This window comes from Copadichromis virginalis, linkage group LG8 (assembly GCF_057382275.1).
Source record: "Copadichromis virginalis isolate Kocher_CV1m ecotype Utaka linkage group LG8, C_Virginalis_male_GT1.1, whole genome shotgun sequence".
Classification (NCBI taxonomy): Eukaryota; Metazoa; Chordata; class Actinopteri; order Cichliformes; family Cichlidae; genus Copadichromis; species Copadichromis virginalis.
In genome coordinates, this window is record NC_140625.1 from 10833284 (window position 1) to 10898254 (window position 64971).

Below are 64971 nucleotides of genomic sequence, written 5' to 3' on the forward strand. Positions count from 1 at the left end.
TCCTTCCAGGCTGGGTCGCCTCCAGAATCTTTTTCATAGGGGTGGCCACATGTGGGCCACTAAACGCATTGGGCGGCACACCACAAAAACAGAATGTCCACCTTTATTATGCTGTTGTCAAATATAGGTTACGTGAGAAATATGGCAAAAAAGAGAAATGAAAGAATTTTATGCCTAGTTAATGTCCTACAATTAAAGTTGATATCTCTGAAAACAGATACATATGAAAAAGTTCCAGGAAGTCACAACCACTGCTTAAATGATTCTCAGCAGAGCTGAGCAGACGCAGGATTCATTCTCACAGAATGAAGTTAATTTTAAGAGCAAACTTGTTCAGGAAAGACAAATAAGTATGAGATCATGTAAGAATGGGAACTGTTGCCTGTCTCTATGTCGGCCCTGAGAAGCACCAATAATCTGTTCAGGGATTGGCACTAGCTCTACTGCAACCTTATTACATTATTACCAACAAAGGGCAGTCTTCCCAGAGGGGGCCACTGTGGCGAGTGCCCCCACAGGCCCCCCCTTGGAGGCTCCCCTGTTCCCAGGAAATTTATTTATGTATCTGTGTTTAATATTTGCAGACATGATTTACATCTTTTGTGTATGTTCGTGTTTACTGGTGTCCAGGCCTAACTGTCAGACACTGAAGTGTAGACAATGCTTGCAACTTTTGCTTTTTAAATGTGCAAGTAAGTTATCAACCAATGGATTTAAAGAGCTGTGCATGAAATGTGTAAGTGGGCTTTGCAAAAAGTCAATCAGCATTTCACACTTTTTAAGATACACCTTTACCATTTCCAGCCAGGCGCTGCTAATCAAATACGCTTGATTAACTGACCATCAGTTTGCTGGCCTGGAGCATCCGTGTGTGTTTGTTAACACAGTGTCACAGGGGTGGGTATCCAAGCAAGACCCATTGTGCAATGCTCAGAGCAGTTGCACAAAGCCTAAGGGCTATATCTAAGAATCTACAGGTCTCAGTTAGCATGTTAAATGTTAAAGTACAATTAGAAAAAGACTGAACAAGTATGGTTTGTTTAAAAAGGTTGCCAGGAAAAAGTTTTTTCTCTCTGAAAAGAACATGGCAGCATGGTTTAGCTTTGCACAGTTGCATCTTACACAACTGCAAGACTTCTGGAACAATGTCCTGTGGACAGAATCGACCAAAATAGAGATGTTTGGCCATAATACACAGCTCCATATTTGGAGGAAAAAACAAACAAATGCAGGATATCAGCACAAACACTTACTGCCAAGCACAGCGGTGCAGGGGTGATAATTTGGGCTTGTTTTGCAGCCACAGGGACTGGGCACCTCGCAGCCACGCAGTCAAACGTCAACTCCTCTGTATGCAAGAGTATCGTAGAGGAAGGCACAGACGCTTTACCGGAAAAACAGAAAATATCTACATCGGCGCTTGCTTCGGTTGCTTCCTACATCATAGATAAATTGGTGTGGTTTTGTTTCAGTTTTAAAACCACACCAACCAGACGATATTTTCCATGATACTGATGTTTAAAGTTGGTTATACAAAGAAAACAAACGATTTGTGACACTTGGTGGTTGTGAAATTGATATTGTTTAAGTCATTTTAAAATGTTATGTTTTTTAGGAGGCAAATAAAGAACATAAAATATCAACCCGCCCTCATTTTATCACGATTGTCACGTACAATTGCCACATTAAATATACTAGCAATTAAATATATTAAAGTTTCTGTACATTAAAAAAAGGAGCTGATTCTAAGGTTGTCAGGTTGGAAATAGAATAAATAATAATATAAAAAAATAAAAAGATAGAACTCTATTGCTATGACATATCTTTAAAAAGATAAATATAGCTCCTGCTGTGGTGGCAAGAATAAAATGCATTGTATTGTGCAGTTTGTTTGGGGGTAAACAGAAGAAGAACCGGGTACTTGGCATGAGCAGCTAAACAGTAACCACAATTGTTTTGTGGAAAAACACTGGCTAAAGATCCCACTGAACTACAAAGGTACATGTAAACCGAGCAAAGCCCCGTCTGAACAGATAGCTGTTCATTTATGACATGATGGTTATAGTGGCCTCACACCCTCATGTTTTGTGTTACACAGGGCGATTCTGTGCTGCTGTTGGACAGAGTGTGTTTATTGCCATGTTTATTACTGTTCCCAGCCCGATACCAAGTTGCTGACACTCATGCAAGCTCATGTGACCCTCTCAGAAAGCCTGGCACAGACAGTCAGCATGGAGGAATCTTTCAAATCCAGCAGAGGAGGCAAATCAGGAGGTGAAGTAAGGACACGGAGGCCTCCCTGACCCCTCGTTTACCACCACCAACACCACTATACCACTGGCATGCGTGGGTGTGTGGTGTTTACGTATGGCCGATTGCGTGTGTGTGGACAGCTGGTATTTGTTTGTGTTTACATCCACAGAGCTGTGGATTGAAGGAGGTGAAGACAGCGAAGGGGCCGCTTTCAAAAGCTTTCCTTTCCCCTTCTCTCCGTTTTAGCTTTCATCTCCTGCCCGTTCATGTTTCGCTGCAGAGTGTCAGGCAGATTGTTTAGCTGTCACATAGAGAGAAAGACAGACAGAGGAGCAGAAAATGAGGTTTGTAGAACATGATTGTGTAGTCTGGCTGGGCGACTGTATTAAATCCAGCTGACTGAGAAGTAGCCAAGTGTGAGATTATGATGCATCCATCTTTACTGTCATTATTTAACACACAATCACACACACACAAACAGGGACTGACAAGTTATACAAGAGGCCTGTATTACAAAGATGGATTTCATCTTGTCCAAGTTTTCTGTACTACAACGATGGCTCACTTTTTCCCCACTGTATAGATCGCCATAGTAACAAGATTCCAGATTAGAGGTCAACAGATACAAATTAACTGCCTGCTGACCAATCAGTTCTTTAGAAAGTAACGTCAGTATTGCCGAGGGTTCCTCTGACCTATGTTTGAGAATAGCAGGAGGGTCTAAAGCAGGAGTGTCAAACATGAAGCCTTGGGGTCCTGAATCGGCCCAGTGAAGACTGGACAGCTTTGAAAATGTTAAGGAGTGCAGTTTGTTAGTGTATTTTCCTAAATCTTTCCTAAACCCCCCCCCACAGCCATTCATACCACGTCATTACTAATTACTAAGTAATTAACTAACAGATTAACACTTAAATGAAAGAAAGTTTTCTGTTTATATTCTTCCTGGTTTCACTGGTCACTTAAGATATGCGGCCCATGATGTAAAATGACTCATCTCTGATCTAAAATGTTTAAGTAGCATTTATAATGTCAGCGATGGAGTCTTAGACAACTTGTTTTTCCCATGATGGGCTACAAATGGTCAGTGCTCTATAAACAAGGATAGAAAATCCAGAGTGCTTAAATTGCACACTTATAACACAGAGAGCTTTTCCTCTCTCACACACACTCCTGCTGCTGCTTTGTCTGTTACTACAAGTCTGTATTATGCACGTAACCCTTGTCATATTTTAAATGATTCTCATAGTTTTACCCCCTAATGGAAGACGAGCTGCTCTGCTGACAATTTTATTTGTATAGCACCAAATTACAATATCAGTAGCTTAAAGGCGCTTTGTATTTTAAGGTACAGACCCTACAATAATACAGAGAAAACACCAGCAATCAGAGGACCATCCCCCATGAGCAAGCACTAGGCGAGTGGGAAGGAAAAACTCCCTTTTAACAGGAAAGCACCAGCAGAAACAGGCCTGAGGAGGCGCGGCCATCTTTCATGACAGATTTATCTGTGGTTGTGATTGGTCAAATGCTTCTAGTGCCTTCTAGTGCATAGCAACACACACTGGAAACCCTGGGTTAACTTACTGAGTTGACGTCCAGCTTCCTCCAACCGCTTATCCTGATCACTGATGTTAGGCTAAGTAAATCCAGATATCCTGGTTATGCTGAATACTTAACAGGCCTCAGGTCCATTTCTCTCAGCTTTCATGCACACAAAAGTAAACCATCCCAAATAGGTTGACATACAATATTTATTTAGGTTCACAAAAATGATAAGTTAATTATCAGGTAGTCCACAAATATTGTGGGAATGGTCTCATACAGTCATACAAGGGGCAGGGGGGAACATACATGAGAAACCATTTAGGAACAGGCCCACCCAGAAACGCTCTGATATTACCAAATAAAGTATGAAGCATGGAGAAAGGATGAACTTAAAAATTGGTTTAGTCTACGAAAAAAAAATGGAAGTTGGTTACTTTTTTTCATTATTATAGCCATTATTTTCCAAATGAGTTTTTTTAAGCCTTTAAAAACACAAGTCCCTCAGCTATTCAAAATATTTCTTCTTACTTATCTTTAATGAATGTAAAAAATAATCCGAAAAAAAAAGAAAAAGGGGCAGACCCTGCATTTAAAATATTGCCGTATATCAGGGTCATCCCTGAAGTGTCCCCCTCAGCAGTATCAATGGACCGAAACTGGTCAAAACTAGAAACCTAAATATTGTAAAAACCCCTCCACAGTACAGTATCTGAGGGTATGTATATATATTTATATATACTGTATATCTCAAAGTAGTCTGTAGTGTCCCCATATTGCCCGTGGTGGGCTTCCTGACGCTGTCTCACACCCATTTCGTTTTCCTCCTCGCATCTAAGACCTTTGTCCAATTCTGCCTTTACAGCAAGACATCTATTGCATTTCAGTTACCTTTGGGAATCCCACCGTCACCTTTCCGTCCACCCCTCTCCCCGAAACATGTCTCGACCTCATGTATGTTTGCTACAAAAGATGTTACACATTATGAACACATCATGCAAAGTGGCAATTCGGTTTACAAAGATGGAGTAGTCATGTGTGTGTGTTTGTTTTAAATCTGTAGCCATTTTAGCTGCATTTGATTCAACCACCCTCCCCCAAAAAAGAAAAATCTACCTGAAATCCCACCCATTTCTGAAGCCACCTCTCCCTTTACCCATTAACAAAACATAACAATCAGCATTAGAAACGATATTAAACCATGATTTTTTTTTTCCTTTTGTACTAACCAGAATCTCCAGGAAAAAAAGGGAAAAACCCCAAAACAAAACAAATGTATACAGTGGACAGTTGGGCGTCTGAGTCCAGGTCTTAAATCTGTGTCTGGAAAAGCCATTGTAGCGAGGATCAGTGAGCATAAACCAGAGCGGCTGCTGCCTTTAAGAAGAAAACCTTTTAAAAACATGTCCTGCGGCAGCGGTGGCAACAGTTGGTTTAAGAAGAATCCCTGATTGGCTGAAAGAAGTCAGGTGACCACCAGGTGAGGTAAGAGAAGTCCCACCTTCACGATGGGGATGATAGTATGGAGGTGTTTCCTCTAAAAGCCTAAAGTGTGTGTGTGTGTGTACATTTCTGATTACAAACTGAACATCTGCTCACATGCGTCCACGCTCACACTCAAGTGCGTGATGGTTTCTGAGTCAATCTAAAAAAAACTAAAAAAAACAACTGCATCGCACGTCCCGTCTCCTCATGCAGCAAAGACTGTTGCGGAAACACAAACACCAGTGGCTGAAAAACACCGGCAGAAAAGATAAAAAAAAAGAAGAAGAAACTAAATGAAAAACTGATGTTTGCTGCCTCGAATGTCCTTGAACTGCACATAGATTCCTTGGGCGTGACGATTTTTTTTTTTTCCATTTCTCATTTTTTAGTTCAATAATATTTCTTTTATCTATGCATTTACTTAGGAAAAACTAACAAAGATCTCAGTTGCTCTCTTATTACTATGTGTGCGTATCTTTTTTTTATTCTTTTTTTTCTGTATTGACGTTTGCATTGGTTTTCTCCTCTTCAAATTGTCCACGTTGAGTTTTTCTTGGTTTGCGTAGAATCTGTCTCTTTCAATATCATCAGTTTTTTTTGTTTTGTTTTGTTTTTTGGGAGGTGGGGGGAAATCCCAAACCCACTTCTAGCCATTTACCCCCCTCCCCCCCTTCCCACATTCATTTCCCGTTTCCCTCCCCTCTCCAACATGGGAGTGTGGGGGGGGGGGCGGGCTCTTCAGTCCCATGCGGCCTTCATCTCTCTGCCTCCATTGCTACACTAGCCTTCTGCTCTGCGCCCGTATGCGGGTTCACTCCCGTCGGCCAGGCTGGGCAGGGCTGTGTGGGGGGCTGCCCCTGAGTCCAGAGTCCCTGTGGAGGCTGCGGCACATTAGGTACATTTGATGAGACCCCCCAGCCGCCAACCTGGTGGGGTGGAGGTGAGGTGGCCATGGCGGCGGCCATGGGGCTTCCGCCACTGCCGCTGTTGAAGCTCTCGGAGGCCTTCAGCCGGGAGAACATAGTCAACGCGTCAGGGAAGTTGGGGGGCGTCGCTGGTGTGTTGGCTGGGGTGCACATCTGAGGATGAAGAGGGAAAAAACACAACAACAATCAATGCAGAAGTCCAAAACAGGAGTACACACATCCTCACAGAGCTGTTGTGGTTTATTAATAAATGACATTTCAGGCAGAAACCAACTGGATGGGGGGGTGGGGCAGCAAACAAATTTTATTTATAAGGGGTAACACGTCAGAAAAAAAAATAAAATAACAATCACACTGCACTGCAATACAATAACCTGTGAGACATCATGTTATTTGTGGAACTGACATTATCACTAAAAGGCTAAAGCAGGAATGATATATGTAGTCTCTGCACTGTGGTGTCAGTTTATATGTGAATTTTCACTGTTACTGAACTTTAATATCTCCATTTATTTCTTGTGCAGTCACTTATTTCCCAGCTCTCAGTTCCTCTGTATTTACTGCAAATCAGTAAACGTGGCATTCATTTGATAGGTGTCACACACACAAAAAAACAAAAAACAGAAGTCATCAGTAAAGTCACATTGTGCCTTCAGGTTTTATGATTTTTCAAATTGGGTTCCAGTGCATCAGTAACTGAATTGCAGGAGAATTTCAACATTGCTTTATCACCCTGTCACACTGCAAAACTGTATAATAACTGTATAACGTATAACCAACTGCAAGCAAGGACAAACTGTCCTGGCATTAGTAGCAGATCTCAAAAGTTAATAAATCATTCAGTTAAACAGCAGATAATATATTATTGTAATACTGTTAGTTAACAGTTTTGATTATTTCAAGGCAACAGCCAGAGAAAGCACCACTCCAACCTCTCACGTGTAAATCTGTGCTTCTCTTCTTTGAAACACAACATCACTACTTTCTAATGTTCTACACTTAATGACTGAATATAGTAAAGAACAAAAACAACAAACAAACTGCAGTTTAGTCTGCTGAGAGAGTGACACAATTTGAGTTGTGACACTATAACTTGTGCTTTAGTATTAACACTACTTCCAGTGTTTCCACAAGTGTCTAATGATTTCTTCTACAAAACTCTGCCAAAGGAGGACCAGAGAGAGGCTTTCCCTTTCATATTATAACTGAACTCGTGTACCCAGTTCGCTGTACACCAGTGCAGCTGTGGTGCAGAAAAATGTAGCTGCACATGCCAGTTATAGTTTAAAAAAATAATAAAAATAAGCCCTATTCCATAAATGTACATAAGAAGTGGCCTTTAACAGCACTTAAAGGCAGTTATTCCTCCAAGAGAGGCAGACTGTTTTACATAACTGAAAGGGAATTTAGGGGGAATCCCAGCCACTCGCTGCTTCCTACCGAGGGTCCTAATGATAACATAACGGCCTGCTGTTTAGGTCCACTTCCTGTTTCATCTCTAGAAGGGCCTCCAATTTGATTTAGCAGACCAAATAAACTTGGTTAGGTTGCTGATCTTGCTTTGTGGACGCATACAAAAAAAGCATACAAGTGCACATGATGTTCTCATTTTGAACTCTGTGTGTTTATTACTTCATGATTCACAGTTCAAAATTATCGTTATTCATCTTATACCAGGCCCCAGTGCAGGCCTTTCAGTTCTTCCGCTGTCTGAAAAGAACAATCTCCATTTCCCTTTATGGCAACTTGCTTCTGATAGGTTGCCCCTCACAAACTACAGGTTTAAACCAGGGGTCCCCGATCCCAGTCCACGAGGGCCGGTGTCCCTGCAGGTTTTAGATGTGTCCTTGAATGGATAAATTACCTTCTCAACATGTCTTGAAGTTCTCCAGAGGCCTGGTAATGAACTACTCATATGATTCAGGTGTGTTGACCCAGGTGAGATCTAAAACCAGCAGGGACACCGGCCCTCGTGGACTGGGATTGGGGACCCCTGGTTTAAACAGTAGATTAGAGGGGTTACTGTGATCAGACTGTGTGCCTGAGAAGACCATTTTAAGAATATCTTCTCTATCTGATGTCACACCGACTCAACAGGTGGGAAAAAAGTCAGAGCTTAGAGCAGACCTGAGCTTTTGGCTCACAGTAATCAGCATGCATATAACTAGGAGATGAGGTCTTTTTTTAGTTATTGTTAATGTCTTAAAAGCTTTACTTAAATACCCCACTTGAACCTGTAAAAGCATTTACAGGTGCTAATAAAAACTGTCTGCTACAATATACCTTTATATAAAAGACACACACAGTCTACCTGACTTTATTATACTCCTGAGCTCTGACCCTCCTCTGTGTCAGCACTGTTATTGTTTTAGTGACACAAGAGCTGTTTCAGTGGCCACCCAGAGTGTGCGCACACTCACACACACTACACCCATGTGCCAACCAGCTTGCAGTTACCAGGCTATGTAAACAACATGTTTGGCAGATCAAAAATAGAAAGCCTTTATCATCCTCGCTAACGCAGCTTCTCGCGTACTGCTTCATGACCTGCTTCCTACTCACTGTCCCAGCCTCAGTTTATGACCGGAAAAACAACAACCTACTGTTCCTCGGGAGAAGCAGAGGTGGAGCCCTGTTTAGGCAGGAGCGTCGCCACCTAAAAATAAGAGCCAGGGCTGGGAGGGCAGGGCGAGCATCTGCTTGACTAAATAACCCTAAATCATCGTGCCTGAACAATGGAAGAAAACAGCTTGGCAACACAGAGGAGCGGCGTTATATAACACCGGATTTATTTAAGTATGACTGAGCTGGGATGGGCATCTCGAGGAAAATTACTGTTTGATATATGCTAGGAACTGACCACTCTTCAAATTAACCAGCTTTATAAAAACATCTTTCGTTCCCTTTTTCATTCTTCATGGTGTTACTGGAACTTTGAATACAAACTTCCAGTTTTCCCATAATCATCCTCCAAGCCTTTTTCCCCCCTTAACACTTACAAACAAAATATCCAACATTTTTGGCTCTTTCATATTTAACTGGAAGTTGTTTTAGAAGTTTCCCAGAATGTAGAGTCACAGGCTCCATGAATCAGCTATGAGGAATAACAGCTGCAGTGACACATGGATATCAGACAAAACAAAAATGCTAACAAGACAAAGGTGGGAAAAAAATGTTTTCCTTGCTGATGACCAGAACTCAGGGCAGCTTGTGGTATCTAATCAGCCCTGAGCTCCACCACCCAGGATGTGCAGACTGTGACACATAGTCTTGGCACACAAACAGCCATCATAGGGAAACGTAAAAGAAAACAGTGACAGGAACACCATTATTCCCCTTGGGACTGTAATCAAACCACCTTGCCCCCTAAAAGTGCTGTAGCTTGCAGGTTAGTCCTGTGAATGTGCAGGTTCCAGGCCGGGACGGGCCAACCTGAGCATGAGGTTCTCTGAGAGGCAAACCGCTATGAAAGGTGAGTGCGTCCACTGTGCCGACAGGAAACGCTGGCTCATGTCTCCGAGGCCGCTTCCTGCAGTAAAAAGACACCCTGGAATGCTGAAGTGACCTCTGTGATCCTTCCTGTGCTACCGGGATTTCTTAAGCCTCACGGTGAGCGTGTGAACTCAGGTAAAAAACAATGCCTCCTTTTCCTTCTTCTCAGGAATGAAAAATGAGGATTAAAATGCTGACACGTGACCTTTGCGCTTGTCTGCTGAGACCATTGCAACTGACTCACTCATCCATAAACACACACATAAGCAGGTACAAATATACACCTGCAGTTAGCAATGCGACAATACATTTCACCAGCTATAAACAGAAAGCCTCAAACATCGCGCGTCGTCCTTGCAGGAGACCTTGGACATAGACGATATCGACCCACAGGCATGGGGATCTGCTTCAAAATCACAGCAGCTGTCTTCTCTGCCAGGATGTCTCAGTTTGGATCTGATGGATTATTAAACACCTTCACACTTACAAAAGCTTCAGCAGCGCCCAGACCTGTCAGTGTCACTACTGCTACAGTGGAACACACAATCACCCATCTATATACACACACAGAAGTCTTCCATACCAAATTTGGGATATACCATATGATATTAGCACAGCTAGGCTTTGTTTTGTCTCCAGACAACAAGTGGTATGCTTTATGTGTAGAGCATTAGAGTGGGGAGAAAAAAGAAAACATCAGACCTGCCACCTGCAGAGGTAAACTCTCACACATCCTACAGAGATTAAAGGCATGGCTCGGGTGAAGCGTACTGAGGCAACAGATTAATGTGTGTTTTCTCTTCATGTGTATTAAGTAGCAGATTAACTCAAGGACAGACTAACACTGCAAGACCTGCTGAGACCGGAGTCTTTAGGCCAGGGTTCAAATCCAGCTGGTCCTTGAACAAGCAACGGGCACACACAGTAAGCATATGCTAAGTTAAAAATGCAACAAAAGGTGAATAAATGTAACTAAAAAAATCCATACACCTCTGATTTCCATGAATATGGTTATAAACTAATCTATACAACCTTTTAGGCCTTTTGACCTGTGGCTCATATGACATACATCTGCAGAGATCCCATTAAATGGAATTTTTTCCTTCTCACTGTTGCCAAATGCAATGGAGTCATCTGATTGTTGGATTTTCTCTGTGTTATTGTAGTGTCTTAACTTACAAACTTAAATACCTTGTGATAGGTGATTGTTGTTGCGGTTTGGCAGTATATAAACAAAACTAAACTGAATCAAATAACTGTTTTTCTCTTGTTAGAGAGACAAAAAAACTAAACTAAAAAACAACCCCTATCTATGGATGAATGAAATCTCTTGGTAAGTTCCACAACAGCAAAGGTGGCAGATAATAAGGTAATGGTAAATAAAATATTATAATTTTATAATTATAATTTTATGCATTTCTTTGCATTTCTTGGTGATTATTAAAATGAAAATTAATTAAGATGAGATGCAAGTATAACTGCACAGGTTAACACAGTCACCTGATATTAAAAAGGAAAAAAAAAATCCCTGGTTTGAAACTGTGACGAAACACAACCCAGCGTAATCCCAATGCTGGTTCCAAGCCCGGATAAACAGGAGCGTTCCATCATAAAGGGCATCCAGTGCCAAATCAAATGTGTGGATCATTTCTTGCGCTAACCCCTTGGAAAATAAGGGAGCGGCCGAAAGTGTCTTTTCTTTGTGAAGGAGCTGCTTGCACATGTGCAAACAGCTTGCACAGTTGCTCTTGTGCTTTTCAGGCAACAGTCATTGTACAACAATTTAACATTTAAGTGAGACCGCACAGGGGGTGCGTGTTGTCACACACATGTTGACATAAAATGTGTCTGCATGGGAGGTTTGCAGTTGTGTCATGCGCATTTAAGTAAAGTAGGATGGGAATCATTCGAGTATTCGAATGGCTCAGTTAGGGATAGTAATACTTGTTAGATATCTAAGAATATGAGATACTTAACTTAGTTCTATGAGGTAAACTTGCTAAGATAAGTGAAACTACTTGAATGGGTTAAGAAGCTAGGGGGGAAAAAAAATCAGTAACCCAAAATAAAAAGAGTAAAATACTAGCTTATATTCCTGCAAGTCGAATCTGTTCAGACAGCCAATGTTTCGAAACAGAAGCACATGTTACTGCTGCATTAAAGCGACAACCTTCAAGACAGCAGACTGTGTGTTTAAGTGAAAGTAGCAGCATAAGAAGTGCTACAGCACAGAGGTCTGGCTATTGGTAGCAGATATACAGATGGAGAGACGGGGAGGAATAACAGACAGCGAGAAGCAGTTTGTGTTCAAAACAGAGCCAACAGAAAGAGGTTGCCATGGGGACGGTTGTTATGAGGAAGCAGTACAGATCTCCCGTTGATGGGACGGGACTGAGGCAGACTCTGTGGTCACAGCAGCCCGGCCTCGTCCACTCTCGCTCTCTTCAAGACCGTTTGAGGAGAAACGTATGGCTTACTGGCAGCGACCGCTCGAAAGACGCCTGGGCTGAGCCTGCGCTGGAGCTACGTAAACCTCCTCATTTTGTGCATGTGTGTGTCCACAAACACAGATGAGCTGAAGTTATTTCCAGTCTAACCAAAGACATTCCTCAGAAATATCAAGTGTGTGCGTGTGTCTGAGTGCCATGCAGGCAGGCTGAAAGCTAGGACATGCTTATCCTCTTTCAAAGCTGTGCTCAAGGTCTGGTTACATTTTGCAAGTGGCGACCCTAACCGACCACCTCCATGTAACATTAACCTTTTACACTTACACACATACACACACGCACAGCCCCTTTTCAGCCTCTCTGGATTTTTCCGCCCAGCCGACTGATTTTAAGCCAAATTCTGCAACGGATGAAACGTCATCCGTTTGTTTCCATTAATCTAACCGAGGCAAACAAACACTCCTTTGATGAGACAATGTCTCATATTCATGTACAGCAAATAATACTCGTCTATTTCCTTCAAACATGAACATACACGTACAGAGACATCTAAACATGGAAGAAACCAAATTAAAGCCTGCGCAAACACACCGCCCGACAGCAACACATGACATGTAATCCTAGTTTCTTTTTCTCCATGGTTTTCCACTGAAGTGAATATTAGTGCAAGTCTATGACATATCCGTTTTCTCTCACCTCTTTTTCTCTCACTTCCTTCTTCCCGTCTCCCTTCTGTCTACGACCTGTTGGATACACTTCACGCATTCTATGTCAGGCCTCGCAGCAAACTCAGCTGTGAGATCTGAGAGACACACGAATAGTGAGAGCTGACGTGCAAATCCTCTCTGCTCAAATCCTCTTTGCCATATATATGTGAACGCACAGTTCTAACCTAAAAACAAATTACTTCTGAGTGCATCACGTCCAAAAATGAATTTTTAAAATCAGCTTTTTGTTTCAGATAACTTCTTACATTTTTAGATAATTAGGATTTATGAATGTATCTGTTGCACATTAATATTTACAGCAAGTGTTCAGTTTCATAGTCAAAAAATGTTATATCACGTCAAGTCTGAGGGCTATTTTGAAAGCTGACAACAGTATCTTAATGAGGGCAGTGAAGTGGATTGATTCCTATGGCACAGCCTAAACTGTACCCTCTGAAAGGGTGAGAAGCTCAGACAGTTGGAGTTAGCTTGAAGTGGAGTCACTGCTCCTTTGTAGCATGAAAAGAAGTCAAATTAAGTGATTCAGACATCTACTTGTAATGGCTCCTGGGAGTGGGAGGGGGCACTAGGGTAGACTGGAGACTCGATCTCCAGCGAGTCTCTTTTTGCAAGCCACACTGAGCTGAAAGGCGGTGTAGCGCTGGTTCACGTGTGGCTGCACCAAGGAAAACAGCACAAGGACTTCCATCTCCAGCTACAGTCTAAGATGGTGGAGTTCATCTGCATGCTGAGAAACTCAATGGAGAGACAGCTGACTCCACTAAAGTGTAATTTAGCTGTCACCAAGTTTTTTGGCTTAAACTTGCAGAGGAGCACCTTAAACTGTATTGCTTGTCAATTCATTTAATAATGCACACATGCATGTCTGCATACTGTACTGTAATAGCAGCTAATCCTTAGGAAACACCGAGTCAAAATATATCTACAAACATTGAGACAAAGGTACGCTAAATTTAACTTCCTTTACAAATGATCCCAAACACTTGTGTAGGATTCCTTGGATCATTTTGGCATTCCTTTCCTTACGACAGGCTATTCCTGCATGCTCCTATCAGACTCATGTTTAGGAGCATCTTATTCAGGGTCCATGGGTTTGGCTGTTTGTCTTCAAACAATGCCATTATAAAAAAGGTGCTTAGCCTTAATTCAACTGTTTCACAGCTTCCAGTTACAGATCTTAAATGTGCTCTTCTGGATCTGCAGAAAAGAAAACAGCAGGATGTGCATGAGTGCTCTAAGGCGCTGGATGTGTGGGAAGATGTGCGATTCCCAGCAACACCAGGTCAGGACTAGTCTTAGGTTTATTTACATTACACAAGTTTGGAGAAGTGTGTATGCTTTGTGAAACATTCGCTTTAATTGTATTGTGTTTGTTTGGACTTGTAAGGGAAAAAATGCCGCTTTAAACTACACAGATCTGTGTCCGTTCGTGAGGAACACTGCAGCACTGTGAGAGACCGCGTACACTACTGCAAAAGAGGATGGATATTAATCTCTGACATGAAGTATTTATAACTTGAAAGCCAAGAACAACAACATGACATGAAATGCCTCCTTAATTTATTAAACTGCTGGCAGAGTGTGGAGACTGGGAGCTGGAATTAGTGTTGACTATAGCATGCTTTTAAAACACGGGGTAACCTCAACATGACGACAGTTTAACAAAAGTATGCCCAATTTAAAACAAAAAACAACAACAGCAAAAATTTAAAAAAAAATAAAATCACTGTTTTTAAGTTCATTTAATTACTGATGTTCGACACCAGATTTACTTGTAATTTGACATTGCAAACCATAAACACAAACAGATGGATCAACATAAATCTTGAAGAGAAATTATAGAGAGGAAGAAATGGCTAAAAGGCTAATGGCAGCAGGAGGAGCTCTGGCAAGACAAAGCTGAAACAAAATGGAAAGGAGGGCAGACAGAAAAAAGCAGAAAACGCTGAATAGCCCATTGCTGCATTAAGAGTACATGATTCTGCCTGCCTGCCTTTTAAATGTTTAAATAGGGAGTGTTCTTATGTGTGAGCCATTACTGTTTTTTGTTTTGAAGCTGCAGCTCAGTAGTTAGGTCCCAGTGCCGTTATTATGAAGAAGAAAAATGAATAAACGGGCATTTCATTTTAAAATCAGCTTCTTCTGGTTCTGATGCTAAATCAGTAAATATAAAATAGCTGCTTTGTTCATGTTTGTAGAAATGCTAATGAGGATTTTATGTTAATTGAAAAGCCGTGTGATTAAAACTGCTATTTAACAAACATGCAGGCTGCCTGTTTAAACAGAGGATGTGACCATTTAGACACAATAGTCTTTATGAAACCAAGGATAGCACAAAAACGGTTTGCTTGTCACACCTGACACATTTATAATACTCCTACAAATGCTTCTCAAAGTTCAGGTATCGCTTGCACCTAGTGGAGAAACTCCAAACAACTGGATTTCCATTCATCCATTTGCTAACTCAAAGAAACTGTAGATTCTTTTAGTATTCGAGGTCTGACATCCTATCGACACTATCGCAGTAAACTAAACCAGGCGAGGCAGCTTCTCTCTGTTTTTATCATCCCAGCGCACAGCTTACCAACAATGAGGTGACAGTTGGGGTTTCTGGGAGTGGCTGGACGTCAGATCTGGCCGTTTTTTTTGCTGAACTAAATAAAGGAAGCAAAACAGGTGCCGCTGAACGTTTCAAGTGACCATCGCCTCCCCTCAGTTTCTAGCAGCTGAGTCCCGCTGACTCTTTGAACATATGCATGTGAGCTAATACTGTACACACACTCGCACAGAGCTCTGTCTGGAATGTGCTCCAGAGAAATTCCGTTGATCATTAGCTCGGATGTTCTGTTTTGGTGTGCATGTGTTATGACGCTGTTAAATAAGGAAGGAGAATGAGAAAGAGAAACAAAGAAGTGAGAAGCAATGAAAGTCAGATAACAGCAACAGAAATACAAATACGGGAGAACTGGGAGTGTGACCAGCTGCACACACTGTGCCCCTTACAACAGGCTAACAATAGGTGTTCAGTGGAACTCATATCTAGAAAAAGGAGTTTGGCAAGGAAACAATTAGGCCAAAGGTCATCGTGACAGAGAACCAATCACAGGTGCACTCGGATTCAGCCTGCCTAAAAGACACCCTTCTTAAAGCTGTGCATACTCAGATACATCACAATTAGCTTTTGTTTTACCTCAAAAACACACATGTCAGATCTTTGTTATCAGTATTGATGCAAACCAATAACGCCAACTACAAGTGTAAAAAAGACATTATCAGTATGCTGAAGTTAAAAGCCTTTGTACATATTAAGACACAAAAAAAATGCTCAATGTTCAAATGTTCAAAGTGTTGGCTCCATACAAAACACAAAGTGTATCTTCCATCCAAAATTCCTGTTCACAATACTACCAAAAAAAATAATGCATTAAATTATTGCAAATCAAGTATCATCAAAATTTGTTAACTTTTCAATTAAATCCAAGACTGCTAGCTAGCAAAAGAGATCAGAGACTGGTGATGAGTTCAAGGTCAGGAATGCGAGTCGGGAAAGCAGGAAAGGGATGGATATGGCCCGGAAAGAACCCCGCTGGAATAGCAGGACTAAGTACCAGCGATACATGGCTGAGAATCAGCTGACCGCAGCCTGATTGCAGTGCTGCAGCCACCTGAGCAAAACAGGGCAGACACAATGTGGCAACACTGCCTTCATTCAACACACAAGGGTGCTATGTGCTGCTTGTGTTTTCTGAGCCATATGCCTAACTTGTGTGTGTGTGTGTGTACCCTGTGACTCTTAGAAACAGTGAAACCCAATCTAACTCGACCGCTCATAAACACATCTGGTCCTCACAACCATCCCACATGGATTCCCATTCCCTGAGTCCCTTGAGCCAAAGTTCCTGTGTCTTTGGGTGTGTGTAGCTGCATGCATGTCTTTCTGTGTGTGTTTGTGGGTCTGTGTGTGTGGTAAGGGTTCTGGGAAGTTGTTCTCCTGGAAACATGCAGGGCAACATGCTGGAGCATGCAGAGCACAGGCCAAGCCTCTTCTGATGTGGTTAGGTGCTTGGCATGGCTATGTGAGACACACACACACACACACACACACACACACACACACACACACACACACACACACACACACACACGTTAACAACATTAGCAGATCTAGACACGATTAACTCTGCAATCTGAGACACTGATGCATGCACACCCATGGGATTACATAGCATGAACACATGACATCACAAAACGCTGTGAGAAAACAAACTGGATTTAAAATTAATGCACTTCTGTAAGTAATGTCTGTAACAGGACAGAGGACACTCTGTTTTGATTGTGACGGAGACACAAAGCAGCTTTGTGTTAACTCTGTTATTGTATCTTCCACCCAAATACCTGGCATTGCCATGCCATTTCCTCATTTCAGCCCAAAGCTAAACACCCAGCGTTGCTCGTTTTCATTCATTCCTCACTGGCATTAAAGAGACAGTCCAAGCATCCTTGATTAACTTTGGTTAGCCTTTCCTGATGAGCGGATACAGGTTGAGATACTGAGAGGTAGGGCTGAACGATTATGGAAAATAATCTAATTGCGATTTTTTGCCCCAATATTGCGATTGCGATGCGATTATTTTTTAAGGTATTTGTCTTCTGTATTATTAAACAAAGACAAGCAATACATCATATAGTATGGCCAATACTATATTACATTAATTTTAAACTGTTCTTTCCTGGAAGACAGACCTCTGTTATGATGACATGAGGTGATGCATGAATTGATGACTGACATTTTTATTTAACTTCTTCAATCACAACAGTATATTTGAACATACACAATAGTTTATTTTTAGCTTACAAACATCTGAGCATAAAGTGCTGACAAGGAACCCTGGTGTAAACATTAAAATGAAAGTCAGTACAATGTGCAGATTGCAGAAATATACATAAAAAAAATCAGTGGCTTTACCACACTCAGTTTTTCGACATCTGTGAACTACTAGACAGTCATTCAATTAAAAAATAATATTAAATAAATAAAACTAATAAATAAAAAATACACACATCTTACTGATCTCTGCAGTCAGTAACATTACACATAAAGTGCAAACATAATAGCAATTGTATAAACACACACACAAACACGCCTTTAAAGTTTAAAGGCGTGAAATTGGACGGTCTAGTTCTGATTAGCGTCACCGCTGTCTCGGTGGAGTTTAATAAACTCGGCCGTCTGCTTCTTGCTATCTAAAATATAACCAGACACTGGTGTAAATTCTCGACTGTCTCATACTTCTGTTTAATCAGTTTTCTGTTTGACGTTTAGTCAGCTGTGTGAAAACCAAGGAGGAACCCACCCGGGGGATTAATAAAGTTTCATCTTATCTAATCTAATAACTTTAATCTCAGCCAAACCGATTTACTCACGAACAAACAAAACACTGAAAAAAGCCCAACAATAACATTTTTAGGTTGTCTAAGTGACTTATATATTACGTTTAACCCGAGCAGCGAAACTCCGCGGTGATCTGAAAATGATGTGCCGGGAGTTGTGCCGTTCTCGGCCGCATCAGTAACCCTCGAGCTCCCGGCTAGCTGTCGAGCTGGTGGGTAGCAGACGCCTCTGAAAACGTCGAAGCACTTTTGCAAATATGGGATATCTTGATAAACCGAGCAGATATTTGATGTTTACACAACTACTTTCTCGCCTGAAAATATGTTAAAAGTTTATTTTGTGACCCAGAAAGATTAGTATGAGTAATTTTAAAACTTAGTAGCGGCCGCCATTGCTGGAAACTGGAGTTTGGCTGGGCCGCGCTATGAATTCTGGGATATGGTAGTAATTTGGACAGCCTTCGGCGCGTCGCTGTGACGTAATCGGTCTACAAATGCGGCCTCAGGAGGATGCAGCCCATGAATTGTATAATATAATCGCAGCCTTTGCGGTTAGAAAATTGCACTTGATCATGTCGCGATATTATCGCAAATGCGATATATCGTTCAGCCCTACTGAGAGGGAGAGAAATGGGAGCAGACAGTCGTCCATGTTGTCACACAGTGATTTATGGAGGTAATTATACCTCTGCTCTTCTGCATGAGCACACCGCACACTTCTCAGGAATTAGCTCTTACATGGATGAGGAAAAGTTGGGATTTCGAAAAAAATCTTGTTTTTAAAGCCACACCCAGACACCGAAAACCCACTGTTTGTAGTTACAAAAAAAAAAAAACCCACCTCAAACACACAATCACACACAGAACCTTCCTCTTTTCTCCTGCTGAGTGTTCATATTGCTGGGAAACAGCCTTTAAACAACCTCACACCTACTTTTATCACTGCCCAGCAGTGCTCTAGACTGTTTTTCTACATCACTGCACGCAGCCAGTCTGCGCTGAACGTTGCCCTTCATAAAATCGGTTCCATCCACCTCACGCGTGATGCTTGCAACAAAAGGCAACAATAAAAATGTGATCATTCAAACTATATAGCACATTGTTTTGGACTGCATCGTGTTGCCAGTATGTAAGCCAGGATGAGTTGGTCTTAGGAGCAGAATTATTCAAAGGCCTTTAAAATCATGTTTTGAAGGTTACTTTGTTTGTATTTAACCATTACACTCAGAAACAATCGGAAAGAGACAAGGCCCGATCCACAGGACATGAACAGGGGACAGTCACAAAGGACGTGACTTTAGATGTGTTCAAAGGGGAAAAGGGAGGGTGAAATATTTCCTGAGGACCTTTTTTTTTTTTTTTTAATCCTGACCTACTAAGCCAACATGGTTTTTAACACCACAGCCCTGACTTCATTCAATAGGACCTCAGTAGACTTCCTTTAACAGCAGTGAGTGACAAAAAACATACTCATATAAACCAGGCTCTGTGGCTTAGTTAGTTTGCGCTGGGCTTAGTCACATGATGGGGGTCACATGTGGAAGTCATCCTGTTGGGCTACTTCCTCATCTGTGGTCACATGAGTATTCATTCACTTTATTGTGGCTGTATGTGTGTTTGTGCATGCCCTACATTGAGAAATATTAATCATGGAAAACAGTGATACTAGTGTGAACACACAGCATCAGTGTTTGCCCTACAAAGACACACAAAGAACCACATGGAGACGGGGAGTTACACCGTGTAGACAACATTAATCAGAAAACATGATGACTGAATTGATGATGAGGTTTTCGCAGACTTGCTCGTGTACATTTTTCCCATGAAATCATTTGTTTTGTTTTTTTCAAACAAATGACTAATCATTTTCTGTTAATTACAGTCATGAGACAAGACAATGAAAAGGGTGAGGATTTACTGACCGCTGATGTGGCAGATTTTTAACAGGACAAACGATACAGTAAATGAGAAATAGCTCAAAATTTTAAACCTTCAATTAATTTTTATAAAATCCCTGGAAAAATAAGCTCAGAACGGCTCTTAAATACATATAAAACGGGCAGAGGTGCTACAGAATTTGCATAATATTTGATATGAGGAATTAGCATCAAAACAGCCCGCAGCAACAGACGTACAACCCAGAAAACACACGTTCCAAGTGTGAATGAAACGAAACGATATGTTGTTGTAGGGCTGCTGAAAAGAGGATGGTTATAAAACAGGAAATACAGAATCATTTCTAGAACTGTTGTGTGTTGGATCTGTAAAAAAGCCAACATAGTGAGCCGTGCACACTGAGCACCAGGAGCAGTTGCTACGGTCAATGTGAAAGGGTCCATTTTGGGTTAGTGCAAGCATTGCATCCTGCAGGAATGTAATGTGGTTGCAGTGTTTGTATGTACAGTGTGTGTGCGCTTGGAGGAGAAATCTGGGAGTAGACTGGGAGGAGGTTACACAAAACAGAGCAGATTAGGCTGTGATTAGGCCATGTGAAGTAGGTGCAAGCTTTGATGACTTCATTCAAAAACACAAAAATGAATGGACAATCTGGTGCAGATAGCATCCACATGTGGTTGTGTACTCTGTGAGTCATGCAGCAACGTATGTAGAAACAAACAGGAGGTAAATGCATGTCTGTGCAGAAATTGCAGCTCTTTAACATGATACACCAACACCCAGGCCCTCCTGTGAGTCAGTAAAAGAAAATTATAATGACAAGAGCTTTAGCCAACTCCTCCAGCATTCACAGCATTACATAAGATTGTACTGGTGAGTGGACCCAGTAACCCCACTATTTGATATGGGCTATAACCCTCTGACAGAAGGCACAAATGATTCATTACCAAAGCGCAGATAAACAAAAATCAGGCTCAAGCTAGCTTATAAATCCTTATCGGCCAGCACTTTGTTTAGAGATAATACACATGTTCTTAAACAACAGCACTTTTGAACTTGAGGTGATTTCAATTTCAGGACGCCAAATTTAGATAGGAACATGATTCGCCAAACCTTACTCTGGCTCACACATTGTCTTTGGGACTTTAACCCCCCTCAAAAAACAAACAAACAACCCCCAAACAAAAACCCACAAAGGCACAAATCAGTTCACCGAATGGCATCTGTAAACCAACTGATCTATGTGGCGTCCTAGTGTTGCTCCGCTGCCAACAAACCCATGCCTGTGCGTGGGTTAAAGGCTTCAGTTTGTATTGCGACACAAAAAAAACGACCGTATTTAAAACACAAATCTGGCTGAAGAGAGACAGCATGGCAGAGAGAGTGTGTGCTGGAGTTAGGAGTGAGAGCAAAGTGGATTAGGTGTGTATACCAACGAACGCTGTGGCACGATAAGCTGCAGCAAGGTTGGACACGCTGCCCTGCTGTAGTACTGTTGTGACTCACACAAAAACACCCACACTTGTGCATGCACAAAATACAAATCTGTGTATGAAAAAAGTGTGCGAGCGCAAATAGATATGCAAAAGGAAAAAAAGAGGAACGTGAACCTGTGATTATGCAAGATCACATCCATAACAACAACACAGTAGACACACAGGTGAGCCGCATTCTGACTTTCCTCATCCGGTCTCTGCAGCATGCTCAGCTCCCGTTTGGCACACAGCACAGGGCAGCTCTTGGCAAAGTGTTTACTCGCAAATTAAAGTGAGACATTTCATGAGCTAAATGGAAGCCTGAGATGCTCTTATTGAGTGATCAGATGATAAAGGAGGCCTGTCGTGCTCTCTTACGAAAATGCTGATTTACTTAAAAACAAAAAGAAGAAAAAAGACTGCGATCAATGTGAACACGTACCACCCAAAAGCACAGAAATGCACACGAGCGCACACTAAAACACAATGCAATAAAAAAAAATATCAAATCCTCTTTTTTTCTTTTATCCCTCCTCCATATACTTGAGGCTAAAACGATCAGCAGTTTAATGACTTTGAGAGAATGCGAAAACATAATGGCGGACAATTTTGTCCAAAATAAATAACATAAAAACAATACTCTCACGTTTACGTCAGGCTCTTCCAGCTGCCATGCACTGCAGCTGAAAACAAAGGCATGTGTGCTGCCAAAGTGCACTGCTGCAAAGAGCCCAAATACTGCTCATGTTTCATAATATTCAACCCCTGTGTGTGTGTGTGTGTGTGTGTGCGTGCGTCTGTGTATACAGAGTCTCCTACAGCACAAACGCCTTCCTGTTAACTGTGCTCTGATTCGTCTCCCCCGTAACGTGCACTGTGTTGGAGGGGGGAGCAGCTACAACGCAATGAGACAAAAACGGGTGAATTACTGACGGCAAATGCAGCAGCAGCACGAGGGTCTATTTGAGAGAGGCAGCTGTCTTCCTGGAAAGAGGTTTTTTTTTTCCTCTTCTCGCTTACTCAGAAACAGAGGCCCTTCCTTCCGTTATGCAGTCCAGCTAATACAATGAAAAATGAGGTGTTTTTTTAATCCAACATTCAACATTCTTCCTCCTTTGTGTACACATACAATCTCTCTTCCTCTCTCTCTTCTGCTTTGTGTGTGTAGCTGCTGCATGCCTGCTAGTGTGTTTATTTCTGGAAGCTCACAACATGGCCGACATGTGCTTTGTTATTGTTAGTACAACATCATATCTCTAGGCCTATAAGGGCTGTTCCCCTGCCCCCATCCCACCCAAAACAAGCAGAGCAGGTAGCCTTAAAGAGACACCAGCCTAAACAACATTCTGTGTCTAAAGAGAAGAAGGAAGGGTATGTATTTAGAATAACTAGATTGTCATCAACCCCCTCCTCCTCTTCATCCTCCTCACACTCACCATTTGATGATGATGGCCATATGGAATATTTGTTTCTTGAAAAAAGGCACTGAGGGCAGTCTAAAACGAAACACAGAAAACAAATGACATTTTTTAACCGGCAGCCAGAAGCAAGAAACACAGCTACCGGGCAATTTCTGCTGTAATGCGCGTTTTTATGACACAATACAACGAGCGTGTTGTGAAGAGAAAAAAGAAAAGTACAGCTTGATCTATGGCCGACTGAGCGCAGACTATAATGTACCAAAGTAGTCCTTTGTAGGCTAGTCGATACAACACGGCGGTCATCTTTATTGCGTAATAGTACTCTAGCCTCGCCTGTTCACTGCTGTCATGTATCGGATTATAGTATTTAATCTAGAGTGAGGTCTAATTGGATAGCTGTACTGCGTTACTGTGTACTCTCAACGGATTTACTTCAGCTAAAGCACAGATAGCTCTACTTTAAATACAGCCAAAGTTATAGCATGAAAGTAGCCACATTAAAAAAGAGGGAGGGGGTAACACTAGCGCTTTGTTTAGTTTTAAAAAGCTTAAAAGACATAAAAAATTAAAAAATAAATATGGGTAAGGGTATGCAGACACGCTTAAATGAAAGCTAGCAGTGGGTGAGACGTAAACATTAGCCGTGTGGCTGCTAACGTTAAGCCGCTCGAGCTTTATTTTCTTTTCTGGCTCCCCCCCACACTCCTTTACCTCGAACTGCCAATGTGCCGCTTGCAAAAGCTGCTTCGCTTGGTCTGCCGCACAACCCGCCGTCAGGACGAACTGGTTAATCATGACTTGATGTTTGAGTTCATCCATTTTCGACGAAGCCCGTGTCCTACTCGCGGCGGCTGGCTCTGAAGCAGACTTTCGACCGTTTTTTCCTCTTTCTTCACTCGAGTTGTATTCCGTTCCCTCTGCCTCAGTCGTCCACCATTACAGCCGGTTGAGCAAACACAAATATTTACTGTAGGAGCGGTAGTGGAAGGAACCAGACTTGATTGACAAAAGCACGCAGCCAATCACGTGAGAGCACCGCCGGTGGGACTTGTATGCCGCAAGGGAAGGGTCTCGTTTCGGCGTGTGTTTATCCGGCTGCTTCCGGTTAATTTTGACACCTACGCGCACATTAAACGAAAACAGTTCACATTTGTAAAAAGGTTTGAAAACACGGCACACCCACAGTGCGAAATTCGTCGCGAACGGGGGTTAACCTCACACCGCAGGAATCTCAGAAAGGGTTTGTTTTGGACTACAAATCCCGTGAGCACGCGCTTTGTTTGTAAAGTTCCAGAAGGCGAGGCTTTTTGTGAATGACGGCCGCTCTCGTCCAATTCCCAGGCTCGCTGTGTCGCTACCTCGCCAAATATGGTAAACAAATCCACCATCGCCAATTACATCGCTCCGAGTTAAATTCGGGACAGTCGACAGCCGTGGGTGAATAGCGTCGTGTCTGCTCTGGGCAGTTTCTCACAAAACTACCTCTCACTTTTGTGTGTTTGTGTGTGTGTGTCATATCAGTGCCGCAGCGTATCAGTGCGGACTGCGGCGGTACTACAGCCTTTCGCATCCTCATTTCTCCTTTGTTGAAATAACAGTCTCTGTTTACATTGATGGGTTGCAGGGCAAATTCCCCTTTTTCCCCTTTCACTTGCCCAAGGACTTGCCAACAGGTTAGTTAATCGGTAGCATTTCATTATTTTTAGTAAACAGGACACTGTGTTTTGTTTTGTTTTGTTTTTTAAATCCACATGTAGTTATTCAGTAGATATCCGTTACCACAATAATGAGGGTATAATTTCAAATCTCTAAACAAATGAAATGAATATGAAATAATGTGAGAACGCAGTCGAGTCCTGGTTTCTGTGACAATGAATAAACAATAGATTATTAGGGTAGTTACACTGGGCCGATTAAATGACTGGAAACACTCCCGTCTGGTTTGCGCTCAGCATTTAAGTCAAAGGCAATAAATGAGCAACTACGTGGGCGGATTAGAGTGTGCAAAGGCAGCATACTTCTAAAACATCAGCTTTAGTGCAGACTGTGTGTAAAACAAGCTTTCGGATATCACACACGGCGCTTGGAATTGTGGGTAAGTGTAAACTGTAAGGGCAGCACGGTGCCTCACAGTAAGAAGGTCCTGAGCTCAATTCCACCATCAAGCGGGGTCTTTCTGTGTGGAGTTTGCATGTTCTCCCCAGCTTCCTCTCACAGTCCAAAGAATTGGAAACTCTAAATTGCCCAAAGAGAGTGAATGTGAGTACATATGGTTGTCTGTGTATATGTGTTAGCCCTGCTGCGACAGACTGGCGACCTGTCCACGGTGTACCCTGCCTCTCGCACTAAGACAGCTGGCATAGGCTCCAGCGCCCCCCACGGACCTGAAAAACGATAAGCGGAAGCGAATGGATGGATGGATGTAAACTGTAAACATTTGTTTGTAGCAGCTGTGGCTGTTTGATGGAGCAAAGAGTGGAAACAGAGACACCTTCTGGTCAAAGGAAGTTTTAAAAAAAGAAACTGAAGTTAAAGTACAGCTACAGTACTGAGATCCTTTGTTATCATTTCTAAATATTTTTATCCTTAGATTGTTTGTGTGATTCACACATGAAAATGATCCTTATTTATATTATGCTGGGCAGTGCAGTGATGCAGCACTTCTGTCTGTCCACTGTCTGAAACTGGAAGTTTTAGCATGGCATAGATTAAATGGGTAGAAAACTGACTATTACTGACTATTTAAAGCTTAAGCCATGTTTAATATGTGTATATGTAGACTTATGTTCCATACTACTACAGGACATAAGAAGATGGACAACAGGTCCTCTTTAAGGATACAGGAAGACCTGCAGTGTTAAAAACAAAATGTTGGTAATGTTAGGTTGTTGAGTCAAAGTGGGGGACTTCAGTTCAGGGAATTACTGAACTCAGCACACATCTCAGCCCTTGAGATGTGTGCTTTGGTTCTGCTGAGGGACAGTGGGAATCCTGGCAACAATAAGGACAGCTGTACAAACATTTCCCTGTCTCACCAGCAAGCCCTTTGTCAAGATCCTAAATAAACCTGAAACATTATAGAAATCAGGCTTCCTTGAAGAGATGTGACACCTGGCCTACATGCACAGGCTCTACAAGCTTTGTAGAGCCTGAAGGGCTTGCTGGTGCTAGCTCTTGTCGGCCTCTGGACTCCAAATGTTCAAGCTTCACGCAGATGTGTTGCTAAAGTAAGTCAGAGGAGGAGGAGGAAGAGATTTAGCTAGCTCTGCATACTGTTGAAAATATTCCCAGGATTTAAGGAAAATCATTAATGCATGCAGGCCACAGCAGTGGTAAAATTGCCTCTGTTGACCATTAATCATGCAATATGCCATTAATGATGTAACATGCAAGGTTTAATTACAGTTTTTTTTCCCTCACATTCCCAGGTACTTGCATCCAATGTTTCAAGAGAAAGATACGTTGCCAACCCTGTCCCAGTCTTTCACACATTTTGCAAAACAGTTTTGCATGATACTCCGTGAGCCTGTGACAATAAAAAAGGGGAAGAAAAGTGTACCCCAACAGAAAGTGATCAGTGCTTGCTTTCTTCCATTCATTCTACCTGTATTTGGTTTGTAGGTGCAATGCAGAATTGGTCCACGGGGAGGCAGTGCTTCCTCATGATTCAAATATGCTCTTCTGCATACAGCTGAAAAACATTGGTCTCTAATGTTTTTTAACCTGCGCAGAATGTGACTACAGCACACACACACACACACATATTTTAAAATATTCACAGTGTGTGTGAAAGCTCTATGCACCTTACTCTAAACATATGCATGCATAAAATGATACAGTAATCAATGAATATCACTTTAGGCTTTACAGATCTAGGTTTATACTGCCACTTGATTAAAGTATTAAAATATTTTGTGCATATTTTGCAGAACCTTTTAGAAATAATTTTAAACTCCCTGGAGGGCAAAACAAAACCTGCAGAAAAACAACCATCCATTCATTTTTTCTGTCTGATGAGAGTCCAGTGAATACTCTGAACCTGTGGTGATGCATCACTGAGCAGAACACCAGAAAACAAACAGTGGCAGTTGACAGATACACATATCAATAGTATCGATATTAACACGGTATTGGATCGATACTAGCATGATACCTTGTTTCTATCCACTAAATTCAGTATGCAGCCCACTGAACTGCGTTAAATAAAATATTTTTTTCTTTTTCTTGGGGGAAGGTTTGAAAAAGTATACCTCAAACATGCACTATGAGAAATGTCTGATCCTTTTTATGCTGTAATATCTATTTGATTTATAGTCCACATCACAATTAAACAACAGAAGCTGACCCAAACTGCTTCTATATTTACATTTTAGATATCCAAAAAACCTAGTTTCAAAATACACGAAGAGCTAAAAGGTGTGTTTTGTTGTATTAACAAATTATTGTGGAAAGTAAAACTCACAGTCATTTAATGGTGCTTAAAATGTACTCAGAATTTGAAAAACTGATTATGATTCATCTGGCAAGTCATGCAGCACCGCTCTCCCGTAGGTAAGCTGCCATCGGTTAGAAGTATCGGTATCTGTATTGCAATATTTGCTCTGTATTTACTCGACATGTTGATCGATATCAACATTTCCAGTAACACACATCAGGTTAAAGCCAGATTAAACAGTGTCCTTTTCAAATTTGACAGCACCACAGTATCAGCTGTAATTTAAAAAGCTACGTGAAGCGTGAGCTTATCAGTTAACTGCTGCTTTCTTTGCAGGTGCAAACTGCGCGCGGGACCTGTGGCGCGCCTCTTTCAGCGCCGGCGGGGATGCTGTGTGTGAGGCGCGCGCAGGAGGTGGAGGTGGGGGGTGTCACAGTTTTAGCCTGCTTCCTAGAATAAAGACAAACAGGAAACCACTAAACTGACCTTATTGCACCGCAGCCTGCGTGCACCAACCCCACTCGTGTTCTGACAGTCATTGCTGGGGACGTCTTTAGAGGGAGAGGGAGAGAGAGAGACCTGAAGTAAAGGCGAGAAGCCATGATATACAGCCAACCAATCAGAAATCTCTCCCCGAGACCGCATTTAAAGGGATAGTGAGCAGTCCCTGGAGATTTTACGGAGACTTATTTCACAACCACTACACCTCCTCACGTCTTTGACCTCCCTCCACACTCCAGTAGTGCCGAGCGGTCGAATCGGTAGCATGGATCTGTCCTAAGTGCCGCCTCTCTTCTGTATGTTTTGTTTTTTTTGCCTCCATGTGAGCTTGCCTCAGCTGCTGGATGCTCTTCGCCCCCACCCTCCCCGCCGCACTTGTTGCGCAGAGAGTGGATGCGCCGCTGAGTCCTTGGAGAGGAGAGGCAGGGACTCACTGCAACAGGTGCACACACGGAGCATCTCCTCCAGCGAGGCTACATCGCAGGTAGGTCAAACGGGCATCTTTAGCACATTTATTGATCGCATTCTGAGTGTTATGCTCGCAAATATCTAATTGCTGATTATCCATTCGACACCTTTACGCGAGGCACGGTTTGATCCGTTTATCTGACCGTGTTTGCGCTCTTTTCCTTTACTTTTCCTCTCGCCTTGAGACAGCGCTGAACTTTAAATGCCAGTTTTAAGGAGCCTCTGACAGTCTTCAGCCTCTGCCGCGTGTACAAAGCCAGGATGCCGGTGTTGACGAGCCCCGACATCGCCAACAAGTTTAAGGAGAGATGGCTGGCGGCTTACCCGGAAGATCACGTCTCTGGGTCTGAGTCTGCCCCCCTTGACGACAGCCTCACCAGCCTCCACTGGCTCCAGAATTTCTCCATCCTCAGCGCAGACCCGGAGCGTCCCAGCGGCGCGGGACTCGAGTGTCCGTCCTCGCAGCAGCACCTCTTCATCAAACGCCTCGCCTTCCCCGGACCGGGCACCGACTCTCCTTCCAGCCCCCCAGCCGGGGACACCGCCGCAACCGGGATGCCTCTGTATCTCGGGAGCCCCGTCACCTCTGGCAGCGACTCCACCGCGGCGGCTCCGCGGTTTCCCTGCGGCGCGCACCCCACGCCCGCCTACCCGCAGATCCCGATTCAGCCGAGCCCGCCGGTGGAGATCGACTACAAAACCAACCCCAAAGTCAAGCCGCCCTATTCCTACGCCTCTCTCATCTGCATGGCCATGCAGGCCAGCAAGCAGCCCAAAGTGACTCTGTCCACCATTTATAACTGGATCACGGAGAATTTCTGCTACTACAGACACGCGGAGCCCAGCTGGCAGGTAACAGAGACCGGATAACTCTTCTTCTATTATTTATGAATCTGCTAAATGGTGGAGTGAGGGAGAGAAGGGCCAGCAATTTGACTTCAGTGTCACCACCATACACGGCATATTCAGGCCACAGGAGATCAGACGAGGCCTTTGTTTTATCAGTGTGTGTGGGGGGAACTTAAATTATAATAATTGAAAACCTCAGACCCCCCTTCTCTGTCTCTTTGCAGGATTCGTGTCTCATTTCTGCCTTTGATGAGTTCCATGACAAGTGTTTTTAATCCATCTGAAATTTCCATCCTCCTAGACAGTGCTCTTCGCAGGGTTTTTGTCTGAAGGGAACGGTGATGGGGTGGAGAAAGCACTCCAATCTGTGTGTGTGTGTGCGTGCGTGTTAATGAGGGCTCCTGAGAGAGATGGCAGCTAAGCACAGCTGATCATGTTTGAAATGCACAGAGCTGCCTGTTACTAGAAAGCCTCATTAGGTACAATTGCTTCCCCATACAAACAACAACAATGCCCACCCCCGCCGCCCCACCTCCCCAACACCCACCTGCCCATCTCCCTCTCAAAGTGGCATGTTCAGTTTTTTTTGCATGACTGACTTAAATTTGCTCAAAGCCGGTGGGGTCCACGCTAAATCACGTTGTGTTCCTGTGTGTGTGTTACAGAACTCGATTCGTCACAACCTGTCCCTCAACAAGTGTTTCAAGAAGGTCCCCAGACAGAAGGACGAGCCAGGAAAGGGAGGCTTCTGGCAGATTGATCCTCAGTATGCTGACATGTTTGTCAATGGCATCTTCAAGCGCAGGAGGATGTCTGCCAACCACTACAGCAGCGGCAGCGGAACCAACAGCGGTGCCCACAGGCAGAGCAAACTAGTTCAGAGTTACCACGCCAGCCAAAACGGCTGCCCCTACCAGGGCGCGGGAGGCAAACGGAAGCACCTGCCCTCAAAAAACAGCAACAGTAAGGTTATGAGGGCCACAGAGTCCCCTCTGCTAGCCACAGAGGCCAACAAGGCAGACGTCCTGAGAGGGGACTTTGACCTGTCCTCCGTGTTTGACGACGTCCTCGGCGGTAGCTGCAGCACCTTCGAAGATCTGGACATCAACACGGCACTGAGCTCCCTGGGCTGCGAGATGGAGCTCGCTGGGCCGGGCAGGCAGGGGAGATGGTGTGGAGGAGTGGACGTTATGGGTCAGAGCCAGCACATGAACCTTCATCACCAATCCTATGGCTACATGGACCTAAGCGCTGCTTCCATGGAGTGTACGGTCAGCATGGGAGAGCTCCACGTGCCTCACGCACATCCGCAGCCACAGCAGCAGCAGCTGGACCCAGATCGCTTGCTCCAGAGCCACCACCAACACCACCACCACCTTCAGCTGCAGCTGCAGCATTTCGACGAGCCCTCCATCCTCTTCCCGGAGCAGCCAGAAGAAGCGATGCTGCAAACATGGGAGGAGATAAAAGAGGAGGCACAGGCTATTCCGCTGACTCTGGATCAGGGCTTCAGCCTGTGCGAGGGCTTCTTCACAGAGATGCAGCCATGGGAACGAGTGGAGAGCTACCTGTGACCTTTGACCCTAACCACACTGACTTCTATTTGATATTTTGGTGTTTTTTGTTTTGTTTTTTTACATTCAATGACCTCTCTGATTGCTGGTCCATGTGGTCTGTATTATCTTTAAGGATAAAAGTTAGAGCTACAGCCCCATTTTACAATCATATCCCATCCCTCAGTTCTACTGCAGTGCACTCTGCATTTTTAATTTGTCACTTTTTCTTCCCTTAAAAAGACTTTAAAACTTGTTGGATGATTATTGATCATTACCTGGCATAGACTTCCATTGTCTTCCCTGTCAGTTTACAGGGAGCAGCATGCAGCATGACGGAGCACTGATACTCAAACAATAAGAGAACTGACAAAAAGAACAGAAAGACTTTTACGTACCAAATTCAATTTTCAGATGTACTCATATCACAGCGTAGAAGGAATAGAAGGAGGAAGGATAATGAAGAAGAGACAAATGCTCACCCTTTAAATTGGATTTGGTGGAGGTTGAATACAAGGATGAGCGTTGAACCCGGCCGGACTGCAGCTTCTCGTCCCTCTGAGCTTATTGAGAAAGCACTGTCACTACAGGACTGACATACTGGATTCTATTGTGCTACATTAGCATTAACTCTTTTTTTAACTAACATGCAGTGAAATCAGCCATTCATCTCAATTGTTCATGTTGTGTGATAATGTAGGATGAAGGAGCAAAAATGGAGACAGAAGGAAAAAAAAAATCGTTGTAAGAGATTAGAACTCATTCATTTAAGATGCTGTTATATAGTCAATTTAATATATATATATCTATATATACATATAGATATATAAGTATATAGCATGAAGCTAGGCAAGATCATTTGCCATTTGTCTACAGTTATGTATTGCAATGCTAAAACCGGAGCAGTTGGTGGGTCATGAAATGGGACATTATGCACTTTGATAGGCAGCAGTTCTTAGGAAAGAAAGACAGCTTATGTTCAAGATGTTTAGTTTAATTTTTTACGGTATTAAAGTCATACTTTCGAACATTTACTGACCACATGATTAAAACAATGCACGTGTTGCAAATGAACTCGACACTGCAATAAGTCAAACTGGCAAGCGTTTGTTTGTTGTTCTCTTTTCCTTCATATATATATATATATATATATATATATATATATATATATATATATATATATATACATATATATATATATATATATATATATATATATATATATATATATATATATAGGGATTTTTTATAAAACAATATTCCGCCAAATTTGTTGATATGCAGCTTATTGGAGTTTCTGTGACGATTAACCCTTCCCACCACTACCGGGCCGTCTCTGTTATTAAAAAGCAGCCAAGCCGCCATTTTTGAAAGGCTGCCAAGCACATACGGCGAAGAGGCCGCCTACCACCAGGATTAAAATGGATGTAGCATTTGTTGTGCTTCAGTTCTGTTGCGCCACATTTGGCAGAGTTGCAGCTGAGATTGTTTTAGGGAGCAGATTTAATAACATCAGTGTCACTGGCATTGTTAGAACGCTGGTGTTTGCTTTCTAATGTACTTTTTTTTTTTTTTGTAAATCAGGTGGGAACGAGCACATTGTGCTGACGATTTGAAAATCAGTCTTTAGCCTGATGATAGAGGCCTATGGACTCCCTGTACTTCTGAATTTTTCCCAAGTGTCTCGTCTCTGTTGTGCCCTCACAGCACATGGATCTTGTGTGAGAGGATTTGGAGCTAACTTGGAGTTTTCTCAGAGTTCTGTTTTTGATCACAGGGTGATGGATTCTTTTGACCTTATTGATTACATTAGTGTAGGTTTTACTTTTCTTTAATTTGTGAGGTTTGTTTAAAAGAAATCCGATCAGAAATCTTGGAGGAGGGTTTAGGGACAGATGCATAAATTCATCAGTTAATGGCCAGACTTTCTTATTGTATCATTATGGTGGGTGACATGACCTCTTTAATCTTACCATGTTATTTCATTTGTACCTTTTTTAAGCTGTTTGAAAATGCAATCATGCCTTAATGCAATAAATGGTGTCAATTAAAGAAATCATCCTTTACTTGAAATATCTTAAAACACCAACACGTGGCGGTGAGCAACATAGCAGGGTGGTCAGGATTATTGTTTGAGTTAGAGGTGTGTGTGCGTGTGTGTGTGTGTGTGTGTGTGTGTGTGTGTGTGTGTGTGTGTGTGTGTGTGTGTGTGTGTGCAATCAACAGATAAAAGGTCTATCAGGGTTTATCATTAATCAGTCCAGACAGGCCTGCACTTGCCTGGCATTTGAAACATACCCGGGTAGATATAATAGCATGAACACCTGTACAGCAAACATAAGATAATAGCTCATTCTACCTTTAGACTGGCACAACCTTTTTTCACATAATATTCATTTTGCTGAGTAGCTAATGGCACTGCGGTTTTAACTCTAAATGAGGTTGAAGAGGATATAAATTAATCATTATCATAGCAAAACCTTCTGGGAGGAAGCTGCCAGTAACCCATGAAGCTGACCATGTTTTGCATGTAGTTTTGAGTCTTTGCTTGCTTTTTTTCAGTATGCAACAATCAAGCCAAACTCTGCAGTGTGGTCATTGGATGAACAGGGGTCAAGCTCTATCTTACAATCAAGGAACTATTGGTCATGTTATTGAAATGCAAAGAAACCCGAACAGACCAAAAAAATAGCTAATATGTTTGGTCATAAAGTGGGAAATGATCAGTTTTATGAACAAAAACTATGATGACATCCCCATAAATATAAAAAGTATGTTTATATCATTGCACTCACTGCAGAGAAGCACCTCGCTAGTCCCTGTTTGGTCCCCCTTTGCCTTCAGAACTGTTTTAATTGTTCATCGATTGAACAAGGTGCTGGAAACATTTCTCAGAGGTTTTATTCCTCATTGACATAAGTTCCACCACATTCCAAAGGTGCTCTAATGGATTGAGATCTGCTGACTGTGGAGGACATTTGAGTACAGTGAACTCTTTGTCAAGTTCAAAGAACCAGTCTGAGGTCATAAAGCAATGGACATGGTCAACAACAATATTCAGTTAGGTTGCAGCATTTACAAGTTAGTACTAAGAGGCCTAACGTGTGCCAAGAAAATAAGCTCCCACAGCACTGCACTACCGCCACCAGTCTGAACCACTGATACAAGGTAGGAGAGATCCATGCTTTCATGTTGTTTACACCATATTTTCAATCTACCATAATCGACTCATCAGACCAGGTAACATCATTTCCAATCATCTGTTGTCCAATTTTGGTGCGCCAGTTCTAATTGTAGCCCAAGTTTCCTCATCTTAGCTGAGTGTAGCCCATCTGCTTCAAGGTTTGACATGTTTGGAGATGTTCTTCCGTCTACTCTGTTTGTAGCAAGTGGTTATTTGAGTTACTGCTGCCTTACTGTCAGCTTGAAGCAGTCCGGCCATTTCCCCTTGACCTCTGGCATCAATAAAGCATTTTTGCACACAGAACTGCCGCTCACTGGACATTTACACTTTTTTGGACCATCCTGTGTAAATCCTAGAGATGGTTGATCAGCTGACACCAACAACCAAGTCACATTCAAAGTTACTTAAATCACCTTTATTTATCATTCTGATTCTTGACCATGTGTACGTGCCTAAACATATTGAGTTCCTACCATGTGATTGGCCTTTGAGTGCATGAACTTCTGCATATTATCTTCCTGTCTTATTCTATGTTACGCATTCCCCTTAACTGTACAGTAAGGGTCTATGAATAAGGCTCAACAGTGTGTTCTTTGCAGTATAAGCAACATACTGGAACAGCTGTGGTATTAAAAATTTCACCATTAGAATATAATCCAGTGCTGGTGCTGATGAGGTTGGAGGTATTACCATCACCTACAGCCACCCATTCTTCTTAAGTTCCACAGCCACAGCGTGTCCACAGCATATTTCTTGTTGCTGGTCTGTCACTGGTGGAATTTCCATAATCCAGTTGCCCAGGTAACCCTCAAATGTATCTATTACCCTGTCAGATGTCAATCAGCAGTATCCCTCCCTGTCATTGTGGCAGTCACTTCAATTGCTTGCCTCAAAGATGAGAAAACTTTAACACAGGACAAGCGTTCTTCAAATTGCCAGCAGTTAAATGTCATTGACAGTCTGTGGTCTCGAGCTGCCATGTTGCTGTGAATAACTTCCTGTATGGATACCCATTAAAATGTGGTTAACTGGGAAATAAGCCAACCCAGAGCTCTGGAGTCTCTACTGAACAGCTCTGCTCTGTAGAGGATTGCAGAATGCCCACTTTAATAAAGAAACGACTACTTCAGTTCTAAAGGAGACGCTCGTATAGATCCTGCTGCTGTCTGATGGTGCAGATGTTTGATCATCTCAGCGCAAAGAATACCTAGCTCTTATTTAAGTCAAGATACAGGTTAGGTAGATGCTTATGGATCAGTTTTATTGCTAAAAATAAAGAAACCTCATGCTGCGAACAGATATAATCGATTCATCCTTTATAACCTTTTTGTTTTTATTCCATAAAGTAGAGACTTTAAGGCTTCTTTTGATTTTGCTTAGACTTTGAAGTTAAAACTGGGTGTCTTGTGCTAAAAGCATGCGTTAGCATTTGACCTGGGCTACATGCTAACTTGGGATTGCTAATACAGCCATAATGACTGCTCAACATGATACACTGAGCAAAGCATGCTAAATATAAATCAAGTATCGGGCCAAGTGAAAAAGAAATTAACCTGCTAGTGAAACAAGATGATAATTTAGCTGATCTGGAGTCAGCGTTTAGACGCTTTATAAATGCATTTAAAAAATAGTACTGATGAGGCTAAGTTTTTCAAACCCTGGAGGCCTGAAATTAGGAATGATCTGTAGGTGCTGGACAACTTTGAGGACTCTCAATGCATAAGAGCTCAAAAGGTTTAAAAAACGATAAGTCACTGGCATGCTATGCAAAGTACAGTGATTGCATCTGTGTTTGTGGCAAGTTCACAGTCTTTGCAGCTAATTAAATGTGTTGATTGTGGGTTTCAGGGTCAAATTAGTGTAATGAGAGGACAAACAACAATTCTCTAATCAACACTTTTGTCAACTCCAAATGATTATGGAAATTAAATATATTGTACTGTTACAAAGCATTCTAATGTGCAATTTTGTGCACACACAATTAAGAAAGCCTCATGTTAAAATTCCTAGATATGCATATATATCTTCGAATCAATATGCATCTATTTTATGGGATTTGTATTATATATGATATACATTATTGTATAGTGGCAATAGTGTTGTGAAAATAAGAACTACAGAAGGAGACAGTAGGAGCGTCACATTTATAAAGTCAAGCCTGTTGAAAACTACACGGCCCATTCTCCCCAGAAAGAGATGTGTCTGTAGCAGTTAGAAAAAGCCCTCATAACTTAGCTCCACATCTCATTTCAACCTTTTCCAGGATTTTGTTTGAATGCCCTGTATGAAAATGTGCTTTTCCACCTCAAATCTCTTTTTAATTGAAATTGCTGGAGTAAAAGGCGAAAACGGGCTTATCTCCATCCCTCTGGCTCACGGCTCCCAATAGCGACAGGTCATGTGTGGAGATCTCCAGGAATGGGTGGAATAACTCGGATTCCTTAAAACAGCGGGGACTACGGCCAGATTTAAGGCTGAGGCGTGTGACCGGTGACCACCCCGCATTTGAGAAAATCACCTCAGCTGATCGACATGCAGCTACTATGAGAGTCAAAGGCAAGTTTATACCAATAAAATCTCTGCCTGAAAGCAGGAGGGGAAAGATCAGTGTCACTTTCACAGTGAAGTGGAAAAAGCCATCCATTGTGCTCAATCCTATGTGTGTGTGTGTGTGCAAATGTGTGAATTCACATTTGGCTCTGTTTGTCTGCGACCCTGTGCACATGTCGGTGTGTGTCGTTACATTATACGCCTGCAATGTTTGTGTTGGTCCACGGGCTTCTTTGTCTGTACTCCTGGTGATGTGTGTGCTGCCCGCTGGGAGTGTGTGTACACGGCTGCGATTGGAGCCCCGTGGTGGCCCAGATAACACTATCTCTGTGGAGCCAGAGCCCCGTGGTTCTATTCAGCGTGGAGGATGAGAGGCTGGGACTGCCCAGCATGCGGACCTGCTGAAAGGAGAAGGAACAAGTCGTGCTGTCACTGTAGGCTAACCTGGCTTATAATGCTTTATAACCTCTTCTTTGGTGCCCCTCTGGGAGGCTGTGCATAGGTCTGAGTGTGCCTATGTGTGTGTGTGTGTGTGTGTGCGCTTGTGGGCCCATGGAGAAGGGCAAAGGTAGGGAACAGACACAAGATGAGGGTGTAGTCAGTGTTTTATTGCCTTCATGACACCCTCTGGACAGCTTCTGATTAGAGTCAGGCATAAACGGGGTCAGCCAGCTTTGCTGAAGAGCACTCCTCCTAGCTTGACATAGACAGTGGGTTCAACTCCCCGCTCATTGTGCAAAACCACACGGTTATTCTTTATATGGAAGGGAAAGCAGACAGAAGACACATGATAGGGGTCCCTAATTAGATGCTTCATTGTGCCACAAAGCAAAAACCAACAGTGGGAAAGTCTTACGGCTGCTTTATAGCCCCTGAGGAACCCCTGTGCACGAGTGATTACACATACGGATAAGAGAAGGAGCTCACTGATAAAATAAATGTCCTCACTGTGCACTGAAGCACATGCATTCATAGAAGATCTTCATTAGGATTCTCCTTCACCTCTCTGACCTGGCGGGAAATTGTAATCCGTCCCTGGTTTCCAAGGCCATCACGTATTGATAAGGGGGAAAAAAGACTTGGGGTGATATTCAGTGGTCTGGCCATCTGTTAATGCCTCTCCAGCCTGGCTTGACACAAGAGGAGGGGCTTAGGGAGGAAATACACCTAAATAATCTTTCCAAAAGGCTGTTGTTTATGCATGAAATGCTAATAAGGGTTCCATTTAGATTGCCTGATCCATTTTGAAAGGAAGTACGGATGGTAAATTAGAATAAAAGGGCTGAGGTGTAACACGGGTAAGTGGAGGGGGGGGGGTTCTTTTATTGAAAAAGATTATCAAGGACTCACCCAAATGCATAATTGAGCAGCGTCCAAATGGTCATGTTTATATACAATAAGATGAGAATCATTACTCCAAGTGCTAGATTTTTTTAAAAACGCATTTTCCCTCAATGAAAGCTTTATTGTTGTAGTTTTTCCAGAGGAGTCTTTAGTCCCTCGAAAATGAAGACTGGATCTCGTATTTCCACACGTCCGTCCAGAACCCCCCCCCCCCAGATGTTGTTTAGTTTTGATGTGCTAATTTTTATTCATTCAGGGCATAATGTGAAAAAAAGGCGTGCAAATGAGTGCAATTGCAACAGTAACGCACAGATGGCAATCATGAAAACATATAAAAACATATGTATTCTTGAAGGCCAAAGAGGCTCTTATAATATCAGGGATGCTTGGGGCTTAAGTCACATCAGATGTGTCCCATTCTCTTTTCCACCGCCTTTTTCTCTCCTCTGTTTCTATGATCATCCACTCTCAACTAGTCATTCGCTGCAGGAGCATTTTTTTAACCATTTTCATTACTTCTGTTATGCTTTTCAGCGTTCAGAGTGCCTTAACCTTGGAGGCCTTAGATTTCTCTTTACTCTGTTATCCTTGACTTTCTTTCAGCAACAGTGTTGCTAAGAATGAGTGAGGTCGAACTTGAGAAAAACGCAGACTGTACAGTATGCCCGCCACACCGCATACCGCACATCTTCAGAGGCTCTATCAGCAAATTAGGCCCGATATGGATGCGACTCCAGTGTAGTGCTGCAACTGTATTCCCATTTGGAAGATTATCATTGTTAAGCAGCCCAACATCAATAACAATGTTAACAAAATGCATGTGATGTGCATGCATGGATTCATATTACTCTTTTTTTAATGACAGAGTGACCTCGAAAGAAATGTATTTTAATGAAGGTTTATTAAATGCCTGCACCACTTCTGTTTATGGAGACTCCTTTGAGACGTGTAACTCTTTTGTATAACTAAGAAAATGAAGCTTTGAAGCAGGTGGTGAGTGTTGTAGTTCACGTCTAACAATGTTCTTTTTCTAAACCTAATCAGGTAGTTTTGGTGCCTGAAGACGCAAATTAAGTGTAAAAGTAGCAACAAAGAAAAGTGACCTACAGCACCTTCTCCTGTCTCCTAATGCAGACTGTGCTGCCATGCTTTCGGTAGAAGGATCAGGTAGAGGGCCATCTCTCTGGTACCCTTCATTTATTCTCCACTTGTCCAGCTACTTCAAATTTGGTAAAAATGGAACAATATTCACCTGCTCCAAGTTTTCTTGTCTTTATGCTTGGCTAACAAGCAACCAGCAATAGCCTTGCACACAATGAACTGATATAAAAATAGTATAGATCCTCAGCTGTCACCCTTTGCTTTAAAAAATGAAGGCATAATATTAAGTTTATTTTACAAAATTCTTTTTTCTTTATAAGGACTTTTTTTGTGCAAATTCATTCCAGGCCCTGTAGTGATTTAACCAACGATATATGACGTTTTTTTAGCAGTGTTTGTGGGTAATGTACTAAAAAGTAACACATTTACTACTTGAGTAACATGCTGCACTAGATATAAAATTTATATAATCTGTTGTTATCATTTTCTTTCCCTTCCTGACACACAGCTATGTTTTAGCGTCAGCACGCGGGAACCTCAGCTAGCAAGATGGTAGAAAGAGCAAAACTGTGCTGTGAAAGTATTCACTTTATATTGAATGCACTTCATATTGAAAAAAAAAAATCCCAAACGTGCTCCAGACATGATCAAGGACACCTGGTATTTAACAGAGCAGCTTCAAAACACAAAGCGCTATCATTTCTCTAGCCCAAAAACAGCTAGCTGTTAGCGTTGCTATAGCTGTGCTACGAGGCTGGAGTGGATGCTACCAATATCAAGCTGTAGAGTAAACCTGCCCTCTGAAAACTATACCCAACATGCACAGGGAACTGCAAGTAGATAATGAGGTAATGCAAGAGCAGAAACAGTGTTTGTTAATAAAAAATTAATGGTGATAGTCATCAAGTATTTTTTTCTTTGAGCAGAGCCTTGCTGGACTCGGTGTCCAACTCCAGGCCTCAAGGGCCAGTGTCCTGCAGGTTTTAGATATTACCCTGGGTCAGCACACCTGAATCAAATGGTTACTTCATTTAGCCATTCAGCTAATTTAGCAAATTAAATAAGCTGTGTTGGATCAAGGACACATCTAAAACCTGCAGGACACCAGCCTTTGAGGCCTGGAGGTGGACACCCCTGATCTAGTATCCTGACACTTACTGCATATTAAAAGTATTATCATAAAAGTTCTTATTTTTAATCTTTTCATCAAACAATCTGCAAGAATGTCAGTGAGTGCATTTCCAAAGATCTTGTATTATTCCTTTGTTACATACAGCTGCTTTAAAAGAAAAAAAAGGGAGAACAGAGCCAAGTTATTAAGGCAGCAATAAAAGTGCCAAGTAACATTTTTCTGGAGTTCCTTAAAGAACAAATGCACTCACATTTATGTTTACAATATATTCACAATGGAATAATAAAGAAATCTGTGGTTCAGCATATATGTCTGTTGCTTTATGTGTGTGCATCTTGGCATCCAGCACATGGTCAGAGAAAGACATTCTTGTCCCGTGCCTTCGGTCTCTGTGGTCGCAGGGAGCAGCCGTTTGTCCCACAGGCAGACAGGAGGAGGGCGCACAACTGCCCCCCACAAACACAATTATACACCCAGACTTAGGCCAGTCACACAGATACAACTGCATGAACCCTCACAAGGTCCAACAATCGTGCCCACACACAGAGGGCTAGCCAGAGGGCAGCGTGTCAGGAGGCTGAGCGTGGACGAGAGCGTAGAAAACGAGCCAGGACGGTCCTGGAGCTGTGCCACTCACACAGCATCAGTATCGGTGCCAAGAAGCAGAGCAGAAAACAAGTCTGGACCAATCTCCTCAATGTGACCTGCTGCTCTGCCAGGTTCTCAGCCAGAAAAACTGCTGGTTAGATCGTTGTGGAGCTCACAAAAAGTTTTTGGAGGTACTGTTCTGACCAGAAAGTTCTTCCTCCAGAAACTGTTTCTGACAGTGGCCCTGAGAGGTCAAATTTACTGCACCTTAAAAAAAACAGCAGGCAAAAGAAAAATGCTGAAAAAGTCGAATATTTGCTGCATTTGAAAAGAAATGCAGCAGAAAGCTCACTCTTTTTTTCTAGTTCCTTTGTGTTGGTGTTTTCTCAAGTTACAGTGCATTTGATCTCTCAGGACCACCGTAGTATCTCAATTCCATATATTTTAAAGGTAAAAAAAAAAAGGGAAGTCAAATTATTTATGTTGTGAGCCATCCATTAAGCCTTGGACGTGGTGAAAAGTGTTACTCATTCATCATCATTTTTTAAAATATTTTTTTAAAACCTTCTCCCACAACTTTCTCCCGCTTACATGGAAACAATGGAACTGAAGGTTATGAAGACATTCTAAGAAGCTAAGACATAAAGATAAGACAGACAAAAGGCACTGGATATGTGTTTGCACTTACCTGTGTGTAAATGAGAAAAACCACACTTGCATGCAGGTGTACGTGTGAGCGTGGGTGTGTGTGGGCGGGCACACGTGTGTGTGTGTGTGTGTATCCATCCACCCCCTCCTACTATCCAGGATATCTCAAAGCCACTAGACAGCCTCCACCACCTTCTCCTCCAGTCACACAGTTTTTCCATTCTTCACCCTTCGTCCCTGTGCTGCTGTTGAGGGCTCTTATTTGATTAGCTGCGATTTGCTTTGTGAAGCAGTGAAGCATTTGGCTCAGCCAGGGGAGCCGCACACACACACTCTGACAGACACATGCGTGGGTTCTCAGACAAAACACAAAGACACACACAGGGCACACAAGTGTATTTCGCATCTAGATTACCCCAACCATGTCTCCATCCTTGAATCGCATATCAGAGGATTTAAAAGCTAACTTACATCACAAGTAGTTATATCACATAGCACAGCTCTTTGTCTCAGGATATGAATGACAAAAAAAAAAGAAACAGGCATCTCCAAACCTGTGAGGAGATGCGAGGGTCATAGCCATGACTAAACGGTTTCTTTAATGCTGACTCACCAGCATCTGTTTACATGACTTCATGCCGCGAGCTCAAGAAATTACCTCTGATTGTATAGGAATGACAGTAGAGTGACACTCTATCTACCAGGCCTTAGTTGCACTAACAGTAAACCCGTCAATAATGAATGTGAGGTCACTGTGTTAGCGAGGGTGTGTTAGTTTGAGAAGTGTGTGAAAAAGATGCACGCAAATACAGGTTGTCATTGTCTCAATATCAGGCTCCCTGTGCCAGCAGAACATGTCAGATGTTGGGTCACCATACGCAGCAAGAACAGTTCTAATGATGGGTAGCGCTTGAGTCTGCTGCAGGCAGGTATTTTGTTTGGTTTTCCAATTGTGCACGTTGTGGAAGCATTTGGTGTCTTTCTCTGCACATTATAGACTGTATATAAAAGACAAATCTATGATTAATGAAATCTAGTTGTAGGGCCAGGAGCTGAACATTTTTGCCTTCATCATCTTGTTGTTTTTTAAGCTGAATGTGATGAGGAAGGGGTGGATCTGGGAAAAACAAAACAACAACAACAGCAAAAAACTGAGGGATACTTTTATCTTGACAGCAGTTTATAAATCACTACGCAAAACCCTGCTTTATGGCCTCTGTTGTCATGGTTCTGGGTCTGTGGCCCAGAGTTTTGGGAATATTTAGTAGTTTTCTCATTTGTTATCCTTATATTATGGTTCTGTGTATTGTTGTCATTCAGGCTTTTGTTATAATGTGGTTAAGTTTGTGTTCCAGGTTTTGGGTCTTATAGTTGTCATTCTGCTGTGCTCTGTATTTGTATTTCCTGATCTTAGTTTTGTTAATTAGGCTTTAGATCACTGGTATCATCCTACTTTTGTTCCTGTCCCTCTGTCAAGCCCATGTGTCTGAGGCTCGGTGTGTGTTACTTCCTGTTTTGCTTTGATAGTCTCCTGCCTCATGTGTATCGTGTTCAGTTTTGCTTCCCTTGTCTTGTTAACCTCGATTTATGTCATCTGTGTTTCCACCTGTGACCTGCTCCCTCTTTATCCCGTGTGTGAGTATATTATCTGAGTTTCCCTTTGTTCTTTGTTGTGTCATCCATCTATTTGTGTGCTCAGGGTATCTGTGTTTCCTGAACTGAGTAGTTCTTTGTTTCAATAGAATTTGAGGGTTTTTTTGTATCTTGTGTTTTTGGTAGTGCATAGCAATAAAGCTGTTTTTGGACTTACCTTTGTGCTTCTTGAGTCCTGCGTTTGGGTCCTAACCTGCCTGCACGCAGCAGATTATGGCATCTTTTGACAAACAGGAACCATAATTTCAGAAGTGAACATCCTTTTGTAATTAGAAAGATGTGAAACCACTAACAAAGACAATAAACTCACTAGGAATGTGTTTACTGAGGTCACAGTACTGGGAGCTGAAGAGTCTTAGCAAAGAACAAATTTCATAATAGCTTAAATCTTTAACGATTTATTCCCATTTTATAACAGAATCTATGAAAAAATGCCAGCAATAACACAATTTGACAGACATAAAATAGTAATTTTGAACCAACAATCAAAGAGCTGTTAGCTGATATGGGGTGTCCTCAAAAAATCTGAGGAAACTGAACAAGTGAAAGACAAAAGAAGAAGTGGCAGTCCTAAAAAACTAATTCTCCAGCAGATCAAGAAGGATGGAATTATCAATACAGAAAACTACCATCAGATTTTGAGCTTCGTTTATCAGCATGTCAGTGATCTCAAACACACTGCCAAACACACAATTGATCACTACCAGTCATGGATTGGCCTCCCCAAAGCCTGGAGCTCAACATCATTGACGTGGTGTGGGATCATCTTAACTGACAATTGAACAAAAGGCAGACAACGTCCAAAGAAGTGCTTTGAATGTCCTTCAAGAAGCCAGGAGAACTCCTACTGAAGACTACTTAAAGACATGACAAGGAAGCTGCCTGAGAGAGTTCAGACTGTGTTCAAGAATAAAGGTGATCATACTGAATATTGACTTTCAAGCTCATTAGAATTGTGTGATCTCCATTTTGGCCGTATATACTGCATTTCCAGTGTTGGGGAATAATGGAATACATGTACCGCCGTTACGTATTTAAAATACAAAATATGAGTAACTGTATTCCGTTACAGTTACCGTTTAAAAAGGTGGTATTTAGAATACAGTTACTTTGTTGAAATAAAGGGATTACACGGCGGTCTTTTCCTGTTTCATATGTTCGGCTGTCCCCTCTCTATTTTTGGTAATTCCACGCCGGTGGAAACCCAAACAAAACACGCATTAAGAGGCTCTAATGTCTGTGTCTCAATCTCGCGGCCCATGTCACCCCTACTTGCAGCCCACATAATGACGTGAAGAAAGAGTTTTTAAAAAAATTAGTGTTCAAAAATTATTTAATATGAAGGCAATAGGCAGATTGTTACAGGCATAGCCCTAAAGAATGTAGCCTCATGGGCAGTGTAGCCCAACTGTAAGTAAGCTATTAAGACTCGACTGTACACTGTGTTCGTGTTTTCCTCCGAAACAATAAATGGTAAATGGCCTGTATTTGTATAGCGCTTTACTAGTCCCTGAGGACCCCAAAGTGCTTTACACATCCAGTCAGCCACACACTGCTGATGGTAAGCTACATTGTAGCCACAGCCACCCTGGGGCGCACTGACAGAGGCGAGGCTGCCGAACACTGGCACCACCGGGCCCTCTGACCACCACCAGTAGGCAACGGGTGAAGTGTCTTACCCAAGGACACAACGACCGAGACTGTCCAAGCCGGGGCTTGAACCGGCAACCTTCCGATTACAAGGTAAACTCCCAACTCTTGAGCCATGATCGCCTGTTCCTTTCCGTTGGAGCAGCCTTTCAACGCCTCTCTCTGTCTCTCGCTAGCAAAGTTGACCCAGACAACAAAGTAAAGCTAGTTTTCGACTATGAGCCGACAGGGAACCCGACGTATTAGCCAGAGTTCCCTTTACTAATAGTTTTCTATACGAGATCGCTGCAAAAAGTGCAGCCTTACCTAATGTCCACCCTACTGTTACTCATTTTATATTAACATTTAAAAATCCAGTTGGTATTGGTATGGCGGCTAACCTTCAGTAATAGTAATAAGTCACACAGCAATAGTACATTCATGTAGTTGTAAAAAGCTTGATAATATATTAAGTAATCCAAAGTATTCCGAATACGTTACTCTCACTGAGTAACGTAACAGAATACGTTACAAAATACATTTTGGGGCATGTATTCTGTAATCTGTAGTGGAATACATTTTAGAAGCAACCTTCCCAACACCGTGCATTTCCATGTATGTTTTTATATATATATATAAATAAATTACTGACTCAATGATTTTGCACAATATTATATTTGTACAAAGACAGAAACATGATCAGATATATTCATAACCATCATTGAACCCAAGACTCGTATTACAAAAATCACTTTCAGGCAAAACTAGACCTGCGACTTACAAGACAGCCCATTATCCAAACATCCTACATCAGCAAATATGATTTTCCAGGAGAGGTGGATTGTTTTTCCTGTTTTTCTCTGTTAATTCCCATCTGTCATCCGTGTCTCCTGCAATGACAAGCACAAATTTCTCCTCACTTGGTTGTCTCTCACTCCACCCTTGCTGTTCTATCTCTCCCCATCTCCCACACCCCACACCCACCCGCCCTAAACCACGAGGGGTTAATTAAAACTGATTGGGTCCTTGGAGACCACACCTGCCTCTGACAGTAAGGCATCAGGCTCATATGATCCATGTGTGTTTGTGCGTGTGCATGACTCTGTGCGGATATGTGCTTAGCACATCATGTGCTCTGATACCTATCCCGCTAGAACACCAGGACAGCTTTCAGTGTGTGCGCGGGTTTATGTCATTAGATCTGTGTGTGGCCTTTAGTATTTCACTCTATATTTGCATTCTCTGTGGATAGATACATATACATTTTAATAGCGTGTCTCCCATCTTTTCAGAGACACTTAAGGATCTCATGCTTGATGGCTGATTAGACTCCGCTCAGTGGAACCAATGGCTGCTTTGCTTTCACTTCACACCTGTCTGTCACATAGAGAGACCCTGAAGAAGGGACATATATATGATTTAAACCTCCTATCATCATCTTTACCACTGCTGAGATTAGACACACAATATAAAGTATAATCAGCTCAAGAATCATTCTAGTTCATGTGGAAGCTGATAGGGCCAAAGCTTGCACATATGCATGTTAACAATGAAATGCATGAATGACAGAGTGATAAAGGCTGTCGTTTTGTAGGTGTGTGTATGTGTGTATATGTTCTGGCAAGGGATGTGTTTGTGTGTAGAGACAAGAACTAGTGTTGTATAACAGCACCTGGCAAGGGAGAATTGCAACAGGCACACACATACACATACACAGAGCTCCCGCTGCTAAGTTGGCAAGTAGAACAGTCAAATTAGCCACTGGAGAACAAAGCACAAGACCACCGCTGGGAAAAGGTAAAGGGAAAAAAAGTGGTAGAAGCCAGAGGAAGAAATAGAGTGGCTGAGATGGAGATGGAGCGAGAGGTGAAGAAAGAAGATGACAGAGAGGGGGAAGATGAGAAGCACAACTGGGAGTTGTATGTGAGTTGTAGAAAATAAAAGTAGGGAGCATGAGAAAGGAAGAGGAGGTAACTGAGAGACTTTATGTGCAAGGAGCTCGGGGGGTAGGAAAGGTTGTGTGGATGAACAGATGAATACAGCAATGTAATTGTATCTTAAGACAAGATGTAAAGTTCTATTAACTGAAGTAAGCCAAGGTTAGAACACGAAAGTGAATTAACTACAGTGACAGTGAAAAGGAAGAAATTCTTCATCTCAGTATACTAAAGTTTCAAACTGGGATTATATATTAGCATGTATCTATGGGAGTGATAAGGGTCATCTAACGGCTGGTAACATTTGAAGCAGGTTTGATGACTTGGTTCCAAATTTCCCCCATTGCTAACAACCCTAAACATGTGGCTGTGTATCAACAGATGAGAATTTAGAAGTCAGGTTTAGGTGGAATCTACCTCATAAATGGCCTGGATAAAACTTGGCCCACTTGGATTTTGCAGATCTTTATCTACTAAAGAAATTCAAATATGTTTAAGTTCCATTTATGCAAGCCAATCAGCTTTTGTAAAAATAGGTTTATTAGGGTTAATAGTTCATAGCTTAGAGTTTGGGGGTTTTCATTGAGTTTAGGTCCTTGTCACACAAGGGCTAGAGACTGGTTGGCAACCACCAGGCAACCACTGGTCACTTTGGAAAAATGAGTATTCCCAACCAGTTTCAAGTTATTGCTGGAGATCAGTGACAGTTGCTGTGAAATCAATTCCCAAAGCTCCAGCCATGCAAGCCTAGAGCCCGGACAATGACCTCCACCCCAGCCCTAGTTAACTACTGTTCACTAGACCGAAATGTTTATTTCCAGAAGGGAGGCTGCTCCTGACTCTAGGTGAAATTGGTTGCAAAAAGGTATACACCAAAAACCTCCTTGCAATTTTTTTAGGTAATAATGCTGTAGCTTTCTGCAGTAATTTGCTACTATGAAGTGGAACATGCTCGATTTGGTTTGCTTCACACTAAAGTTCCGCCACAGCTAAGTGATTACTTAGTGTTCCCATGCATACTACAGATGACTGTGTCTATCTGCAAGTGACCAAAGCAATCGCCCACTGACCAACTTTACCTAGCAACAGCCAAGAACCTTTAGTTACCACTCACCACCAGTTAGGTCAATCTACATTTTACCTTACCAACTGAGGGGGGGCGCTCATTGTGTTGACCTAGACCTTACATAAAAAAAAGGTTCAGCTGACCTTCAGATAGACTCACATAACACTTTCTATGTCTTGTTTAAGGGCGTGGTGCTTAACCTCTAGAGGGCACAACACATGCGAGCAGGTCTATCTCATAACTTGGTGTATAGATTTGGAGAAAAAATACAAAATAAATTCCACAACTTAATCTTACTAAATTATCCAATCAGTGTAAACATTAAGAATAAGTGAGCCCAAAAAATATTGTTAACGCCTAAAATATTCGCATGGATTTTATGCATATGATGTGGAAAGTTGCCCACTCAGTTAATGGGCATCCTCTGCACACGGCCATAAACAATCAGAAGAGTCTGTTCAGTGACAGGTTGCTTCTCCCCAAGACAAGAACTAACAGACTTAAAAACTCCTTTGTCCCACACGCCATCAGACTGTTTAACTCCTCTCTGGAGCGGAGAGGGAGGGGAAACAGGAGGACAAAGGAGGGGGGAACAACTAAGCTGTAGTGCCTCTGCACCTCACTGTACAATACCTTGTGCAATACTTTTTGTAGATAGTCAACAGTGCAATAGACTCAATACTTGAAATGTGCAATTCACTTGTATTTTTATTTTTTTATTCCTATTTATTCTATTTATCCCCTTTGTATATTTTATTTATATTTGTCTCTGTATTTATATATGTGTGTGTGTGTGTGTGTGTGTGTGTGTGTGTGTGTGTATATATATATAACAATTCTGTAACTGTAACTTCGGTCGTTGCTGTGCTTTTTTTGGAAGTCGAATTTCCCAGAGGAACCCACCCGAGGGATTAATAAAGTTCTATTTTATCTTATCTTATCTTAAAGGTTTAATAAAGAGTAGTTAAAGTAGGTTTAACCTATTGCAGATATTTTACATTTCAAACTGTCCCAATATGTGACTAGAGTTTGCCTAACTATGATAGTCACATAAGAATTGTTATCTAGACATCATTTGTCAAAATATTCTGTTTCATTAGGTTCGGTTATGGTAAACAATGAATCCATTGCAACATTCAGTGTTTTACTGCAAAATCACTATTTTCTGTTTTGGCAAATGCTGAATTGAATGTCACCAAAATATACACCAGTACACTTTTATCGTCTTGAAAGATGTCGGTTTTCTACATTTAAAAAAAGGACAAACAAAAAGTAGTTTTGATTACGTGATATCAAAACTAGTATCTTATTCAGGGTCACAAGTCCTCTTTGTCAACGATAGCAAGTTTTCAAGTTGTTATTGAAAATAATGGTGTAAGTATAATATCTAATCTATGCTTGGATTTCACTTATTGCCCCCAGCAGCTGTATTTTTGGTTAACCCTGTACCGAACATGTGTCAGTGCCAATTTCATTCCCAGTGCATCTAATACACTTCAAAAGTATAGCTGAAAACATCTGAGCAAGTAGATGTTGTGCCAAATATGTTGTTACATTTTAAAAGGTTTTCGACATGAGGCGGTCTAAGCTGCCTAATAGTGGCGTAATGATTGAAAACCTCCCAGTGGAACAGCTTTTAACTTTTGTTTTAATCTGACAAGTTTTCTTGCTTCGGATGTAGAAAACCTTTCATTTTTGGCATATGCTGCATATTGTTGACTATTTACCTTTTTAAAAAATGTCACTTAGAGAGCAACGTGTGCACAAACAAACTTAGTTTGCAAGATAAATTAATTTAATAATGTGGATAAAATGTCACGCCATAAAAAAAGGTTCAGCTGACCTTCAGATAGACTCACATAACACTTTCTGTGTCTGAAGAGATCTTGTTATGCTTCAAGGGTAGACAGTTCTCCCTCTGATGTCAAATAATAAACGACACAGCAGTCGTTGTAGTTAGGGACTGCACTGTGAAAAAGGGATTTGGTTTTACACTTTACACTTTGATTTATTTGAAAGGTAATGTCAGAAAATGCATGTTTCTGAAGGCTGAGCTGTTGTCTCACAAGTAAGCTGCATTTGAAAGCAACATGCCGACAGTCAGGGGTCACCAGATGTGAATGTAGAGGACAAAAGTTCTACTTGTGCCTCTTTAACACAACATAGAAGTCATACAAAGCCCAATGTGGTTCCATGAAAAGGACAAGGCCTCTGTTTTTCAGTTAGTATCAAAGCCTTTCATGCATGGTTACATTCTTTATATCAGTCCAATACACAAACACATAAATTCCATTTTCTATTTTTCCTCCTCATTATAATCGCAGTCCTTCACATTCATCGCTGAACCCTTGCTTGGTTGTGAGCCTCTACAAAAGTGTTTGGAACGAGGGCATCATGGCACTTGTGAACAGGCATCACAAAATTGGAAGTTCTTGCTTGCTGTGGGTAACTTTACATTAATGATAAATATAAATATTGAGTCTGAGGTATTTGTAGATTAGATTATACTCACGTTCACTGTTGTGCTGAGTTGCTGAGACTGACACAGATAAGTTAAAGTTACACTTAAGGACCAACTTAACATAACATAACCTGTAAACCCCTGCTAAGTAATTATTTACATTCTGTGTAATAGCATTCATAGCTAAGATATGCACAAACAGCTATGGGCAGTATAGCGAGTTTGTGGGGCTCCAGGAACCTGTCTCTTTTTCTGTACGTGCTAGCTTAGTAGCAGCAATTATAGCAACAGTTTGCTATTGTACTGCTTAGCTAAATTTAATTAGTTTTACTTCCCATTCTATTTTCTGTGTTGTTGTGATGTCATGATACTTGATGTTACCATGCAAGATCTGCGGATGGTTTTATAGCCATGACAACCTAAAAACACAAGGGTGCTAGCACAATAGGATTATCATGCTAAGGTTAGCTTATTGAAGTTTTGCAAACACATGATCGCTAACAACATGATGTGAACTTGCCCACTATTTTGGACGTGTGACAAGTAATTAAAGTCTCAATCACTCAATCTCAATCTCTGACCATTCGCAAACCATCTGGTGATAGGGAAAAGCATATTCCCTAATCAGTTGGTAAAAACCAGCTAGTTATTCCCTCGGTAGCTAGCATATTGCTATGGTCATAGTTTGAATGGAAGTGATGGACTTGCATACAAACACTTTCCAGCTACTCTCTGAGCTGTAGTGAAACTAAAAAGTGTGACACAACCTTGAAATGGGGACCGTTTGGTTGCCTTCAAATTAAATGTTGCACCTTTTGAAACATGCATTTACTACTGCTCGGGTTGTATTTATAAGAAAAACTACAGGCAACCATGGTAATCTGCAGCCAGCGGAATTGCCAAGAGGTTTTTGGTCCAGCACCTTCTTTACATCAGATTTCACTGAGCAAGAGCCAGCAACCCCCATGAACAACTGCAACCTAATCAATGAACGCACATTTTTCCATAGCAACCAGAGGCTGAATCACGTCAGATATAGTGGACAACCTCTCGTGCAAAGTGTGCTTGATATCACGTGACAAACATAAATACACGAACTTACATTCTTTTATTTGTTCACTGTGGTACATAATTCTTGTTAGTTTTTACTCTCTTTTCTGTGCTTCAAATGTTTTCCATTTGAAGTGCCTTGAGGCGACCGATGTGATTATTATATGAATAAAACTGAGTTAAAGAGTATTTCATGTCATACTTTGACATTAGAATTTTCACAGAACATTCACTTTCTCTGCCTGTCAACTATGGCATTGCTGGGTTTGCATTGACAATGCACACCCATGAATTTGGAGGCTGCAGCTTCTAAAGGAGGACTTTTTTATTTTATTTTTTTGGCTTTACCAACCTTTAAAACAACCAAATACAACACGTGTTGCTTGGCTTTAGTGACCAGAATTTGAGTTTTGATTTTTAGAAGCAGTTAGTTAGACGTAGGGCTGGGTATCGTCACTGATTTCTAGAATCGATTCAATTCCGATTCACAAGGTCCCGAATCGATTCGATCCACGATTCGATTTAATATATAATTTGTATGTGCATACAAATTGTATATCATCCATGTTACAGAACACTTGTTACAACAATAATGAGAAAAACCTCTAAAGGACACTTAACTACCCAGTTCTGATATTTAACCTTAAGGTTCTTATACCACCCATGGGTGATCTCTTTCAATCACAAGGCTGACTGGAATCACTCTCAGACAGATTTGAGAAGATTTGCAAATATTGCTGCCTAATTTAGAAATACAGACAGACTGTTAGCACATACTGAGTGAGTCTGCGCTGATGATCACAGCTCATGTCATGTTCCAACAGAGGACTCAGCTGTCTGACATCTGACTGTATTCTGGTAATGTTTATATATAAAAAACGAGGTTGGACACAACTGCAGTTTTGATGACTCATCACAGTTATTTACAATGTTGATGTAATTGCCAATTAGAACCCATTCAGTTGCAAAAACCGATAAACCAAACTGATTCTGCCAAAGTTGCTTTAAAGACAGCAACTATCTGCAAGGGGCTGGTCCGTCTTCAAAGCAGCTAATTCAAAGGCAACAAGATCAGATTCATTGCGCCTAATCACGCCATGATCTCCAACCACTGTTTCCCCCTAGTGTGATGGTTTATTAAAGAGACTCGGTTCTGTCTTTTTACTATTTCGATACATGAACGCGCCCCCATATAATCTCTTGGACTAAAGCAGAAAAGGAGGATCAGGTAGGAGAGACAGGCATATTCTCTGTAATGAGTCGGGCTGAGCCTGAGCCAGATTTGGACCAGACCCACGGCAGCTTGGTCCAGCTAATTATGCAAGACTGCAGGCAGCTCTGGCAGACAGAGCGGGACGGCAAAAGAAGAGAAGCGATGAGGAAAATGAAAGAGAACGAAGGGAAACGAATGAAGAGAAGATAGAGACTAAGTAAGTGACATGTCTAGAGAAAGCAGATGAAAGACAGGGGGTACAGGCAGGACAAAGAAGGAAGGAGTGAAGGGGGTGACTGGCACAAAGAGAGGATGAGAGGGAGCGGGGGGAGGGATGCAGCAGAAAGGGGTGAGGTTTGTCCTTTGGTCGATGGTCAATTAGTGGTGGGGAGAGTAAAAGGCCACGGTGATCTGTGTGAGCGGCTGCAGAAAGCTCTCAGCTTGTTTACTCTTCTCCTGAGGGAGACAGCTGAAGAGACAACACCGAGGCCAGCGAACGTCATCAAGGGAAATATTAATGGGGAGAGAGATGAAAAGTTTCATGTATTTAAGCAGAAGAGAGAAACAAATCCATCCACTTTATATTTAGTGCAGATTCAGCTTTGTAAATATTGCAGTAAAAAAAACCCGAAATTACTACATTTGAATTCTGGAAGAAAAAAAGCTAGGAATGATCTTTTGGGAAGCATTTTAGGATGAACTGGGAATCACAGATTTTATGTAAGCAAATGTAAAACTTCTGGGAAGGTGTAGGACACTTGTTCCAGTTCCAGCATTTTCCCTTTCAGACTTTAGAGTCACACAGTAAAAAGAGAAAAGGGAGAAAAAAACAAAAGAGAAACCCCACTTTACTATTTTACTCTTACTGGGCCAGTTTACGCGTTCCTGGCCAATCTCTATTGAGTGCTGGCTGATGTGGGCAGACGTACCGTTTGCACCATCCTCTCTCCAAGCATTCCTCTGTTTGTCTGCACCTCCATTAAGGGCATGCAGTCTGGCCTTTCTGTGTTTGTGTGACTGGCCGGGCTTGGCTAGATGGCTGGCACAGGCCTGGGCGAAAGAGGTGCGTATGTGTGGGCGGAATGCTAACTCGGTTTTAATTGTTCAGTAGTATCAAAGCATGTAAAAGTGTGTGGGTGTGTAGGACTGTAGTCATGTTTGAGTCATGTTTGAGGACACCAAGGTAATTTTTCTTGAAAATCCCACCCTCCCTTCTCTTACTGGGTTGATTTTGGAAGCCCCTAGTCTACATTTAATGGATGAAGAAAGCCGATACAAATGAGGTAATGACAAGTAAACCCTCTGAAGCTTTTCGGGAAGAGATGAAAGCATGATGTCAGTAGGCTATAAAGAGGAAAAAAACAAAGAAAAAGAGATGTGATTGAGGATGATGGACTCAAAGAGAGGCTGTCACAAGGGGAGTCTTTGCTCTGGGTTTACACAAGAAGGAATTCATGTCATTCATATCTACCCCATAACTGTAAATATAATTAAATAAAACAAACAAGGGCGTCTTTTACTTTAAACACCCTAGATGAATACAAATGATGTGCAAATGCTGGAAATGTCCTAACCAGTAACAGAACGGCTGCAGGAGACTCGAGAAAATGTAGCACTTTTCATTTTCTTGATATCCTGCCTGAAAACAAAGGGAAGAGTGGGGAACATATTTTGTGAAAGCTCCAGTTTCTCTGCGACACCCCTTCTGTGCTTCCCTGTGATTAGGTTCAGAGCACATCACACGGGGGGGTGAGGGGCGTGAAATCATTTGTGGTTGTAATTATGGCCTCCCCTCTCCAGAGTAATCACGAGCTATTAAAAACCACCCAGAGCTCAGCCCCGCCACCCCAACAATACCAGTTAACGTCTAGGTTTCCTCTGGGAAGCTGGAAGAAGGAAGAGGAAACCTACCTTTAAAATGACGACAAATGTTAAGCGGTAGTAAAATTGCATTAAGATAGGAAAAAGATGCAGAATATATGACACATAAATGCATTGTTTTCCCTGCTATGGTGCGAGTTCCCAATTTAGACTCAGGTGGTGAAAAGTTTTTGCACAACAGGTTCCTGGGCCCAAAGTTGGAACCTTTTAAATCATTGGTTACATAAAAGAATAATGCATGAAATTCAATCACAGCATTTCTGTCCATCGTGAACTTCCAATACCTAAAGCTACAAAACATTTTAATAGGTTCTCAGGCCTGAAATGTACTCTGGCTTTCAAAATGATGGGTTTGTTATTGCAGTGGTAATGACACTAGAACAGTGGAAATGTCAGGGTTTCTGGGTCTTTGACCCAGTATTCTTAGTTCATGTTCACTGTTTATCTTCTGTCTGCTTCACCTCCTGTTTTATTGTGTTAGCCTTGGTCCATGTGCATTATGTTCCGTCCTCTTCCCGTTTATCATTAGGTCATTATGTTCAGCTGTGTACTCACCAGGTTCTAATCTCTCATCACTCAGCCTGTGTATTTATGTCCCTCAGTTCAACCAGTCCAATGTCTTGTCATTGATGTTATTGTGGTGTTGTCTCTCCGTCTGTATGTTCAGTTAGTCAGTCAGTGCTTCAGTCAGTCGTCCAGCCAGCCATTTTCTCCCTTTGTTCTGTTCATCCACTCATTATAATAAATCGTCACCTACCTGCGAGTCCTGCGTTTGGGTTCCTTCTTCCTCGCCTCCACCCAACCGCTGACAGAATGACAAGACCCGTGCCACGAAGACACGTTTGGAACCCAGCGGACTCGGACCTCTACGAGCGGCAGGAGGTAGCGCTCTCCTTGTGGGCGGAAAAGCTCAAGGAGAGACAGCGGCTCTTCGCGGAGCGAGAGCACGTCTTCGAGGGCACTCGCTTGGCTCTGGGCGGGCCTCGGAGACGCCGCGTTCCCCCACCTGCTGCCTCACCTGTACCGGAGCATTTGCCGTGGAGAGTGGACGTTCCACGCCGCGCTTCGGCCACTCCCTCTCTCGCCACTCCGCTCCTCGCTCCCACACCCGCCGCCTCATCCGCCGGACCTCCACCATCGCCGCGGCACAACGGCTACGCCTCCCACCTCGGCTCAACGGAGGCTACCGCGCCAGAGGCTCTGCTGTTTTCCCCGGCCGCTTCCGCTTCCCAGAGAAAGCGGCGCACACGCCGCCATAGAACAGACTACTTTCAGCCACTCCCGATGGTGAGCTCCAGTGACTGTTTTTCGCACTCACCATCTGATTATTCACTTAAAACGCACAATAAACCCATCTCTCATTCATGGGATGTTTCCCTCCTGGAGGATTCTGTGGACTGGGAAGATTTGTTCTGCTCTGCTCCCCCAAAGACTGTAAATAGTGGTGGCAGAGAAATCAGAACAATCTCCAATAAACCTGCCAGTAACACACACACCGTCACTATTTCCACACCCAGTATTCAGCCATTTCCCACCAGCACAGGGGCCCAGTCTACGCCCACACCAGTGCCAGCTCCCAGGAGGAGGGCAGCTGCGACCCGGTCTACCTCCACACCTGCTTCTGTTTCTCAGGTGGGGGTGACTGGTGTCCAGCCACCTTCCGTGCCCGTCCCAGCGCCCAGGTTGAGGGCAACCAGAACCCAGCTTGACCTCCCTGGAGGCTTGGAGGAGCTAACCGGTCCACCTGCTACTTCACCACTTCATCCACCTCCTGACCCAGCCTTTCACGCCCTCGCACTATCCCTAGTTAGATTAGCTGAACTGTCCCCTGCCCAGGCACCAGCCTTACGAGCCCAAGCCGTAATTTTATCTCCGTCACTAGCTCAATCTGTAGCTCAGCCAGCAGCCACGCCTGCCTCCGTTCCTCCCTTAGCATCTCCACTCCAGTCAGTTCCCTCACCTGCTGTTCAGCTTTCCCCCCAGTCAGTTCCCTCACCTCCTGTAGCTCAGTCCCCTCCTGTCCTCCAGTCACCTCCTGTAGCTCAGTCTCCACCTGTCCTCCACTCTTCTGTAGTCCAGTCTGCCGCCCAGTGCCCTGTAGTCCAGTCGCCTCCTGTTTCCCAGTCACCTGTCCACCATCCCGTCCAGTTCCCGGACCTGCAGCCACAGCACCCAGAGCCAGCTGTGAGCCTTCCTGCTTCTCAGCCAGGGTCCTCCGCGCCCGCTGGCCCGGCCGCTCTCCAGCCAGGGGCCTCCGCGCCCGCTGGCCCGGCCGCTCTCCAGCCAGGGGCCTCCGCGCCCGCTGGCCCGGCCTGTCTCCAGCCAGAGGCCTCTGCTGCACCCACGCCCGCTTCTGCCTCAGCTGCACCCACGCCCGCTGCAGCCTCAGCTGCACCCACGCCCGCTGCAGCCTCAGCTGCACCCACGCCCGCTGCAGCCTCAGAGCCTTCGTCTGCTGCAGCCTCAGCCTGTGCTTCGCCTGGTCCCGCCTCGACTGGTCCTGTGCCCACCGGGCCTCGGCCAGTACGCCTGACACTAGAGAGCCGCCGCCGCTGCCTTCCGCGCGGCCGGCCCCCGGACCGCCTTCGCCTGAGTGGCCGCCGTCGCCTTCCGCACGGTCGCCCCCCGGACCAGCGCTGTCGTCGTCGCCGTTGCCGTCCGCACGGTCGGCCCCCTGAACTGCCTCTGTGTGGACTCCGTCCCTCCGTCCTGGGCCCCCTCCGCCCGCCCTGTCCTGGTTTTTCGTTCTTTTGGCCGTCGGGTGCCGGCCTTTGCGGGGGGGGGGTACTGTCAGGGTTTCTGGGTCTTTGACCCAGTATTCTTAGTTCATGTTCACTGTTTATCTTCTGTCTGCTTCACCTCCTGTTTTATTGTGTTAGCCTTGGTCCATGTGCATTATGTTCCGTCCTCTTCCCGTTTATCATTAGGTCATTATGTTCAGCTGTGTACTCACCAGGTTCTAATCTCTCATCACTCAGCCTGTGTATTTATGTCCCTCAGTTCAACCAGTCCAATGTCTTGTCATTGATGTTATTGTGGTGTTGTCTCTCCGTCTGTATGTTCAGTTAGTCAGTCAGTGCTTCAGTCAGTCGTCCAGCCAGCCATTTTCTCCCTTTGTTCTGTTCATCCACTCATTATAATAAATCGTCACCTACCTGCGAGTCCTGCGTTTGGGTTCCTTCTTCCTCGCCTCCACCCAACCGCTGACAGGAAAATAGCAATCAAAGAAAAACAAAAATGTCAAAATGTGTGCTGCTCTAATGCAATGAAATGTCTGGTGAATTTAATACACTCCTTTAAGAAATCTTCATATAAAAAATATAAGTGAAGGTGTCATTATATAAATGTATAAGAGTGCGGTGCTAAGAACAATGCTACTTTATATACTTCTGTATATAAAGTAGCATTGTTCCAAGGTTATTAAAGGGCAACATACATACAGAAATATATGAAAACAGTGTCATAAATTTGTGTATTTTTCGGTCTAACCTTGTATTGTTCAGCCAGGTTTAAAAAAAACAAAAGTGAAACCTCACAACTTATATTATTTTTGTAAGCAATTCAATTCAGTTCAATTAAATTTTATTTATATAGTGCCAAATCACAACAAAAGTCGCCTCAAGGACTTCTAGACTCTAAATATGAGAATATATAAACAGAATACACACACATTTGTTTCATGTACGTTTACATTGACCCTGCTGGATCAGCTGGTGCTGTTTGTTTCTGCATGTTGCAAACAGGGAAATAGCAGAGTGCCCTCTGGTGGCTAAACTATGCAACGTCAATGCCTGTAACACAGTTGAAGGGTGTTTCTCCGGTCTCTCGTTTACACTATTCGTTTTAATTTATCCGCAGCTATAAATGCCAAAACCCATTAGCAAGTAACTAATATAAATAAAGTGGCTGACAGACAATGAATGATGCCCTCATTCACACCTACATCTGATTTAGAATCAGTAGTTAACCTAACAAGTACACCTTCTTAGGTCTCGTATAGAGAGAACCCATGCAGATACTGGGAGAACAGCGTGGATTCAATCCTAGGATGTTCTTGCTGTGAAGTCAGAGTGCCAAACTCTGTATCATACTAATTATTAAAATATCAAAAATCTAAATGTTATGACTGACTAAAAACTATAAAGTATGTTAGCATGGGAATCCTCACTTTAACGACTTTTGAAAAAACAAAACAAAAACAAAAAACTAAAAAGCTAGAAAATAAATTCAAAATTTAGTCTATTTATTGAAAATTATGGGATGAAAATGCAAATAAGAAATCTGGACGTTATTAGGAAAGAGGATCATGTTTTCTCTCCCGCCTCTCTGACAGGTTCATGGGCTGTGTGCTGCCCTTCATAGCACCCTAGTTCAATAAACCTAATACCATTATCAGTGACAGTCAATTAAACATCTAAATGCCAATTTCTGAATGCTTTATGCTACGGCACAGAGGGCAATTGAAGATCGTTGGCCATTGACTGATTGGTCTGAATATGCTTTGGGGGAAATATTGAACTAGAGACACACTGAAAACATGCTTCATTTCTCTAGAAGTAACCTTTGTAATATCGCCTTCTTCTTCTTGCCCGTACATACGTTGCTTTTTTTCAATACAGCTGTCATTACGGGCTCATTTTGTGGATGAAAAAAAGGTCGTTTTTCTGGTCTCGCCGCAGCGTGGTATACAGAAAGTTTTGTCTCGCAAGGCGGCCCCACTGCCCGCAAAGACAGCACAAGTAAGAAAGGGCAGAACAAGACGAAGACGGATGAAAAGGTTGTATCATGTGTTTGCTTTATTGAGAGGGAACACTGGTGAAAATTTCTGTCACATTGTATTGACACAGCAGGGAGTGGGAGAAAGGAGAAGCAGAAGAGGGGCTGAGCGATACAGAGAGAAGAAACAGTGAGAAGGAGGAGTGTTTGTTCTCTTTTGCTTCCCTCCTCAGCCTCAGACTTTTCCCTCCCTTTTTGTCCATTTGATGGTGTATGTGCTTCTGTGTGTGTGTGTGTGTGTGTGTGTGTGTGTGTGTGTGTGTGTACACAGTCTCTGGCACACTTGAATCTTTTACTGATTACTTCGCACACGTCACGTCTTTCTGAAGGGCTTTTAACGCTGGAGGATTATCAGGCAGTCGGGCGCTTTTTTAACCCTTTTTCTGCCCTCCCTGCTGCAAGCAGGCAGTTGATGAATGCTTCAATGACGTCCCCATTCCAAAAACTTTGACATGCACTATTTTCTAATCTTAACGACAAATTAATACACAGTTCTTAAGCAGCAGGGCGTCCTCATGTTACTCGACGCGGCTGTTATACACCCTGTTATTGTCCTCTCCTGTTCACAGTTCAAATAGGAATTGAAAATGTTGCATGAACAGAGAACTATCGAGCATCATTGGCACCAGCAGTCGTGCTTAATATATTGTTTTCAGTTGTTTTGATAAGATTTTTTGTGTCTATATACTGATTACACATTAGCAGCTCCTTTTTGCAATGCAGTGCAAAATCAAAGGCAAAAAGCCTGAAAACCCCCCAATAGATACATATTTAACGTTCAATCAAATGAAGATCATTTCATGTGTCTGAGATGAGACCTAACGCACAAATTTGTAAATTTGCACCTAATCGACAGCCTTGCAATTACTGGCACTGCAGATGTCATTCGTTGACTTCAGCTCGAGGACATTTTCGAGATCCTTCCTCCTAGAAATAATAGTGAAATCTTGAAGCCTGGATTTTTAAAGCTTTTGATTAAAGACGGAAGATTTGTCAAGTTTAGTGTGGGCGTAGGGGAGTAACCAAATTAAATACGGGAAACGAGACCTTTCTGCTTGCTCACATGTGTCATCTCTAAGGTGGTCGTGTGTTTTGTCTCCGCTCCCTCCTTCTCCTCCTCATGTTTTCCTTTGTTTTATGTGTGTGTCCTGCTCATCCTTTTCCATTCAAACCCCCGTTTACCATGACAATAGTTGCCTGCAGAGACCCTCTCCCATGTATAGCCCGACCACCGCTACTGGCAGGAGCCCATTCAATCCCATAACTCGACTCAGGCTATAAAGACCCTGGCAAGACCAACCAGGCCCCCCTGTAAATGGTCGAAACCACACTTGTTCTGTCTGTCGGCTATACTATCAGGGAAGGGAGGCAGGGTGGTAGAGCAATTGGGTTTAAATACTTGGCTTTGTCAGGGGTAAAAAGGAGGCGTTCAGCTTTATGTGCCCAACAGTATAGAGCTGCAGACTGAATGGACAGGAAAACTGTTAAGGACAAACTGTCAAGTGTTTACTTTGAAAAGGAGGAACAAAGGAAATAGTGTATGACCAGATTGTTTCAAGATGAGACGTGCTCATGTGAGCTTATGTGCAAATTTACTCTGAGAAACCTTAATTATGCTGTATAACAAGTACTGGGGTTACCTTTTTAACTATGTGACCTTTCACATCTAACTTGAAATGTCAGAGAAAGTCCAAAAATATTAGCTAATCTTGTTTTAAAGGATAAGCTAAGATTAGCTAAGATTAGCTAACTAGCTAAATGATGTCTACTTTTCATGTACACATTAATTTATCTTCTGACTTTCAGGGAAATTTGAACTCATTACCAACTTTTAAAGACAGTAAAGCGACAGATGGAGTTGCCATTTATAATAGTATATAACCATTTATTTGTTTTTGCTGAGTAAGGAAAATATGGACAAAAACTTGGTCCCTCAAGTCAGGTAAAAAGAGGCCTCAAAGCCCCCTCTTAATGAAGTTAAACAGCTACAATGCACACTAAAACATAATTTCTTTGTACCCTTTCATCAATTTAGACTCATTACAAACTTGCATATGACTACTGTATCCTTACGTTCTTTTGCTTACCATGTATACGTTTTTAAAAAAATATATACTATTATATTAGCATTGCCTAAAGTTTTACTTGCTTACTTACTATTCAAGATTTGTTGAAAACTATAATTTACTTACTGTTGCTTGGTGACTGCACCAAATTATTTGGTAGCTGCGGTGAGCAACTCCTTCAATCGCAGTTTGATTACATGAGTCACCTGTTGGAAGGCAACCTGGCTCTAAATGATCATGGCCAGAATGACTGCAGTCTCTCAGATTTACAAGGTTTGCAAATAATCACAGTCTAGTCTTTAAACACAAACTTGACTGCAACGTTTTTGCAACAATTTTTTTGCAGCAGGGAACTCTACTCAGCTGGTTGCTAACTGCTTGAATTCCTGTTGTATTCCTACATAAAAGCAATGAATCTCTGTGCATGTTTGCTGATTTTTCACATTTTGTGATCTTGTTGCCATTGTATTGCCATCTTGACCAGTATTACCACGTATAGACGCATTACATAGTAATGTGTTGATGTAACATTTCAGTAAAACTTACCTTTTTGTTCCTGCACACCTGTAGCACAGTCGTGTGATTTCAGTTCCTGCACTGGGAAGAGGAAAATTGTGGGTTTTTGAAAAAAAAATTTAAAACTCAAATAAATATTTTCCTGTCACGTTATCTTTTTAATTACACATTTGTCACTGTCTCACACTCACATCTATGCATTAGACAAATGTAAGTCTATTATTCTTATTTTTTAGGGGCTTGTATTACTGGGCACCATGGGTGAACGGCTAGTGTCAATGCTTTAGGTCATTTTTACAAATCTTTCCTAAAATGCTCTGAGCAAAATGAGTTACAGCTGCAGAAAAGAAGTCAATTCAAAATCCAGCTTGCCTTAAAAATGCAGCCTGCCAGTCTAATATGAGGACGTTTGAAACTGTAATGTACCCACTGATTCTGGAGGTCATTCTGTTTTGTGCAGATGATTGCCAAATTATAAGAAACACAGTCATAAAATGTTGCCCGCTCTCCTTGGTGATACTTGGAGGTCATATGGGTTAGCAGGCAACTGTAGCCTCTTTAGCAGAAGCCATGTATGATTGCTCCCCATCTGAAGAGCTGCATTTGCTCCAAAATCAGTAATTTACTTGTGGGGCTTTTGCAAGGTCTCCATTTGATTGGGCAAGCTGTGTTTTGTGTGTGTGTGTGTGTGTGTGTGTGTGTGTGTGTGTGTGTGTGTGTGCATATATGATTATGTGTGTGCATGCCTTAGACCTTGGGAGGGCTGGCTGTGCAAGTCCCAGCTTGCCCCAGCGATGCCACACAGCCTGTCAGAAATGAAAGATAATGGCAGCCTACAGCCGGGAAATGTACGATATACACCAGTAATTCTTATGAGAACAAATACACAGCCAGCTGTAACACAAAAGCTGTGATATATGAGCCAGCCACACTTACTGGCATTTTTTTTCCTGTTACAAATCTGGGATTATCTCTCTAGAGAGAGAAAGAGCTGAGAAAAGAAAGAACAAGGCACTTATCTGGAGGAAGAGTTGCATCCAACCGTTATTGACGCAGGTGACCCACAGTCAACAGATTGCAGTGTTTAAGATAAAACAGCTGACAAGTACTGCTTGTGTATCAGTGTGTGTGTGTTTGACTGTGTGTGTTCACTGACCTCACACAGCCAAACACCTATAAAGAAACAGAGCACAAATGCCTACAAATAAGCAATGAGAGGAAAGAGATTGTCATTGATTTTACCTTAATCCTTTTTAGAGGGACGACAGAAGTTGTCGCAGAAGTTGTGATCAATTGGAGGCACCAGGTCGGATGTGGAATTTTCCACCAATTTGACCCAGGAAGTGTCACTTTTGTCTCTAGACTGAATCCTCTGAGCTGTCAGAGGCCAGTTAGCCGATTACAAGATCCTGGTATACAGTAACAAAGTAACGAAGAATAAAACCAATCAATACTATAGCTCATCAATGTTAGAATTTTCAAGCAAGTGTCAGAAATACAAAGCAAGGGAGTTTTAAAGATTAAAGCAGCATGGCTGGTGATAGTGTTTGGTCTGAACTCATCTTATGGATGAGTTCATGAAGCTGTGCCAAAAATATTCATGAGATGCTGAATTGCCTGTCAAATTGTATCTCCGAAAGGAGAGGCTCTGATTTGTTGCTCTGTGGAGAGATAATGGGAGTAGATGAGGAATAAGAGCGATGGGATGTTAAGACATTTCAAGAACTAAAATTGGGATTGAGGTTGATTTGGATTGTGATCATCGGAAGCTGAATGCATTTTCTTTGCATAAATTTGTAACGGAGATAAACATACAGTATCTGATCCAGTTTTGTGGTCGTCCTGCTATAAAAAAAAACAAAACAAAAACAAAAACCCAAAAACTGAAGTGAAGTTTTACATTAAAAAAAACAAATAATCTGCTGCTTAAAAGAAACTAAAATGGGTGAATACAACCAGAGGTGAAAAACGACATGATATTACATTGTGTCTTTATTAATGGAATAGAAACTGAGCCAAAAAGCATTTTATGTGATGTTATTAATCTGTCATGTGGCAAACGTTAAATCCTGCTACAGCATTTCAGTCAGGTTGAGGTCTGGACTTTGACTGGGTCATTTCAGCACCTTTATTCTTTTCTTTTTCCGCCACTCTGTAGTAGATTTACTGCTGAGCTTGGGACCATTGATCTGTTGTATGATCTAATTTCAACCAAGTTTTAGCTGTTGCACACATCGTCTCACATCAGACTGTAGAATATTTTCAGCATACAGAGTTCACGGTTGACTCAGTGACTCTAGGTGCTGTGGCTACAAATCATCGCTCCTTCACAGCTGATGTGACGTTTTTGTGCTGATGTGCTGTGGCTGTTCTTCACTGTGCATTATAATCGGAAATCTCCGCTTTGGTATTCTTAGTCCATTGTTCCAGAAGCCTTGTATTTCATTCGGGTGCAACTTTGCAAGCTTAAACCATGCTGCCATGTTCTCTTTTAAGAGGAGAAGCTTTCTCCTGGCAACCCTTCCAAACAAGTCCTACTTGTTTGGTCTTTTTCTAATTGTGCTGTTATCTTTAACATTTAACATACTAACTGAGGCCTGCAGAGCCTGAGATGTAGAGATGTAGCTCTTGGGTTTGTTGCAGTTTGACCATGGAGTGAAATTGCTTGGATGTCCATTTCTGGGAAGAATAGCATCAGTAGTTCAATAAGGATGTAATTTCTGTCAAATTTCATAAATGTAAGCTATACACTGCTAAAATTAGCCCTGTCTTATCCCCCCTGTGAAAACTTTATTTGTTGACAGGTACAGGTGTAGTAAATGACTTAATAAAAAAAAAATCATCATTCAAAAACTGCATTTTGTATTTACTCTGGTTATGTTTGATTAATATTAAAACTCGCTTGATGATCTGAAACATGTAAGTGTGACAAATATGCCAAAAATTAAGAAATCGGGAAGGGCATAGGATGTGAACAAGTGGCCTCAAGCCCAAGTGATGGACTGTGATGTGCTCAGTTCCTTCAAGTACCACAATCAAAAGAAGAACTGAGGACATGTCAGATGGTACAGATGGTTTTTTGCGCAGGTATGATGATGGCGTGCTTTGTGTGCAAAATGTTTGCAAAGCAGTCACTTAGAGAACGAAACAATTAAAATGCTCAAGTTTTGTTTGGATCAAGAATACCAGCGGCACTGGTTTTACTTTCACCACGTGTCCATATCCTTCACATATACTGAGTCGTAATGGCCCCATAACACCATCGTGACTGACTGGTAACAGCCAGCAGCTGCTCCTCAGTCCGGGCAGGTCCA

At 42.4% G+C, this 64971-nt stretch overlaps 2 protein-coding genes and 1 long non-coding RNA gene across 3 annotated transcripts; 2 read left to right on the forward strand and 1 right to left on the reverse strand.

Annotated features, from left to right (window-relative positions):
- Positions 1–3986: 3986 nt before the first annotated feature.
- Positions 3987–24183, reverse strand: ubald1a (UBA-like domain containing 1a). The gene is made up of 3 exons (XM_085465709.1): positions 23768–24183; positions 23072–23131; positions 3987–6359 (listed from the first exon to the last, which is right to left on the reverse strand). The coding sequence occupies exons 1-3, from the start codon at positions 23873–23875 to the stop codon at positions 6036–6038; spliced, it is 492 nt and encodes a 163-aa protein (XP_085321835.1). The 5' UTR covers positions 23876–24183; the 3' UTR covers positions 3987–6035.
- LOC146702735 (uncharacterized) lies at positions 12056–14521 on the forward strand. Its single transcript, XR_014921891.1, has 3 exons — positions 12056–12248; positions 14077–14155; positions 14261–14521. It is a non-coding gene; the product is annotated as an uncharacterized LOC146702735 (long non-coding RNA).
- A 4182-nt stretch (positions 24184–28365) lies between the features above and the next one.
- On the forward strand, positions 28366–31625 carry foxj1b (forkhead box J1b). The gene is made up of 3 exons (XM_085465710.1): positions 28366–28476; positions 28650–29312; positions 29975–31625. The coding sequence occupies exons 2-3, from the start codon at positions 28722–28724 to the stop codon at positions 30881–30883; spliced, it is 1500 nt and encodes a 499-aa protein (XP_085321836.1). The 5' UTR covers positions 28366–28476; positions 28650–28721; the 3' UTR covers positions 30884–31625.
- Positions 31626–64971: the final 33346 nt, after the last annotated feature.

Coding starts and splice junctions, on each gene's coding strand:
- ubald1a (XM_085465709.1), bottom strand. CDS start 23,875: ATGGATGAACTCAAACATCAAGTCATGATTAACCAGTTCGTCCTGACG. Junction 23,132..23,767: donor CGGCACATTGGCAGTTCGAG/GTAAAGGAGTGT, acceptor GTTTCGTTTTAG/ACTGCCCTCAGTGCCTTTTT. Junction 6,360..23,071: donor ATGGCCATCATCATCAAATG/GTGAGTGTGAGG, acceptor CTTCATCCTCAG/ATGTGCACCCCAGCCAACAC.
- foxj1b (XM_085465710.1), top strand. CDS start 28,722: ATGCCGGTGTTGACGAGCCCCGACATCGCCAACAAGTTTAAGGAGAGA. Junction 29,313..29,974: donor ACGCGGAGCCCAGCTGGCAG/GTAACAGAGACC, acceptor TGTGTGTTACAG/AACTCGATTCGTCACAACCT.